The sequence below is a fragment of the Lygodium microphyllum genome, chromosome 14, assembly GCF_053477565.2.
Source record: "Lygodium microphyllum isolate KBCC chromosome 14, Lygodium_microphyllum_v1.1.10, whole genome shotgun sequence".
In the NCBI taxonomy this organism is placed as follows: domain Eukaryota; kingdom Viridiplantae; phylum Streptophyta; class Polypodiopsida; order Schizaeales; family Lygodiaceae; genus Lygodium; species Lygodium microphyllum.
In genome coordinates this window covers 126389839-126461927 of record NC_141148.1, presented here as the reverse complement: position 1 = coordinate 126461927, position 72089 = coordinate 126389839, and the positions used below count along the sequence as shown (strand labels likewise).

At 43.2% G+C, this 72089-nt stretch overlaps 1 protein-coding gene across 3 annotated transcripts; it reads left to right on the top strand.

The window, feature by feature from the left end:
- The first annotated feature begins 56779 nt into the window (after positions 1 to 56779).
- On the top strand, positions 56780 to 61395 carry LOC148026085 (uncharacterized). 3 transcript variants are annotated; one of them, XR_015693180.1, is made up of 6 exons: positions 56780 to 57967; positions 58312 to 58782; positions 58866 to 59243; positions 59319 to 59386; positions 59471 to 60883; positions 61056 to 61393. XR_015693180.1 is itself a non-coding variant. In XM_087693321.1 (5 exons), exons 1-5 carry the CDS (start codon positions 57035 to 57037, stop codon positions 59676 to 59678), a joined length of 2058 nt encoding a protein of 685 aa, XP_087549447.1. In that variant the 5' UTR covers positions 56780 to 57034; the 3' UTR covers positions 59679 to 61395. The 3 variants fall into 3 exon arrangements, 1 of the variants encoding a protein (XP_087549447.1); XR_015693181.1 differs by having other exon boundaries at positions 59471 to 60773; positions 61056 to 61391; XM_087693321.1 differs by having other exon boundaries at positions 59471 to 61395.
- Positions 61396 to 72089: the final 10694 nt, after the last annotated feature.

Sequence of the window (72089 nt, the reverse complement as noted above, 5' to 3'; positions counted from 1 at the left end):
CTTGGGACCTTCCAGTGCTCGCTACGTATGCATACATCATCATATTTTCTTTAACTTCAATTTCATTCACCCATATTAAGTAGGATTTGCTACCTTTTTTTAATGCATGTTAGTGTGTATATGACTAAACAATGGAAAATTATCGAAAGTGTGCATACCATGCAATGTGATTTATTTTTCATTAAAAGGAATCTTCATTGAATGCGTGGAATAATCTATATCAGGATTATATTGATGATGCCAAGGCATTCCTAAGATAATACCACTAGATTGCAAAGGGACAACTAAGAAATTTATGCGCTCAACATAATCACCAATTTTAATTTCTAAATCATGCACTTCTTGTGTTCCATTGTATCTAGTACCTAAGAATGCAGTCTTGATGCGATAATGAGTCGAAATAATATATAAATTCAATTCTTTGACCAATTTTGCAGAAATAAAATCGTGTGTGCTCCCGTCATCACGTAAAAAAATATTTTCTCTACCATGCACAAGACATTTCATTGTTAATAAAGAATGGGAATTCAGCATACGTGGTAAAGTATCTGAAGTAGTACTGATATCATCATCGTCTTCTGTGAAATCTACCATTTCTTCATGGTCTTCATCTTCAGTCGCTCCCAAGTACTTGATGTGAACAATTGGCTTTTTGGATTGACAATTCACCTCTAGATTTCCAGGTTGATGGCACTTATAGCAGACTATGAATTTGGCTTTAGAAACATTATTGGTAATAGCGGAAAGTTTAGGAATATTGGGATTTGGCTAGAAAGATGGCTTAGGATTTGGATTTGTGTTTGATGGTAAAGCAAGGGGTCGTGTCCAAGATTTACAAAATGAAGATGGAACAAAGCAGTTTTGATTGAATCTTCAAAAGTTAGAATTAAATTTCTTTGTTCCGAAGTTACCATTATTTGAGAATTTTTGTGGTTGCTTTTCTCGTCCTCGAATTTTGTCTTCAGTATCATGAGCTAAGGAAATCACATCCTTAAAAGTCGTTAGCTTGAACATGTTCACTTCCGCATAGAAGTGACCAAGCAAATCAAACATAAACTTGCGCTTATGGGTCGCCTTAGGTACATCTTCGAGCATTCGAAGTTGCAATAAGGCATTCTAGAAACGCTCGGTATATTGTGAAATAGGCTCGATCTCTTTATTGCAAAAGATCCCACTGTTTGATTGCTTTTTCGTGGAATTGAGGTGGAAGAAAATTCTGCAAAAATTTCTTTTGAAAAGTCTCCCAAGTAGTAGGACAATCAATGCTTTTGCGGACAACAGTCCACCATAGTGATGCACTATCCACTAAATGATTAGTGACACACTTGAGTTTGTCTTTTTTGGCATATTGTTCTTCATGGAAATAATCATCAAACTGACTGATAAAAGCGAGAACAGTCTTTCCATCGCGTAAGCCATTAAAAGTATGTAATTTGAAATTTCTTTTACTTATCTTGGCTTCTTTCCGGATAGATTGTGCTTCAAGTGTCCATCGATCGTGTGTCGTATAACATCTTCAGATTGCGGTCCATCTTGATCGACAGTAGATATTTGAAGAGTGGCCAATTGAGCTTGCAAAGTTTGACGTGCTCTTCGTTCCTCTTGAAGCTGCATCATAATTAGGTCCAATTTTTGCTCCATCGTTGGTTCCAGTAAATCACATTCGGCCATAAAATCTTCCATATTTTGATCGATCATCCTGCAAAATTTCAAACAACCTCATACACTCGAAATCTTGTTAGCGGGATGAGCGTAGCTCAAAGTTGGCTCTCTTTTTTAGGAAAAAAAAAAGCTTTTAGTGATATTTCTTCTTTGCAGATATGAAAGTTGCTGAAATCCTTCTTCGACAAATACTTTGCTCGTAAAGACTGCATATAGCAATCTACTCGTTGGAAATTATCTCTGTCACAGCACGGGTGTAAACAAAGGCTCGCAGAGAAGTGTAAAGTCAATTTGGGAGTATGGCAATAGAAACAGCCACCGCTGAGGAAGAGATTTAGTGAGGTAAGGTTTTTAAGCTTTATTAAAGCTTAACCTTTGACTTAAGCTTTTTAAACTAAAAAGCTTCAACTAATCATTTTATTGCGTGCAGGTCGAGAGGATGTACTCACCGTTTTTTATGCTGTGAAGGATGTGCTGCCGCCATAATTTCTTGAATTGATTAGGATTAAGATTTTTAATAAGCTTACTAATCTTTGTAACCTCCAACTAATGAAAATTGACTTATCTTCTTCTCTGAGAAAAATTGACTTGATGAAGGAGCTTGGGAAGTGGTCCTCCGCCGTCAGAGACTAGTCCTTCGCGATCTAACATCATAGCAGGGGGTTCTTCACTGCCAGGAACATGTTGGTATTGACGAATTGTCACGAGACTGACTGTAGATCCCGTTCATTCCAGGAGCTTCGCCTTTGCACGAGATGGTAAGCGATTGAAAGCTGTTGATCTCAACTTCACTTTGATACCATCGGTGCGCAAATTGGATGCTGTATGCGTACGTAGTAGCTGCGTACATAGCGAGTGCCGGAAGGTTCCCAAGAGCAAAGAAATCTACTTTAAGCTCAAAATTCAAGAGAATAGACTTGCACGACATGAATTGGTTACAATCTCCCCCCATGCCTTGTGTGAGTGCTCCACAAAGCATGTATTTAATATTTTATTCATCTCCAAGCTAAAAAATAGTCCAATTTTACAATTAGCATGCTTTAGCTTTTGTGTTTGCTTTTGTTCAAATAAAGAATAAAGTGGTTGGGCGGCTCAAAAGTCGGGTAGTGCCCAAATATAATGTCCAATAATGAATATTTAAACCATGCGTCCATGCGCATATAAAATAATAAATATGTGTCAAGCACTTCAATAAATAGGCGAGCCAAAATAAATAGTAGTGCCACGCCTAAGATGCACACCCATCAAAAATGATAATTTCTTCTAATTAACTTGAATACATGCTATCACCTAGTGCTTCCCAGTGCCACCGTCGCCTGCTCTACACATCAACTGAAGCATTCACAATTGTTAGAAAGTAATAAAATTAAACCGACAAAATATAATACCTAGCAGTCTTTAGCTACAAAATAAATAAATAGGTTGGAACTCTATCCTAACCTTAATTAAATACGAGTGTGCACTCTAAACTCATAAACATCCATTAATTTAAATATGTATTTTGTGGAATCACCCGCTATGAAATCACCCACTTGCACATTAAATTAATGTGACACCCAAAAAGGATAGGCGTCCACATCAACTTTTCGCACAAGGAATCCACCTTATGTACGAGCCCCGGTAAATAAATATAATTTTACAGAATCCATCACAAAACCTCACGGAATCCACCGTGGAATAAGCCTCCTGGCATCAATTTCTATAGTAGCATTTCTCTTTGTTACCTCATGTTGTACTCCTCCCTAGACTTTCATTTCTCTCTTGACTTGTGAACCTCCTCTAATTTACATCTCTATGTATTTTTTAATTCCATGTAGAATTTCATATAGATTTCTTAGAGCATATTTGGCACTTTATGTAGACTACATCTCTCTCTACAAATAGTGGAGTTTCTTCCTCGAGCATCTCTGTAATGTTTCCATAGACATTTCTTTAGCATTTCTAGAGACTTCATGATTGTGTAGAAAAGCAAGTGCATATTGCTTTGAAGGAAACCACACCCCACCTCCATCCCCCCCCACCCCACACACACACACACACACACACACACACACACACACACATATCACATATCCTTACTCTACAAACACAATATTTTTTTTCAAATATGTCAATAATTGCACTCTTCCAATGCTTTATTATTCATGCCAAATCAATAGTTACTATTACAATCTCACATGAGTTAAATGTAGATTATAGAGAGAGAGGTCCATTTAGACTAGATAACACAAAGGCTAAGTCTACGCCTCTTAATAAAATAATAATGTCTCGATCATTATGAATACCAAAGTTTTTTTTCTTAACTCTTAGCAAAGAATCTTCCAAAATAGTATAGTAATAGATATTCACTAAGATATAGACCTTGTCAACACCATCTCTAAGATCATGAGTAATAAATACAATAAAATGTACAATGGTGAGACCCAACATAGTACATACCACAATGACAATTAGACAAGACCATGGATACACAAGTAGTGGTTGATTGAACCACCACCAAGGTGCCCTGCAAATACATTGCTATCAATTTCAATTGTACCAATCCTTGGCCATAGAGAGTAGAAACAACTAAATCTCAATGGTTGTCACAAACTAGCTCAATGCTAAGCACTATCGTGACTGTGGATTCCTTGCCTTTAGCTAGACAGCCAACATGTTCCATCATGTGAGAATAGACTAAAAGAAAATATTGCTCTATGTCACACATTCCATTATGTACTTGAAAGCCAAACCAACCCTAGGATTTGGATTTGGCAAACTTCATTAATGCACGTAGAAAACCATAGTCGAGGTCCACCAAATATGGACGAGGCTCAAATACCCCACCAACACCACTATTCACAATTCCTCTTTTGCATTGGAAAGTCACGAGGAACAATGAACAATAATACTATTAGGGCTTGAAGAACATGTGCAACGTTACTGTAGACTTTGTCACATGGTTAGAATGTGATGATGATGAATATTTGAAGGAGTATTTTCCCTTGTTCCTTTTTTCCTGCTTCTCTTTTCACATTGTACCACTACCACTACCACTACCACCACCACCACCACCACCACCACCAATAAGGCATTTCCAAAACAACATCAAACTTTGGAGGTAGTTTGTAGAGGATAGTTCCCACCATGTGGGCTTCAAGGAGAGCAAATTACATTTTGTGAAGTTGATCCTAAATATCTCACTCATACCACTACCACTACCACTACCACTACCACTACCACTACCACTACCACTACCACTACCACCACCACCACCACCACCACCACCACCACCACTAATAAGGCATTTCCAAAACAACATCAAACTTTGGAGGTAGTTTGTAGAGGATAGTTCCCACCATGTGGGCTTCAAGGAGAGAAAATTACATTTTGCGAAGTTGATCCTAGATATGTCTCACTCATATATTGAATGATCAAATAATATCAATCACCTCAAATACCAAGTATTTTATAGTTGACCATAGAGGCTAACACCTCTCATGGTTGATAGAGCCATTTTACATAAATGAGAGTTTCTTCCACACCTTTGCAAATGCCTTATAAGAGATGACTATTGAAAGGACTTCCTACAAGATGAATCATAGAAGCATTGAATATGCTTTAGCATCATTGTTGTCCAGATCTAGAACTACTTTCTCATTTTCTGCAAAGAAGGTTGTTAGAGATGCAAGGTAGATCTTGAAACAATATAATAGAATTGTTTTTGCACAAACAAGCTTTCATCACACACTCCAAACACTTGGGGCCCTTGAGCTTGTCATCAATGTTGTAATAAGGAGAAGCTATTCAAATAACATGCAAGAAGGTAAGTAGGGTTTTACAGAGAGTAGTTGGGGCACTTTTGGCTAATAGGCCCAGAATTCAGAGTTCAATAGTCCAAGAAATAGAGAACAATTCAAATGAGAGACAAGAGATATGAACAAGTTAAGTGAGCTTGGTGAACAAAGGCATGACAATTGACACATGCAAACCTTCACCTTTAGTGTGAAAATCAAGCTGAAAGTGTAGAAAGGAGGAAAAGGCAAGTAAGCACTTGCAACAAAAGGTGAAATTGATTGAAAAATAGATGAAAATGTTAGCACTTGAGCAAAATGATGGTGGACAGAGTAAAACACAGGTGGAGATAGTAAAAAATTCAAGAACAACAACGAGAAACAACAAATAAATGAGCTACCCAATAGATAATACTTGCCATCTAACTATCAAATCCATCAAGTAAATGAGTTGGATCATGACATCATCAAAATAGAAAGTCTCATGTAATCAGAAAGAGTAATCAGACCTCAAACAATTGAAAAAAATAGCAACCATGCCACTAGAACCAAGATTTTTGGGCTCTCATACCATGGCCAAATGGCTTGGATCAATGGAAAAAAAAGATAGAGTTGCTATGAATACAAAAAATTTAATAGAAGAACAAGGACATATGAACTCAAGACATAGAATTCATATACCAAGGCACAAGAGTATGCACAAAGATATATCTTGTGGACAACTAATAAAGCACTTCCTCTCTCCCAATAGGATACAACGTGCTCATATTAGATAATAAAGGGAGGAGAGGGCTACATATGTGATGTTATTGCATGTTAATGAGGGCTCTCCTGGGGGGGGGGAGTTTTAAGGAATCAAAACTTTGAAATTTGTTTAAAGGAAAGAAATGAAGGAAAAAATACACCAAACACTACCACCACCCTCAAATCCATCACTGCCTTGAATCGAACACTACCTCAAACTCATCAAATCCATCCAAGGGTGTGATAATCAGCAGCCTCAAGGGCATCATCAAGTGAGACAGGTGTCTGTAGATGGTGGCCATAATTAGAGAGAGAAGAGAGGTAATAGCTTCTTTTAAGGCTATATAAGACTTAGCCTAAGGTTAAGGAGGTTGGCTCAAATTATTATGATAGTGTTATGGCAGTATTATGATACATGTGCACTCTTGAGAATAGTGTTATGATTGGATTGCTTGATAAAAGGGTTGTTTAGCTATGTCTCAAATTATTATTAGAAATGCACAAAAGGGTCTAGTGATAAATACTTAGACTTAAAATTTGTTAAAAGCGTATCTTAAGGTGTAAGATGAGTCGGACCTAGTGATCCCTAGGGTGAATTAATCATAAAGGTAGATGCCTTGTAAAATCATAGGGAAAAGACTTTCATGGTTACGGATTCATATTGCTAAATGGAAAAATTTATGTGGTATGATTAGCTCCTAAGTCATAGCACTTTTTAGATAATTATATTGGCAAGTATTAACCCTTATGAGATACCCAAGGGCATTGTCTGAATTGCATTTTTGTGTTGAAGAGATGTTATTCTTGTTAAGGGGAATGTAGAGGTGTCAACCGCCAAGACCCACGGACCACTTATTGTTCAAGCGTTTCAAGTGAGCACTAATGGCTACCTCTCACATAGCCGACATGCTATACCTCTCTATGAGTGTAGTGAGCTTACCTTGATGCCTGATTGAGTTGCTTTCTCCCTCAAGCACTCCGATAGATCCAGGATTCGTGATGCAAGCTCAAGCATCCTCAAGCCTCTTCCTCCAAGTTCCATCCTCCATAGCCACACGTGAGACGAGAGAAGAGAAGATAATAGGAAGAGAGGAGATGGTAAAGAGCTTCACCACCACGGTCCCTCACTCTCACACACTCACTCCCTCACTCATTCACACTCCCTCCCTCAAGCACTCTCAAGTAAGCAAGAGAAGAGAAGAAGAGAAGAAGAAAAAGAGTCCACTTTGCCACACACCAAAGAATGAGCTCTCATTCACTTTTTGAACTTTATATAAAAAACCCTATTTCCCTTGGGTGGTCATCCCCTTTCTACATGGCCGGACATAGCCTAGGCCCTTTTTTTCCATTGTTCTTCTATCTTCCTAGCTTCTTTCCTACCGCCCATCTACCTTTACAATTTGCACAGGTGAGAGCCCGCTGCTCTTTTACAAAGATTTTGGCTGTGCCTTCATATTTAAAGGTGGTTTTGGCTACGTCTTCATATTTAAAGGTACACTTTCTTTCTTTGTGGCTTCCATGGTTTCGTCTTGTACTCCTGATGTTTGTTCCCATGCTTTTAGATTTCTTCCGGGCCCACTCTCTTGTAGGGCACCTTTTCCTTTTTTCCACCTTGCGCTTTTCCTGTTGATGCCTTGTTTTTCGCTTCCTTCGCTTTGCAGTAAACATTACCCCCTCCTAGTTGAATGCCAGTCCCATGGCACTATTGGGTGGTGAGTTGGACGATATTGCTGGGGTAGCCAGGTGGCATTTTGAGTTTGGATACAAGCCTTGTTGGAAGGTGTGTTGGAGGGATTTATGCCTTTGAACTTGAAGATAAAGTTGGACGAATCCTTGTGTGGAGAGAGGCGGATGTGCATATCCATATTTAAAATTGAAGACATAATTGGACAGATCCGTTGTGTGGCCCTCTGTGGTGACTGCCATCTCGTGTGCTATTCCAAACAAGCTTCTTCATTCACTTTTTGATTGGGGCTGTTGTGTCTGCCCCTTGCTTTATTGTGCCTACATGGTGACATGTCTTCAAATATATTCATTGTTTTTTTCCTCTTTTATTTGGTAGGCTTCCTTATTTGCCTCACTACTAGTAGGGATTCCTAGAAATAGCTACCTAGCAGGATCATAGGATAGGGTCACTAGGATTACCCCAAAAAACAACTCTTAGAGTGTTCGACAATATCTTTATAGAAGGCATATAACTAAAATCTCCCCAGACACACCAAACCTAACCTTAGAACTTCATGCCTTAAATTCTAGTCCCCAATAAAAGAAAAATGCCCCATATACATATACATATAAAGAATAAAGGGAAAGAATTGTAAAGAAAGGACATCACTTGGACTTGGCCACAAGAAGCTTCTGTGCAGCAAGAGGCTCCCTCTAGGTGCTCCTTCGAATCTACTTAGTATAGCACTAAAACGAAACCCATTAATTGCACTTGCACCAAACAAACAAATGGTCTTCTTGGCATAATGAAATAAACCATTTCATTGCAAAATAAATGTCCCTCTTGACCTAATGAAATAAAACCATAAAGCATAAAGCACACCATTCAGTAACCTACTGTTAAAAGCAAACCTTTGGTCCCCACATAAACCATACTGAAGCGTAAAACTAGACCAAGGGCATGGCCATTTCAGCCCTACACCAAATGCACCAAACTATTAGCTAACCCCTGTATAAATGGTAAGGGATATTTGAGGAATATGCCATTAAATGATCCGATGTGTCCATGATAGAATAGGAAGATGGTCAATCACTACCTAGCTCATAATCCACACTAACCATCGATGGCAAAAATAGAACATGTCAGCAAGCAATCCCCATAGTAGCCTTGGACTAACATCAAGAGGAAATTCTAAGAACCCCTCAAGACTAAAGTTAAGAAAGACATCTTCAATAAAGGCATAATTAGCTAGGGAGTCTACAAATCGATTCCACTGTCAGGGAATCAGTTGGCAAGTCACTGCCTCAAAGATCTCAAGGGTGTCCAAGTTTGCACGATGGTACATCCTTAGAATGTGATCCCTCATACTATAGGTCCCATTAAATTGGTTCATCATTAATTGTGAGTCGCCTTTCACTAATAATTGGCAAATACCACTACATCTAGCTAGATGTAACCCCATAAGAAAGGCCTTGTATTCCGCCATATTATTTGTAACATCAATGCTTAAATACACTCTCATTTTTAAAACCACTCAATGACGAGGGTATTTTATGACAACCCCTATACTCGTATGCTTAGCAGGTCCTCGAGAATATCCATCAAAATATAATGTATAGAATAAGCCTTCATTGATATAACCTGCTGTAATGATCAACCTACTTGTAGTTATGATAATCAAAGGCTAATTGAGAGAGGGGACGTAAGATATATACGTACACATAAGAGGAAACTAACTCAAGAGCACAAGAAGAGAGATGGAGACCAAAACATTTTCTTGTACTAGTTTCTTCTTCTTCTTTCACCCACAATACAATTACACAAAGTCTAGATAAGATATAACATAAAGAAAAGTGGCCTACTAAGTCAAACAGTGCATAACTGACTATACTAATCGACTAGTGCTATAACTATGTTAGTTGTAGTAGGTAGGTGCAACAAACTAAATATAATAAGTGATAGTCAATGGCCATGTGAGGATCATAATGACCACCGACATGCTAAGTGTAGATGTGTGGACCCATCTAGCTAGGTGGTCCATCATCAACGTCCGCATGTGTTAAGCTTGCCATCTCAACACTCCCCCTTAAGCACCACTGTATCTCTACAACTCCAAGTAAGCTTCAAAACTTTTGAAGCTTCTCTACACCCAATGCCTTTGTGAAAATGTCAGCAATCTGATCATGTATGCTAACATATACCAAGTCAATCTCTCTTGCAAGTACCTTCTCTCTTACAAAGTGGTAGTGCACCTCAATGTGTTTTGTCGTAGCATGGAACATTGGGTTCCTAGCTAGTTTAATGCTACTCATATTGTCACAGTAGTGGATGACAACTGCACCATCTCCATGCACATCCAAATTACCTAATAAATTTTGCAGCCATACCACCTCACATGTTGCTATAGCAGTACCTTTATACTCAGCCTTTGTGCTCAATAAAGCAAATGTAGGTTGCTTTTTACTGTTCCATGTCAATTGCAGCACCAAGGGAAAACATGAATCTTCTGGTAGATCTTCTATTTGGCATGCTACCAACCCAATCTATATCTATGTGTATCCAAACACCTATACATCCTTACTTGCCTCATAACAAAGTTTATAATATGAAGTGGACTTCACATACCTCAATATGCATCTAACTACATCAAAATGAGGCCTTCTAGGAATCTACATAAAGTGATCGACAAGGCCAACAACATAACTCAAGTTTGGCCTTGTGATAGTTATGTAAATCAAACTCCCTACTATCCTCTTAAACATAGTAGGGTCTTCTATCTCATCCCTAACATCAACACTTAACTTCACATTTTGCTCCAATGGCACTGAAAGAGGCTTACATGCTATCATGCAATACTTGGATAATATATCCAAGCCATATTGCCTTTGGGATAGCCATATACCATCATTACATCTAATCACCTTAATACCAAGAAAATACCTCAACTTACCCAAATCCTTCATTTCAAACATTTTCTTCAAAAAGTCCTAATTTCATCAATCCCATTGTCATTGTACCTGCAATAATCAAGTCATCCACATAGATGACTATGATGAAGCATGTATCTCCCTTTCTCACATAAAGTGAGTGGTCAATTAGAAACATAAAAGCTAATATTGACAGTATACTCTCCGATCTTGTCAAACCATGCTCTATGTGCTTGCTTCAACCCATAGAGTGCTTTCTTTATCCTATATACATATGTGGGATGCTCTAAATCCTCATAACCTGATGGTTGCTCCATATACATCTCTTCTTGTAATTCATCATGCAAGAAGGTATTCTTGACATCTATTTGTTGTAAATTCCAACATTTGGTCACTGCTAAATCAATCACATGGATTTTAGCCATTGCACATTCATATGTCCAATATGTTTGTGCCATATTTCAATATCTGTAAAACAACTACTTCTTTGTCTTTAACATACATGGTAGCATTCATTGTAAAAATTCCAACATCTAAAGTGAACATGTGGCCAACTCTACTTCCTTTTGCAATCAACCTACACTTATCATTAAAGTCTTCTACAAAATAATCTTTTGCATTAAATCAAACTTGTAACCCTTGCTCTACCATTTGGGTAAAAGAGCGCCAGGCTCCCTCCTGTGCTAATTGTAAAATATTAGATGGGTGTAGGCTAGAGGCACAAGGTTAGAAGAGGGAAAGGGAAAAATGACCTTGTCACAATGGCCGGTCATGTAAAAAAGGGATGGGTGTCCATGGGATTTTAGGGTTTGTATATATAAAGTTCAGAAAGTGAATGAGAGATCATTCTTTGGTGTGTGGCAACAAGAGTCTTCTTCTTCTTCTCTCCTTCTCATCTTCTTGCTTGTGTGTGCTCTTGAGAGAGGGAGTGTGAGAGTGTGAGGGAGTGAGTGTGTGGAAGTGAGGGATCAAGAGGGTGAAGCTCTTCACCATCTCCTCTCCTCTTCTTCTCTTCTCTTCTCTCTTCTTGCGCGTGCAGCTATGGAGGATGGAGCTTGGAGGTGGAAGAGGCTTGAGGATGCTTGAGCTTGCATCTAGGATCGTGGAGCTACCGATGTGTGTGAGAGAGGAGGCAACTCATATCGGCATTAAGGTAAGCTCACTACACTCGTAGGATCGACGGCGTGTCGACTAGGTGAGAGATATTCATTAGAGCTCGCTTGAAACGCTTGAAACAATAAGCGGTCCGTGGGTCTTGGCGGTTGAGTGAAAGCTCCCACATTTTGGTTCCATTTTGCCAGGACCAACGGATTCAAGCTTGAGCACTTGTGCACCTCATATCGAGCATCGAAGTAAGGGATTCATCCCTGAAACGGAGCTTGAGATAGGTAGGAAGTTTGGGTGTTTTTTATCTTCAAAACAAGTAAGTATTTTGGGTTATTTTGGTTGTTTGATGATTGGGAAACATGGAGAAATAATTTCAGTGTTTTGCTTTCGATTCTTGTTGCATTTAGAGTAGGTTAGGATTAGAAAATCGTACCGGAGAAGGGCAGGGTTTACTGTTGCAAAATAGGGCAAAACATGGCAAAAATCGTGAAAAAATGGCAAAAAGCTTCCTTGTGATGCCCAAGATTAGCAAGTGAGTGATTGGGGGCATCAACACCATACTCGAGAAGGGGTATAAGAGCCAAGAGGCCAAGGGAGGACTCATTTGCAACCATTTCAATGAGAGAGAGAGAGAGAGAGAGTGAGAGAGTGAGAGAGTGAGAGAGAGAGAGAGAGAGCTATTGCTCGATTCGATTCGATCACACCAACGACAAGCCCACCACTCTATCCAGGTATATGAATTCCTTCCCTTACCCCCTTAGGTAGGATCTGGAGGTTTGTGCCTGATACGATTGAGTAAATCACAAGGAATGATCGAAATCAAACTCGCGCTATTGACGTGCGCTGCGTGTCCGAGCGGTCACTTCTGGGCCGAGTCCCAGAATCGGCCCTTAGCTCCTTACCATTCGGCCCACTCAGCCCAAACCTTAATCAGCCCACTCGGCCCACTACTCGGCTCATCCGAGTCTACTATTTGGACCGTGGACCAATTCGGCCCTCTGCCACATGTCAAATTCGACCCTCGACCCACTTCCCTTGGACAGATTGCCTCGACCCGTCCGAGCGACCTCGTCTGAATTGACCACTCGGCCCGTCCGAGTCCACCCTATCCAAATCCCAAATTCGGCCCTCGGCCCATGCGCCTCGGCTCGTCCGAGTGACCCACTCGGATCTTGTAATTCGGACCAGTTGGGCCGAGTGTAGATTTTTACCAAATTTTCAGAAATTTGACTTGACTCGACTAGAACTCAGCAGCGCAAACTGTCGAAAGCACTTAGGACGCTAGAACTTGATTCTGGCACACGGAATAGGCAAAATCGTAGAGTGCAGCCGCTTAACAGCTAGAAGTAGGCAGTTGCTAGACCTAGAGACCTAGATGAAAACCGCTGAGTTGTAAAGCCTGATTGGACAAAAAACAAATGAGGCAACATATTAGGGAAACCCTAAACCCTGCCAAGACTGCCAGAAAATTGACCAACAAGCCTATTAGGCCCGAAACAACGTGAGAGTGTGTAAGACGCCTAGAAATTGGTTGCTGCACTCACCCTGAATTTCCGCACTTGAAGTACACTTAAGGAAACTGAAAGCCTGATTGAGCACAAGTGCATAGGAAAAGACACACACATTGAGTGGCCATAAATTGAGGATTGTATTCAATAACTGAAGGAACTCACCCAGATAAACCACTCAAGGAACCCACCAGTAGGAGAGGACCCAAGACATAGACAAACCATCAACGCGCAAAAGTAGGACCAAGCAAGGGGTGCCGACAAAGTGGATTTGACAAGTCTATTGAACCTGATCGATAGCTTGGTGGAGCACGAGAACTCGACAATGGCAGAAGAAAGTTCAGACCGCAGATCTAACAAGGAATTCGACTTAGGAGTCTTTCCAGATGCTATTCAGCAGAAGCTGGTCAACAGTTATGACTCTCATGTATGGTGTGAGCACCATGGTAGGACAACAGACGCTATCATCGCAGATCTAGAAGAGGAGAGAAAGCTGGCCCACAAAGCATTGCAAAGCATGGCTAAATACAATAGGGATCAGCAAGCTAGGAGCCAAAGGCAAAGCATAGAGTTGTGAGAGGTGCAGCGGGTGCTGACCCTGGCTGGCAGAAATCGAACGGACCATGAGAGAGCACTAGAAGGAGACTTAACGCTGAGTGAGCTTCTCATGATCCGGCTGCTCGATAACACGGCTGTAGAGCAAAGTGCCACAGCTTTAGCGACATTGCTACTCTCGCAAGATTAGGAGCAAACCAGGGCTCAAAGAGCCAGTCTAAAAATCCCTATTGTTGCCAAGCAACTCGATAAGTACCAACCCCATGACGATCCATATAGCTTCGTTGAGCAGTTTGAGCAAGTCTGCGAAGCCAACGGCCTCAACGACCTAACTCAACGCTCTCAAGCATTTAGGATTTGCTTGTCCGACAAGGGTAGGACGTGGTATACGAGCTTAGATGCTGCAGAGCGAGCCAACTTCGATGGCCTCAAGGATCTCTTAATTAAGAGATTTGCCGAGCTCGGATACTTTGATAATCTACTAGTACGCTTTATGAACGTCAAGCAAAAAGAGGAGGGCATTCGCGATTACGTGACCCATGTGGAGAGTCTCTTCAAGAGAATCCCTACCGGAGAACAGCCAATTAAAAGAGCAGTATCAACGGTATTCATCAGCAGATTCAGAACGAGGAACTATATAAGGCTTTGGTAGGCAACTTGACCTTGCAGCAAGACGCGCTAGCTAGGGTCTTTGAGGAAGCCATCCGAGTTGACGATCAGCTGAAAGAACGAAGCTCTAGGAGCTCGAACTCTGAGCAAACCAACTCACGAAATTCAGAGAGAGCGTCAGCCTCGAGTGAGCAATCAGCCCCATCATCCCAGGATAAGGGAAAAACCACCGAGACTTGACTGACGTTAAGATGGAATTAGCCAAGTTTCAAGACATGTTGAGATGACCAATGTGCCCACACGTCCAATGCATGTACTGTGGCGGAAACCACTTGCCAACCGAGTGTCAAGACCCTAGGTCAAGACCTTGCATTAACTGTGGTAAGTTCGGTCATAACGTCGCACATTGTAGATTGCCAAGGAGACTTCCATACTCACAGCCATACGACCAGCCTTACCTAGCAAACAGGCCGCAACCATTTTTCAGAAGTGGAGTCCCATTGGCCCTCCCTGCGCCTAACAACATTAAGCCGGCTGTTCCTAGGATGGAAATAAATCCTATAGGCATTTCTAGACCGCCTGGTCCTTACGTAACCCATCCATCGAGTGACACTCTTGGCCACTATGTGGAAGAACCAAATGAGGAAGAAGCTTACGTATGCCCTTACGTCTTGCATGACGATGAGGGCAACGCTGTTCTCATGGATTATTGCCCCATACTGGTGATGGCGTTAGGAAGAGGACGAGGTAAAGGCCTAGGAGGAGAAATGCAAGATCCAATCACCTGTTGGATACCCAGGTCATGTCTCATCACGCTACCCTGAAAGGGAGCAACAAAACAGAGATAAAGCTAACCAAAGATGTGCAGAGTGCGGAATCACTCATCTCTTCATTGATTGCCCAAAGCGAAAGCCATCTTCGAGTTCAGCCAATGTGGCATCTGTCCCATTGGGGCTGTTTGGTATCGAGAACCTCGATGGGGAGGCCACGCCTATCCCATTGCGAGTCATGACCCGTGCCCAAATGAAGCAGGTTGGCATCTCTCTGCCAGGACCTAGCAATCTCGATGCAGCCTCGATAGGAAAGAAGAGCCGTAGATGGAGGAAGAGATCGGAAGCTAAAATCGCACTAAAAATGGAGAGTGCGACAACTCTGCCTGCTGGATAGAAGGTCTCTGACATAGAGGCAGAGATGTCAGCTCCTAAGACGGCCGAAAAGGGAAGTGCTAAGGTAGGGGAATACCCGCATCCGAGGCGACAGTTAGAGGCCATAAAAAAGCTGAAGAAATAGGTGAAGGAAACCCAAGAGCATCTAAAAGATGCTGAGCCCATCGTAGAGGACGAGATCGATGATCTCTCCAGTATAAGTACACCAACCTCACCTCCACAACCAAAGCTGGGAGAAGTAATTACACCATAAGCAGTGCCGCTGAGGCCAAGCCTCGGTGTTACAGGGCCGCGGTTCAGTCACGGCCACTGGTCAGGACGACCCAGGTTAGGAGAGAGACGAACACCCAACGATCTCCTGACCACATTGATGACTACCCCTGTAACACTTAGCCTAGGAGATCTGCTTAGGCAGCACCCCATCTTATGGCAAGATCTTAAGCAATGGGTTGAAGGGTCACAAGAGCATGTCACCGCAGACCCTCATGACCATGATGCAGAGACGTAAATACCAAGTTTAACGCTGCACACTATGCCTAAATCCTTACATGTCAATGCCTTTTGGGAAGGTTCCGAGATGCATGCGGTCTTGCCAGTTTTAGCCCTAGGCGATACAACGAGAAAGGGAATCGTGGACACGGGGGCTAGGGTTAGTGTGCTTAGCCATGCAGTGCTTCAGACTTGGGAAAACTCACCCGTTGAGACTGCTAGGTTTAATGTCACACTAGCAAACGGTATGAGAGTCAAGCCATTTGGGGTGCTTAAGAATTGGCCAGTGAAGATCGTACGTGTCCAGTTCTCCATTGACTTTATAGTCATGAAGGGAGTGGACTACGACATCCTATTAGGCCGACCCTGGATGCGCAATGCTAGAGTCATCGAAGATTGGGGTAACATCTTGATCTTCCTTGGCAATAGGACGAATGCCGTGAGAGTAGAGATGGACACCTGGAAGACCTCACCAATTGAATTAGATGCCATCTTTGCTATGCTCAACGGTAATGCTCAGGTCAAGAAGTCCTATGGGCCCTTGACCAAGTATATCCCATGCCCAGAGGACGAGCAGGATTGGATGCATGTCCCGTCAACTTCCAAGTCCCAACCAATAAAAGGGAACTCCAGGAGATATTGGAATACCTAATGGACAAGCTAGCTGGCAATCCAGCTGCAAATTTCAAACCACTCCAGGATCTCTTAGATGAATCCAAGTGGCAATCGACCAGAGTGCATGACTTAAACCTCATGTATAACTGGGCCCTGGTTCCTGATCAACGACCAGAGATATACCAAGCCCTAGGAGATGATGAGTAGTCTGATGAAGAGAATTCTAACGACGAATACGAAGACTGCCAATCCTTCAATGATGAAAGTGAGGGTGAGGTAGATACCGTGGAATACGACATCGAAGGACAAGAAATAGAGAAAATATGCGTAGACTCCAAGCCGCAGAAAAAGAGTATCTTCAGGATGGAGCGAGGAGTCATGCGCATGGAGTGTGATGCGCATGGTTGGAACACATAGGAGCCATAGACCTTGAGCAAGAAGGTCTAGCCCAGCCAGGAATGACATCAGTGCTTAGGACTGAATCACCATCTGAACTGTACCCACCAGGGGAGACCACCTCTTCTAGCGAAGACGGAGGGTTCGACTCTGAATCGGAGGTTAGTTCGAATAGTGATCCAGAAATCCCTAGGCCGCCCACAACCAGACGCACTAAGGGGGACCTACTCGTCCACCTGAGACGTAGACGATCAAGGCAGGAAAAGGCAAAACAACCCAGGGATACACGAACGATAGAACAACGAAAATCACACGACCTCCCTAAGTGATTTACGAAATTCAAAAAGGGGGATAGGGTGGTATTTCTGTTAGGTGCCAAATGTCAAGTGCAAATGAGCAAACCAATCGAGGGACCAGCTAAGGTCAAAGAGGTGGACCTAGCCCAGGAAGGGAAAACACCCCGACCAGTCTTCATTGCCGATGACTTGACTAATGAAGAAGAAACGAGTCTTGTCGCTCTCTTGCGAGAGTACATAGACGTGTTCGCCTGGTCCTTAGAAAAGCTTAAGGGGGTAGATCCGAGTGTTGTGACTCACAACATACCCATGACGCCAGACGCAATGTCAGTCAAGCAGCGACATCCGTACCCTATGAATCCAAAACACACTCATGATGTCAAAGAAGAGATCGATAAACTGATGAGAGCGGGATTCATCTACGAAATTGAGCACAGAGATTCATCTACAACTAGGTGCAAGTGCATCCTATGGACAGGCATAAGACGGCCTTCGCTACTGAGTGGAGCGTCTTTGCTTACATAGTCATGCCCTTCAGGTTGACTAATGCCCCTGCCACTTTCCAATGCCTCATGTGCACCATCTTTAAGGACATGCTTTGCAAGGAGTTAGAAGTCTTTGTCGATGACCTCTGTGTCCACTCGACCTGGATCGAACACCTAGACAAACTCCAAGCAGTCTTCGAGCGGTGTTGCTTATATTGTCTCTCCTTGAACCCCTTAAAGTGCCAGTTTTGGGTGAAGCATAGATGCATCCTAGGGCATGTGGTGTCGAAGAACGGCATTGCCACTGACTTCTCGAAGGTCATGGTTATTGTTGACCTTCCTCCCCCAGAAAACTATAAGGGAGTTCAATGCTTCCTAGGCCATACTAGATACTATCGGCGGTTTGTACTGAATTATGCATTGATCGTCGCCAGACCTTTGTACAAACTGCTTATTGTCTTTGAATGGACGGAAGCATGCCAACGAGCATACGAAGAATTGAAGAAGGCTCTAACCACAACACCAATCCTACAAGCCCCAAATTGGACCATTACTTTCCACGTGCATATTGATGCTTCTAAGTTTGCCGTGGGGGCAGTGTTGTGCCAACCTGGCGAACACAATTTAGACTATCCAATGAGCTTTGCTAGCAGACAACTCACTGAGATGGAAATGAGCTACTCGACGAGACAGAAAGAGAGGGATTGGCCATGGTATTCGCCGTGAAGAAATTTCGGCATTATCTTTTGGCCATGCCCTTTACCTTCTTCGTGGACCATCAAGCCTTGATCTATCTAGTAAACAAACCTTGCGCTACAGGATGCATAGCTCGATGGCTCCTTCTTCTTCTAGAGTTCGACTTCTTCGTGGTGGTATGGAAGGGAAAAGAACATTACATGGCTGATCACATGTCACGCATTCCCACCGGAGAAGCCGCTGGACAAGGTGTTGTTGATGAATTACCCGACACCCATCTGTTTAACCAGTCCAGCGAGAGAGATCTATTCAAGACTGATCTAATGCCATATTGGGCAGATGACATAGTCCAAGTACTTGAGTACGGACTGCCGGACCGACCGATAGAAAAAGCCTGACTTAGGCGATTAATCCTTAAGATCCAGCCCTATCAAGTAATTGCAGGCCAACTCTATAGGCTGGGGCAAGACGGATTGTTGCGCAAATGAGTATGCGAATATGAGATGCACGATGTGCTCTCAGAAGTGCATGGCGGCATTGCTAGAGGGCACTTTAGTGGAGACACGACAGCACGAAAAGTGTTGCAGTCTCAATTGTGGTGGCCCACGCTTTTCCGTGACGCATCACGATTTGTCAAGCACTATGATGAGTGCCAGCGGGGATGAAGGTTCCAATTCGCAAGGATCAAATGGAATTAACCCTAGTTATTGCTCGACAACCCTTCAAAAAATGGGGAATTGATTTCATTGGACCCATCAGTCTTACGGCATAGTATTCGTAGGCCAAGTACATCATTGTGGCCACGGATTACCTCACGAAATGGGTAGAAGCGAGAGCAACACGAAAAAACGATGCTAGAATGACTGCTAAGTTCTTACGGGAGCAAGTGATTTCACGATTCGGTTGCCCCATCGAACTGGTCACTGACCAAGGCACGCACTTCATCAATGAAGTGACCGCGCATCTTCTGTCCACCTTCCTCATCATCCATCACAAATCCTCACCCTACTACCCTCAGGCAAACGGCCAAGCCGAATCAACGAATAAGATTCTTGTCAATGTCCTAACCAAGGTTGTCTCTGCTCCATGCAGCAACTGAGACAACAAGCTGATGGCAGCTTTGTGGGCTTACCGCACAGCTTATAAAACGGCCGTCGGTCAAACCCCCTTTAGGCTGATATACGAAACAGAAGCGATTCTACCATTAGAATTCTTCGTTCCTAGCCTGAATAGCGCTTCAAGAATGATAGGAAGGGAAGGAGGCATGGACATGACGCCTAGTTGAACTCGAACGCCTCTCGGAGACTTGTCTTCTAGCCACCCATGCGCTGATCTGTGAGAAAGTCCGATGCAAGAACTGGTTTGACCAGCACATCAAGTAGCGCGAGTTCGAACAAGGTGACTTAGTGCTCCTCTACTCAGTTAAGAGGCATAAGAAAAAAATGAAATTTAGAGGTCTTGGACCCTTCAAAGTTTGTGCAATCAGCTGAACAGGCAATGTCGAACTTGAGACCCTAGACGGTGAAGGAATAGGCTTCTTCAATGGCAGTCGTGTCAAGAAGTACTACCCTCCTATGCATCCTTTGCATGAGCCATCGATGTTAGAACCGCCTGTCAAAGTACGAGTAGCCACAATCACTGATATCAACAATGAGGATGAGGAAGCCGTAGAGCCCGCATACCTCTATATCACGATCACTGCCAACCAAACATGCGCTTTTAATGCCCTAATCGACGAGGGAGCAGACTGCAATGTCTTAACTCACGATCATTGGACCAACTTGGCAAACCACAACTTCAACCTACCACTGCCAAATTAAGCCCATATGGGGCCCACTCATACACACTTCTGGGCAAGTGCAGAGCCACCGTCTCTATCGAGTCTGCGACTGTACCACTGATTTTTTACGTGTTGCCAGACACTAAAGACGCAAGCATGGAGTCGCTGTTGGGGCGACCTTTCAAAAAGCAGGCTCACAAAGCCATCAATAGAAACATCTATAGTCAAGTCTAAGGAGGGGGGTAGTGCACGGCAGCCACTCCTCGAATTTCATAGACCACAACCCATACCAACCAAAGCTAAGGCCCCACAGCCTTGCCTTCAATGGATGCCAAAACAACCGCAACAGCTGCCTCGGAGTCGATGCTCCTACCCTCATAAGACCGTAAACTCTAAACCTAGGAGGCCTAGACGCAGTTACAACAGTAGACGTGTAATCAGTCACACAGATGGGTTCCCAAAGCCCTCTTACACGCACAAGGATACTATGAGGTCAATGCTTGGATATGGATACCTAAGGCCCACATGGCCAAAGGCACCACTCGTATGCCAGCCTCAAACTTGATCATCCCAAAGATCGTAAAACCTCAAAACCACAAGCCGTAGAGCTTCCCTGACTAGCAATCATCAAGTTCATCAATGCATGAACCCAAGAGAGTCGCCCAAGCCTATCGACCCAAGCGACAGCCAATGTCCCAAAAGTCATCACCTGCCAAAGTCGATCCGACTTCCCAACTCCATCCTAAAAGCAGCAGGCCGTCACTCGAGGCTGCTGCTAACCCAGCCATAATCCCAGTGACCCAATCGCAAGCTCAAGGACACTTACAACCACAACTTTTCGTCGCCAAAGGCTCAAGTCCTACCAAACCCCAACCACCCACAAGCCTTAGACCCTCTTATGAGAGGAAATCCTTTCTCACACTAGCAACTGATTTAGCTGAAGAAACAGGGGATGACGTGGTGGATTGCATTAAGCGACCGGACGCCACTTTTGTGTCGCTAGCTCTGAGCTACGATTGACTAGACTTAGGCCTATTGGACGAATCCTTCACAACCAAAGTTCAAACGATGCCTTATTCTTGGAAAATGTTTGAATTTGCATTCGCAAAAGCCGCTACCTCCGCTAACTGCTGAATTGCTCAACAGTGAAATCTCCAAAGACAAGCAATCAAACAATGCCTCATCACGTCGTATGATCAGCGAACCACTTCTACCATCACTAACCAAGAAGTTGCAGTGCTGTCAAGACTTGCTGAGACGGAATCCCAATTCTTAAGGCATTGGTACACTCTTAGGTTGCAATGGGAAGTTGAAGGATGTCGAATAATGACCAACGCTGAGTAGCGCCACGCTATCAAAACAGCGGAGTATGACCCCACATATGTCGCGCCAACCTCATATCGAGTGTTAACCACTCTTCAATGCCGTCCTATAGAAGAACACATCAAAGGGCACCCCTCCCTCGATCGCTTGTTGACCGAGGAAGAGTTACACATTGCTAGCCAAGTCAACTCTGGTGACTTCCTAACAGATGTTCTCACATACATCACCCAAGTGGGGATTAAACCCTTTGACCTGGACCATGAAGCTCATTTGGAATACAATCCCAATTTCTATACTTGGCTCCTTCACAAGTAACCCCTACACCCCCATGCCGAAAGCCCTTAACCTTCTGACCCTAAATCCTAGGAAGGATTCTTCTCAAGCTGGAAGGGGAGGGAGGTAAGGTGAATCAAATCAGAATCAGTAAATCAAATCAAAGTTAGTGAAGCACATAGACATATATTATGGAAAACGGATGGGGTAGGAAAAGGGCATGAAAGTAAAGGGAAAAAAGTCAAAGTCTGAAAAGGAGAATCTACATTGGATCTTAATGAATTCATTCAAAAGCATAAAGTTTTTTGTTTTCAGCAAATTATTATGCCGCAAGCACTAATGAAAATTACAGTTTATGACAAGAACAAAAGATGTCGCAGTAAGACCGTGCCCACCGACTCCCATTCACAAACGAAGAAAGAGAGCAATATCGCATCTACCTAGAAAACTGCGCCTTCGGCCAGCTTAAGTTTCGAACCGTCCGCAACATAGAAGTTGTGGTGGCTAGGGAGGAAGTAGCTAGGAGGGTGGTCGAGCAATGTAACCTCAGCAAGTACCTTGAAAAATTCTCACAGAAGCTGAACCACCTAAAGTATGTAGAGTTCCTCAGATCATACGACCTAGACCAAGAATGCGACACAGTGACGGTGGGTAGAGGAGAAAGTGCCAAGCAGGTGCAGGTCCGTCTAGACCCAGCCTTAGTGGAGAAGGCATTGGGATTGGAGCCAAAAACGGAGAGAAAACAGAAGAGGGATGTCTATGCAATGCTGAAAATGAAAAAGGAGGAGGTGCTCACCAATGACGGCATCAGCATCCTAGACATCCCGAACGCAGAAGCTAGGCTGCAAGCAAAGCTAGTACATGTCCTCTTCTCCAGCTAGCGCTACAACTCACTGATGCATTGAATCAGTGTGCTAGTGTTGGAGAACATAGCAACTCACACTCTGGACAAAGTTGACTAGAACGGGTATGTACAAAAAACTATCGACCAAGCAGCCAAAGTATTGGCTTTAGGAAGTGTGCCAGCAAGTGGAGGGTCTCCAGCCTCCAAGGCTATAGAGAGGAAGAAAGCTTCATCCAAGGCCTCTTACATCAGGTATGGAGGTGTCTTAACGGCACTTATCCAAGAGGCTGTGAAGGAGGCGCAGGAGGCAAAAGAGGGGGAGGGGAAAACACCCAACAAATCACCTCCTCATCAACACCAGGAGAGGTCTAGTGATAGGACTCAGATCAAGGAAGAAGGGGAAGAACATAAAAGCAAAAAGAGGTCAAGGAGACCGAGAAGAAGGCCGCGCAAAAGAAAAAGAAAAAGGATGATCAGGGCCGCAGGAAAGAGAAAGAGGACTTAGAGAAGGCCAAGAGAGAGTTCCTTAGGGAGGCCAAGGAGAGGGAGAAGAAGAAAAAACAGGAAGAAGAAAAGGAAAAGGAGCAATTACATAAGGCTAAGAAGGCATCAAAGTAGGAGGCAGAGGAGAGAAAAAGAAAGGAAAAGGAAGAAAAAGAGAAAAAGAAGGAAGAGCAGAGAAAAGCAGAAGAGGAAAGGCGAAGAAAGGCTGATGAAGAAGAGGAAGAACTAAGAAAGAAGGAGGAAGAGGACGTGACTGAAGCTACATGCCGGTCCATCTAACAACAATGTAGAGCTGATGAACCGGGGAGTTTGAGCCCACAGAGAGAAGAAAGGCTTGGGTCAAGCACACAGGTGCCGGAGATTGTGCCACCCACCATCTAACTGAGGGCAAGGGCAAGGTCCCAATCCACCCAATTCCTACTCTATTGGTGCCGCCCACCAAGCCAACCACCATCACTCCCAGAATCCCCACCAGTATAGACGTATCAAATCTTGTGGCATGGATGCAGTACTTCATTAACAAGGAGATAGCCCAGGGGACGAGCACTGAAACTACGGCTACAAGGCAAAAGTGGTCGGCCACAGACGCAGAGTTTAGGCAAGATCCCGACAAAAGGTGGAGGCCTCAACAACACCCATCCAAACAACGATGACGCCGCCAGCTAATTACGACGAATATGTCACCAAGCTGCTCTTGCAGTTGGAGAGAGCTAAGGAGGAACCCAAGGTAGCAATGGCTGAGTCTGAGAAGCAATCAATAGCCACCTTCTAGCTTGACAAAATAAGGATGATAGCCATGCAACAAAGGGAGATCGCAGATCTCAAGCAGGAAATAAAGGCTAAGGATAACTGAGAAGAGCACTGGAGGCAGCAGCTCGAGAATGAAACACATGAGATGGTGAAGATGCAAAGAGAACATAATCTCTTGATAATACAATACCAGGAGCTCATTACAAAAACTGCTAAAGTTGAAGAGCTCATGGCTGAGCTCAACGCCAAGGATGAGAAGAGAAAGCAAGACATGGAGGAGCAACAAGAAGAGATTGAGCACCTAACCAATCAGTTGAACTCTGAAAGAGAAGAACAAGAGAGGCTGATCAGGGAATTGGAGGATCAAGAGCAAAGGCTCATGATACTGACCCTGAAGCAAGGGGAGAGCATGGAGGAAATGAACAAGAAAGCAGAGGAATGGGCGGTGCATAATGAAAAGAGAGTGAAGACACTAGCACAGCGTCTTGCTCTGGTAGAAAAGGAAAAAATCATTGCAGAGAGCAAGGCAAAAGCCGCCCAAGTGGCCTTCTGTGCCCAACAAAAAGCCTTCCTCGACACCATCATGGACACTACCCGCTTAGGGAAGGGAGAGCCGTTGGAGGTGGCACAAAGGAAGCTCAGCATTGCACACAGAGCTGTTAACCCCAACACGAAGAAAGCAAAAGGAAATTAAAAAGATGCAGGGCAAAGGCAGAAAAAAGGTAGCTCGACTGAAGAAAGAAGAGGAGAAAAGGCCAAAAGCGCAAGGGCAACCTTAAAAGTCCAAGGCAACTGCAAAAAAGGGAAATGTGCATTTTAAAATACAAAGGCGCACCCCGAAATCTTGTAAAAAAGTGTCAGGCAGTGGAAAATCCGGAAAGCTAAAACTGAAGACAAAGACAAAGACCAAAGCAAAGAGAAACAGAAGACAAAGGCGCACAAGGAAAATTGCAAGTCAAATCCCTTGTAAAAGAGTGCAAGTGCATCATGGTTTAATTCAAGGAGCGCCAGGCTCTCACCCATGCAATTTGTAAACATAGATGGGCGGTGGAAAGGAAGCAAGGAAGATAGGAGGACAATGAGAAAAAGGGCCTAGGCTACGGCTGGCCATGTAAAAAAGGGGATGACTGCCCAAAAGGGATTTAGGGTTTTGTATATAAAGTTGAAAAGTAAATGAGAAGCTCATTCTTGTGTGTGGCAAAAAGTGGCTCTCCTCTTCTTCTTCTTCTTCTTGTTCTTCTTGCTTGCTTGAGCTTGTGCTTGAGGGAGGGAGTGTGAGAGTGTGAGGGAGTGAGTGTGTGAGGGTGAGGGACCATGGGGTGGAGAAGCTCTCCATCTTCTCCTCTCTCCTTCTCTTCTCTCCTCTTCTCTTGTCTTGCTCGCGGCTATGGAGCTTGGAGCGTGGAGCTTGAGGATGGTGTTTACTTAAAGCTTGCACTTGGATCATGGAGCTACCAGAGTGTGCAGGAGAGGAGGTAACTCGAACGGCATGGAGGTAAGCTCACTACACCCGTAGATATGGATGTCGCGTCGGCTATGTGAGAGGTAGCCATTAGTGCTCGGCTTGGAACGCTTGAAACAATAAGCGGTCCGTGGGTCTTGGCGGTTGAGCGAAAGCTACCATATTTTGGTTCCATTGTCGGGACCAATGGATTCAAGCCTTGAGCACTTGCACACTTTGAATCGAGCATCAAAGTAAGGGTTTTCCCCCGAACCGGTGCTTGAGATAGGTAGGAAGTGAGGAGGTTGAAGATGGTTTTCAATCTCCTTGGGAAGTAGGTTTTTTGCTTTTTGAGATTTATGTTGTGAGATGGGGTAGTGTAGGTATTTACTTTGTGATTTGGATGCATTTGAGTAGGAGAAAACAAAGAAAATAAGCATTAGGGTTACTGTTGCAAAACAGGGCAAAAACAGGGCAAGAATCGTGCAAAAGTGGTAAAAAACTCACTTGTGATGCCTAAGGTCGGCAAGTGAGTTATTGGGGGTGCCAATACCATACCCGAAAAGGGGTATAAGGGCCAAAAGTGGCAAGAAAGGCCACATTGTGCATTGCAAGGTTTCAGGAGAGAAGGAGAGAAGAGGAAAGCTTGGTTAGGGAATCCGCTTCAATCTTGGCATCAGAGAGATCTTTGGCTAGCCCAAGTAATTCTACACATTTCCCTACAGTAGTAGGACCAATCTGGAGCTGCTCGACAAGGGGGAAGGCCTCCAACACTCGGCACGACGAATTTTGTGAGAGTTGGTGAAAAAACGCGCTGCTCCTGGCGCATCTGAGTCACGATGACTCTGGTCCAAGGCCCAGACTCGGCCCTCAGACCGCTCGACTCGACCCATTCGACCACTACCACTCGGATACCCACACTCGGGCCATCTGAATCGAGCACTTGGCCACTTGGCTCTGCCTCGGCCCACTCGACCACCTAACCTAGCCTTGGCCCACTTGGCCACTTGACTCTCGACCTACTCGGCCACTTGACTCCGCCTCGGCCTACTCGGCCCTCGGACACCCGGGTTCGGACCGTGGCCGAATTTTTCATTTGGATAGTCACACACGACCGTTACCACTCGGCCCTCGGACGTGCCGAATCGAGCACTCGAACCTTGCAACTTGGACCAGTTGGGCCGAGTATGTAGTTTGACCAAATTTTCAGAAAACTTTACCTGACCCAGCCAATACTCAGCAGCACGAACTGTCGGAAGCCCTTAGGACACTCAAAACTTGATTCTGGCACACGGAATAGACAAAATCGTAGGGTGCAGCCACTTAGAAGCTAGAGGCAGGCACTTGCGAGACTAGGGACTTAGACACAAACTGTCGAGTGGAAAAGCCTGATTAGACCCAAAAATGAACGAGGCAACGAATTAGAAAAAGAGCTCTGAACCCCAAATTGACCCCACAGGCTACATAGAGTGAAAGGCGCATCATAGATCCACCACTGGGCCGAAACTCCGAGCAAGTGGTTCAAGATTTGGCAGAATGATCCTCCAAGCTGTGCATGGTGCTTGCCGTAACGACCCTGCAGGTTGGGGAGGGAACCGCCTCTAGGACCCCCGCAAAGGGGGCCCTGCCCCCTCCGTATCCACCCCAAGTAGGTTGGAGAGAGAACGTGCATTGTGATAGGCCCTCCAACTTAGATCCTCGGGTAGTAATGGCCCAATGTGAGCATGGATGCTCACTTGGAAAGGAGCAACCAGAAGCCCGCACTCGAATAGAGGCAAATAGAGACCTAGAACCTTAACGAGCCAATCTAGCCATCAAGGGCAAAAAGGCCACACTACAAGGACACATGTACATTGTGTTCAATCTACGTCTGGTCAAAGCAAAATGCAACATCATCAAGCTACCAATGCAGAGATGACTAGACATGACAGTTCTGGCGATAGATGTACCCTGAGCAGCGCTGCACAGACAACCCAAGATCTCCGTGGACAATCCACGTCTGACTGTGCAACTAGGGACTCAAGGGCATGTATCAGAGGGCTTGACGCTATAAACCAAGACCCGGACGATGAAGACATAGTACCACCTGCTTATCTTAGGGTCAAACTCACCGCAAAAAGAGAGCATAGTGTTGATACTCTCATTGATGAAGGAGCACATTTCAATATCTTGACTTACGAAGCATGGACGCTACTGGGTCAACCAAAGCTCAAACCGATTGATGCAACTCTTAATCCTTATGGGGAACACCCGCAAGCACTTCTAGGGAAGTGCAGAATCCTTGTAATTATTGAAACAGAAAGCTTGCCAGTCCTGTTCTATGTTCCTCCGAATAGTGAGAATTATGGAAAGGAAATCCTCCTAGGAAGGCCCTTCAAAAAGGCAACGAAGTGTGAAGCCGACTATATAGCATAGAGGATACACCTAGCAGGCACCTGATAGATTTGGGTACCGAAACCTCCTACTAAACCACCTCGGTCAGGAGCCCAAATTAGGTAAAAAAGAACGATACATGGGAGGATCCCTAAACGAGAATCCGAGTCTCGGATCAAAAATGTTGGAGTGATTGCGCCCCTCACGATTGAAATCAGGAAACCGAACAAGACCCATCAAATACTAGATCCTCAGCCTAGCGTGCCTAGCAAGCAGATATCAGAGGGATCCGTGGAATGTGCATGAGGTCCACTAGTGGCCAAGGAGCCTTTGACTTCCCAAGGGGACAAGGAGCACCACAGGTACAATGTCACTCATGATAGGGTTGATTGCTCATCAAAGCTAACGACGGAATCCTCCAACAATCACAAGCAAATCATTCAGTAGGTGCCAGGTCTACTTAAGCGTCCTAGGTCCCCTACGTCCTCTCTTCTCAAACGGACCCCGGAGGCACAATGATAGCTGTCAATGGCAGGGGCTCACTCCCAACTTCTGTCTCCATTAAAGCTTCCAAATACCCAAGAGGGGAAACATGACACTGGCCGTGGCTCTCGGCCCAAGGATACTCCCGTGCAACCCAATGTGACTGGATCAACTCAGGATCGATCCACATAGGTGGGTGTTCAGAGGACAACAAAAGACACGACCACGTCCGATTGCCTCAGGGACTCCACACTGCGATCCACCAAGAGTGACCAACCCATTGGACTAAAGGCCACTGCTCCCGACCAGGGATCGCAGCAGTCGCAGCCCTCGACTATGACCACACCCCTTGGGGAACGTGTCCCTAACACTTCATCTGAGGAGGAGGTGCCGCAACCAGTAGCCTTGACAACTCCTATCCATCCCAAGCATCTGAAGCCTAGGCTCGAGGAGAAACCCCTAAAAGGTGTGGCCAAGGAAATGACGCACCAGCCCACTCAACCTAGCAAGGCTATTCAGTGGGCCGCGGCTATGTTCCATGAGGACACACTAGGGAAAGGAAATGCCAAGGCCCAACCAGGCACAACAACGGTTGACCTAGTCCAAGGTCCTGAACCATCAAGAGACATGCCTTCACTGACCAAGAGAAAGAGGAGAAAACAGCGCAAACAACAGCAGCTATAGGTAGTCGTGGACCCCAAGAGTGTTAAAACCAAGAGCGCTAGAGAGCTGGGGAATAAAGCATCCTGTCCATCCACCACTGAACCCATTGATGTCCCTCCTAATAGCGGTGAAACCTCAAACACATCCGCATGCTCTGAAAAGTTAAAGCAGTCGTTGCCATCAACAGTTACTTCCAATGCTCAATCCACCGACAATAGAACTCTCATCGACCAATCAAGAGTGGAGATAACGCTACCACAATAGGGTGACAAATTCATACGAGTCACCTCCAAAAAGAACCATGGCGCAATGATGAAGCCTCAAGAGAACCATGGAAATCCCAAGTGCATGAGCACTCCTAGCATTGATCGATCTTGCTCTTCAAGGCCTGAGCCCCCAGCTATGATAAAGCCCAGGCAAACTCCTAGAGCCTTGCGTGAGATGGCAACCGAGCAAGCCCTCGTCGAACATAGAGGTGTCTCAGAATGCCTAGCTAAGTTGGATGCCAAGCTCAAGGTGTTCGCATGTGTCTATGTCCTGGCAGACATGCGTGCATTCCCTAAAGAGCAGCTTGGAGACTACTTGCCCTTCCCTTTATCTTGGGAAGAGTAGGAACACCTTGATGAGCACTATAGCAGGCTCCTGCATGAACACTTGCTACTCATCTCGGGCGAGGAAGCCGACGAATTGCGCTTAACTGTCACATTCAATGAGGCACTCTATCGACCGAATCTCGTAGACTTAGAGCAACTAAAGCGATTGTCAGTAGGCCGAAGTCGATTTGAGCAGCGTTGGTGTGAAAGCCATGTTGCAATGGCCGAACTAGGGGCTCAGATCATGACCTGAGGAGCGATTGGCCAAATGGCGATCCCAAAGAGACCCAACCTATGTGGCACCAACTTCCCTTTGAGTGCTGACTGCCATTCGAGGCAAGGACTTGGCTGAACCAAGCCATGTAAGCCCTCTGCTTGATAAGGTTCTCACTGAGGAGAAGTTACATGTCGCCAGTAGACTCGGACAAGGTTCCATGCTACTCGAAGTGGCAAAATATTTATCAGTGTTGAGTAAGCTGCCACGTGTACTAGATGCATGTGCCATGCTTCAGTACAATCCCGAGTTCTACAATTGGTTTCTATCCTAGTGAAGTGACAAGGATTCAAAAAAAATGTACATATATATATATATAGACAATGATAATAAAAAGTCAAGCGCAGATAGAAGAATCGGGGCCAATAGGCACACTGGGCCGGCCCCCTTCAACAGATCATGTCTGCCTCTGGGCAACGCCTCTGGGCAAAGGGCATGCACCCCGCATTGCCACCATGGAAAGCCCTGACCAACATCCCTCATGATGTAAGCAGGGCGCAATCCCTCTCTACACACTTTTCCCTTCCCAGCCCATCCTTCCAAGGATGAGCCCTCCAAACATAGGACCAACAACCGATGTAACTCGGTGTGAGTCACGCTCTGCTCATAGTTAGAGGCTGGAGGGACACCATTACAACGAGTACAGCATGTTCCGCACCTTCTCTTCTAGTCACATGCGTTTGACAACCCACACCGAAATCCCTCCTATGCGAACAATCTTATTATGTATCAAGGCCTAACTCTTGGATTGCATCTTGCAGGCTTCCAGAAGGAAAACATGAAGAACCACGGATAGCTGGTATGCAGAGACGCTCTTCGCAGACGACGGAAGCACGTGGCACGCGCCCCTCCATCGGTGCGCTATGTACCCACTCTTAAGAGATATGCAAAGAAGCGCAGATCAAAACGGCACCGTCCCGGACGAAGGCCTAAAAATCCTCGGACCAGGAAAGCCAAAGCTCAGCTAAGCATGCAAGCCGTGGCAACACCAGTTGCACAAATCCCCCACGAGTGCTTAAACACCAGATGCCCAAGAGCAGGAAAGGCGGCCAGGGAGATGGAAGAGTCCGACGAATCAGTTAAAAGCATTTTGGAACTGGCGGCGGCCCAGGACTATACCATCCATGTCCCGACCGACATGTGCCCTACTCGACATCACGAAAATCCCGCACCAGCACCAGCCCAGTCGCCCAATTAATCGGACTCGCCCTACCTAGTAGAAATCGACCAAGCCCTAGGATGTATGAGCAGCTTAACAAGTTATCATGACCTAACTTTTTGTCTTTTGATGGGTGAAAGGGAAGCCCCCCACTCGTGCAACTTCTACTGCCTATAGCTAATATATGCCGCATCTTTGGCAAGCGATTGCATATGCAGTACGATTAACATCATAGCATTTCGAAAAGTCATGTTTTAACATAACTACATCTGTTGAATTACTTAACGAAATCAAGCATGTGCTCTCACGACGTGACAAGTGGATGTAGGATAACGCAGGTCTTCGTGCAAACATGTTCAATGCCTGGGTCACTACAAAACCACGATCGTGCACTAACCGCAACAAAGTCACGTGTAGTCATGGGCTTTCTTGGGTCACGCTCTGCGCTCATGATGGGGGGCACTGCAATCGTATCAATATTGCAACAATGGCTCCCCTAACAACGAGGCTAGGGCAATTTCATCGCGGTCACATCCATTCCCCGCGCCTCCGAGGCTTGACATGTCCCAACCCGTTGAAAGGCTCACAGCCCCCGCATATTACAATGGTTGTACTGTGGACAAAAAAAAAAAGAAATAAAGAAAAAAGAAAAGAAAAGAAAAGAGAAAATAAAAAACACACCCACGTGCACATCACCGCACCTAGGGGTCCTCAAAATTAGGTGCATCCAGTGACCTTAGTCATCTGGCTCTGTCTCTAGTCCCCTAGCCCCCTAACATCACCCACAATATTTTAGGGCACATCAAGAGTAGGACAACCCTAGGAAGCTTGTCTCGCCTGTGGTTAAACATGTCACCCTGCAACTTCCCACAATGCCCTCTCACACTCTGCCTTAAAACCATGGCACCCAATTGGGGCACGCACCGCACGAAGGGCCATGAACAGTACACCGTTCTCATCCACAGGCCAATATCGCCCACCTCCGGCTCGTACACTATTCCTGTGCCCTATCTTGCTACATCTATAATCACAATGCACACAAAGGCGCACCCACCTTCACATGTACTTCTTTCCACCATGGACCACTCTGCTTCATCCACACGACGTTACGAGCCACCAGGCCGCAGTCTTCTACCTACATAATATCTAAGTATGCACGGACACTCACATAATATCTGCACTACAGTCTATACACAGTTTGGGTCCTCAAGAGCAGGAAAATACTCCAGGCTTGATTAGAGTTCGACCTGTCTCCCAAACTAATCAAAATAAGTCTTGCGCACGATAAGAAGACTAGCACTACCCTTAGGGAGAGACCACATGGGAGGTTTTTCAATTGCAGGTATTGATGACTCCAACGAAGGTGCCGTTCACTCTTCATCAACACTCACCTCTGAATTCCTATCCTTATCACCCTGTAAGCCTGCCAAGAATCATCATACACTGAATCCCCAATAAACCGCCACTTGTACTCCATCCGGGCAACCCCCCAAATTACAACCCTACCACCACCTCCCATTGCCCTACTACCTACAACTTAACCCACCAACGTGCCCCCAACGACCTTCCTCCCCATCACTACCAACACTCTGCCATGGCAACCCCTGCCGTCCTTGCCACCCACGTCTTTGGTGCATGCTAATGCCTGCTACCTACGATAGTGAGTGCCATGGGACTGGCACTCGTCTAGGAGGGGGGTAATCTTAACCCCAACACGAAGAAAGCAAAAGGAAATAAAAAAGATGTAGGGAAAAGGCAGAAAAAAGGTAGCTTGACTGAAGAAATAAGAGGAGAAAAGGCCAAAAGCATAAGGGCAACCTTAAAAGTCCAAGGCAACTGCAAAAAAGGGAAAGATGTATTTTAAAATACAAAGGCGCACCCTGAAATCTTGTAAAAAAGTGCTAGGTGGTGGAAAATCCGGAAAGCTAAAATTGAAGACAAAGACAAAGGCCAAAGCAAAGAGAAACGGAAGACAAAGGCGCACAAGGAAAAGCACAAGTCAAAACCCTTGTAAAAGAGTGCAAGCGCATCATGGTTTAATTCAAGGAGCGCAGGCGGGCTCTCACCCGTGCAATTTGTAAACATAGACGGGAGGTGGAAAGGCAGCTAGGAAGATAGGAGGACAATGAGAAAAAGGGCCTAGAAGGCTACGTCCGGCCATGTAAAAAAGGGGAAAAGGGGATGACCGCCCAAAGGGGATTTAGGGTTTTGTATATAAAGTTGAAAAGTGAATGAGAAGCTCATTCTTGTGTGTGGCAAAAAGTGGCTCTCCTCTTCTTCTTCTTCTTCTTCTTCTTCTTCTTCTTCTTCTTGCTTGCTTGAGCTTGTGCTTGAGGGAGGGAGTGTGAGAGTGTGAGGGAGTGAGTGTGTGAAGGTGAGGGACCGTGAGGTGGAGAAGCTCTCCATCTTCTCCTCTCTTCTTCTCTTCTCTCCTCTTCTCTTGTCTTGCTCGCAGCTATGGAGCTTGGAGCGTGGAGCTTGAGGATGGAGCTTGCTTGAAGCTTGCACTCGGATCGTGGAGCTACCGGAGTGCGTGGGAGAGGAGGTAACTCGAACAGCATGGAGGTAAGCTCACTACACCCATAGATATGGATGGTGCATTGGCTATGTGAGAGATAGCCATTAGTGCTCAGCTTGTAACGCTTGAAACAATAAGCGGTCAGTGGGTCTTCGCAGTTGAGTGAAAGCTCCCACAAGAGCCCTACATGCAGGACTGCAAATGCCACCCCAATCTGCATAGGTTAGGCTGAGCCTAGACGAGCAACGAAAGTACCTACTGCTGGCCAGCCTAACCCCCCAGGAAGCAGATGCCCTAGGATTTGAAGAGAGAGCGCCACAGGGAAACCGGCAGGGGAAGGAAGCCGAACTCAAAGTCGACATGAATAGATTCACAGAAGATGTGATCCCACAACCCCCCTCATCGCACATTTAGGAACAACAACCACTTGACCCGCCCCTGGACAGACAAGCCACGCTCAAGGAGAGATGGAAAAAATTGGTGGAAGAAGCCACGAAAAGGCTGCAAGCCAAGCCAGTCGTACGGCCATCCGCATCCCTCCCACCATGCCCCGATGACCTCCCAACGCAATTCCACGTGGAGCTGGTGGTCTGGGAACGGTAGGATATCGAAAATGACCCTTTCTCTTTCAGCTTCCTTATGCCTAACAGCCTGAGAAGGGTCTTGCCCCTATCAAAGTAATGGAGGAGGTGATCATGGCTGCAGCCGACTGGGCCAAAAATGGCTGGATGACAGGGCAAAGACCCCCACTCTGTGGGGCACAGAGGAAGAAAAATTTTGGCAAGACAAAGTGTACAAAGTGCCACACACCGTAAGGGGCTACAACTGCCAACCCCTCTAGAGAAGACGAATATGCAATACTAACATGCTCGCCTGGATGGCATTTTGCAACACCCTACCCTACGAGAGGAACGACCTGTTAACCCCAACACGAAGAAAGCAAAAGGAAGTGGAAAAGATGCAGGGCAAAGGAGGAAAAAAGGTAGCCCAACTGAAGAAAGAAAAGGAGAAAAGGGCAACCTTAAAAGTCCAAGGCAAATACAAAAGGGGAAAGGCACATTTTTAAATAAAAAGGCGCACCTAAAATCTTGTAAAAGAGCGCCGGGCTCTCACCCGTGCAATTTGTAAATGTAGATGGGCGGTAAAAAGGAAGCTAGAAAGATAGAAGGACAATGGGAAAAAGGGCCTAGGCTATGGCCGGCCATGTAAAAAGGGGAAAAGGGAATGACCGCCCAAAAGGGGATTTAGGGTTTTGTATATAAAGTTGAAAAGTAAATGAGAAGCTCATTCTTTGGTTTGTGGCAAAGGAAGTCTTCTTCTTCCTCTCTTCTTCTCTCCTTCTTGCTTGTGTGTGCTCTTGAGAGAGGGAGTGTGAGAGTGTGAGGGAGTGAGTGTGTGTGAGAGAATGAGGGATCAAGAGGGTGAAGCTCTTCACCATCTCCTCTCCCCTTCTTCTCCTCCTTCCTCTTCTCTTCTCTTGCGCACGCGGCTATGGAGGATGGAGCTTGGAGATGGAGGAGGCTTGAGGATGCTTGAGCTAGCATCTAGGACCGTGGAGCTGCCAGAGTGCAAGAGAGAGGAGGGCACTCGATCGAGCATCAAGGTAAGCTCACTACACTCGTAGGATCGACGGCGCGTCGGCTAGGTGAGAGATAGCCATTGGAGCTCGCTTGAAACGCTTGAAAGAATAAGCGGTCCGAGGGTCTCGGCGGTTGAGTGAAAGCTCCCACATTTTGGTTCTGTTGTCGGGACCAACGGATTCAAGCTTGAGCACCTGCGCGCCTCATATCGAGCATCGAAGTAGGGTATTCATCCCCGAAACGGAGCTTGAGATAGGTAGGAGGTTGGGTGTTTTCGATCTTCAGAACATGTAAGTATTTTGGTATATTCTGGTTGTTGATGATTGGAAAACATGGAGAAACTAGTTCAGTGTTTTGCTTTCGATTTATGTTGTGTTTAGGGTAGATTAATAGTAGGAAACCACACACGAAGAGGCAAAAGGGTTGCTACTGTGAAATAGGGAGAAAATCGTAGAAAACAGGGGGAAAATAGAGTAAATGCGAAGGTGACTGCGTAGGAAATGCCAGGAAAGGGATTTGTAGTGTTCAGGGAAGAACCAGCAGGGTATAAATTCTGGGAGGGCAAGAGAACCCCCATTTCCAACCAACGGAGAGTGAGAGAGAGAGAGCAAGAGAGAGAGCGAATTTGGCAACCATCCAACCGACCAGGGCACGGAGGACATTGCATTCGACGATCCCCAGGTAACCGATCTCCCCCTCACCACTCCAACTCCATTGCTGGTGAATTTCGTGGTCAATAGTAATAGACATTTGGAGATATTTGGGCGAATCCGTGTGCGCAAGCCCATCGGACCGGCGGACTCGGACGTCCGACCCAGTGTCCGATTCCTAGAATCGGATGCACCAACCTATCCGACTCGGACACTCGGACACTCAAACACCCGATCGACCAACCTGTCCGACTACTAGAAATTGGACCAACCCGTCCGACTCGGACGCTTTGACTCGGACCCACTGTGTCCAATCGGACGAATTAATACACGTCACCAATCGGACCACCTGCCCGGTCCGATTCCCAGAATTGGACCTGCCCACAATCAGACCACTAGGATCGGACACTCGGACCAGTCTGCCCGATTCTAGAAATTAGACCACCCTATCCGATCGGACCCTTCTGACAAATCGGACCACCCGAAATTGGACCAGCCCAAAATCGGACCCCCTTGTCCGATTCATCGAACACTTGCTTGTCCGATTTTTGAGAATCGGACACTCGGACCTTAAGACTGCCACTCAGCCCTGATACACCTGGTCCCGATTTAAATCGGACCACTGGTAAATCGGACGACCGATTCCCAGAGTCAAACCAAAACAAAACCTGACCCATCCAGGGACACACTGGGGCACTCCCCAGCGATCCACCCCCGCGAGAACAACAGGAAGCAGCACAAGACCCTAGAACCCGTTAGAATGGCCAGGACTGGAGTAGCAAGCCTATCATGCCCGAAACGAGCGAGAGTGAGTGAGACATCGGGGAATCGATCGCAGCACTCATGTTGAATTTCCGCACTTGAAGTACACTTAGGAAAGCTGAAAGCCTGATTGAGCACAAGTGCACGAGGAACAACACGTACTCACGAGTGACCATAAGTTGAGCACTGCATTCAAAAATTAAAGGAACTCACTCAGATAAATCGCCCAAAAAAATCCACCACTAGGAGAAGACCCAAGGTATAGGCAAACGCGCGAAGCGCAGGGTAGGATCAAGCAAGGAGCGTCAACGACAAGGATCTAACTCACGACCGGGCGCAAGAATTCAACCATGACAAAGGGAGGCTCAGACCATCGGTTTACAGGGGAGCTCGATGTGAGCGCATTCCCAGACGCTATACAGCAGATGGTGAGCAGTTACGATACGCATGCCCGGTACGAGCACCGTGGCAGGATGGCAGATGCAATCATTGCGGGCCTAGAGGAGGAGAGAAGGCTAGCCCGCAAGGCATTGCAGGGCATAGCCGAGTATAATAGGGACCAACAAGCCAGGAGCCTAAGGCAAAGCATGGAGCTGCATGAGGTGCAACGAGTGCTGAACTTGGCTGGACAGACCAGGAAAGAGCACTAGAGGAAGACCTGATGCTGGGCGAGCTCCTCATGAAACGGCTGCTCGATAACATCGCGGTAGAACAGAGTGCCACTGCGTTAGCAACATCTCTACTTGCAGGGCTGGGGGCAAACCAGGGCTCAAAGAGCCAAGCCAAAATACCTATTGTCGCCAAGCAACTCGACAAGTACCAGCCACCTGACGACCCGTACAACTTCGTCGAGCAGTTTGAGCAAGTCTGCGAGGCCAATGGCCTCAACGACCAGGCTCAACGTTAGCAAGCATTCGGACTTTGCTTAAGCGATAAGGGTAGGACGTGGTATACAAGCCTAGATCCCATAGAACGAGCCAACTTCAATAACCTCAAGGACCTTTTTGTCAAGAGGTTTGCCGAACCCGGATACTCTAACAACCTGCTAGTACGCCTGATGAACGTCAAGCAGAAGGAGAAGGAGGGCATCCGCGACTATGTGACCCACGTGAGAAGCCTCCTTAAAAGAATCCCCTTAGGCGAGAGACCGACTGACAGGGCAGTATCGACCGTATTCATCAGCGGGATTCGAGATGAGGAATTGTACAAGGCACTGGCAGGCAACTCAAGCTTGCAACAAGACGTGGTGGCTAGGGTTTTTGAGGAAGCCATCAGGGTCGATGACCAGCTGAAAGAGTGGAGCTCCAGGAGCTCAAACCTAGAAGAAACCAACCCACGAAGTTTAGAGCGAATGTCAACCTCTAGCAAGCGATCAAACCCATCATCCCAAGATAAGGGAAAGACCACCGAGACGGACCACGGCTTGGCTGAGGTTAAGACAGAATTGGCCAAAATACAAGACATGTTGAGGCGACCGATGCGTCCGCACGTCTAGTGCGTGTACTGTGGAGGAAACCACCTACCAGCAGAGTGTCAAGACCCTAGGTCAAGACCTTGCGCTAACTGCGGTAGGTTTGGCCACGATGCCGCACACTGTAGACTACCACGAAGACTACCATACGCGCAACCCTACGGCCAGCCTTATCCGGCTAACAGGCCACAGCCATTCTTCGGACGGGGAGCCAGCTAGCCCTAAATGCTTCTAACGATATGAAACCAGCTGTCCCTAGGCTGGACATAAATCCCACTAGCATTCCGAGGCCGCCTGGTCCCTATGTGACCCACCCACCGAGCGACGCTCTCGTACACTACGTAGAGGAGCCCAGTGACGAAGAAACCTACCTATACCCTTACGTCTCGCATGACGACGAGGGCAATGCGGTCCTCATGGATTACCGACATGTGCCGGTGATGGCATTAGGGCGCGGACGGGGTAGAGGCCTAGGAGGGCAGCCACAAGATCCGGTCACCTGTTGGACTTGTGGACATCCCGGTCATGTCTCATTGCGGTGCCCCGAAAGAGAGTAGCAAAATAGGGACAAAGCTGACCAAAGGTGCGCAGAGTGCGGAATCACCCATCTTTTCATAGACTACCCAAAACGGAAGTCGCCCTCCAGTTCAGCTAATTTGCCATCCGTCCCATTAGGGATGTTCGGTGTTGAAAACCCCGATGGGGAGGCCACACCTATTCCCTTGCGAGTTATGACCCGAGCACAAACGAAGCAGGCCGGCATCTCTCTGCCAGGACCTACCAATCTTGACGCAACCTCAGTAGGAAAGAAAAGCCATAGGCGGAAGAAGAAGAGACCGGAGGCTAAGGTCGCACTAAAAACCGACAGTATTACGACCTTACCTTATGGGAAGAAAGTCTCAGACGCGGAGGCAGAGACTTCAGCCCCTAAAACAGCCCAAAGGGGAAGCGCTAAGGTAGGGGAATACCCACACCCCAAGCGGCAATTAGAGACCATAGAGAAGGTGAAGGAATGGGTGAGGGAGGCTCAATAGCACCTCAAGGATATTGAACCCATCACGGAGGACGAGATCGATGATCTCTCCATCATAAGCACGCCAATATCACCACCTAATACGACCGAGGCTACTATGCCACAAGCAGTGCCATTGAGGCCAAGCCTAGACGCAACAGAGCCGCAGATTACCCGCGGCCATTGGCTCGGATAATCTAGACTAAAGGAAGGACGAGTGTTTAGCAATCTCCTGACCACGCTAGTGACCACCCCGGTGACGTTTGGCCTAGGAGATCTGCTTAAGCATCACCCTACCCTATGGCAAGACCTCAAGCAGTGGGTCAAGGGACCTCAAGAGCTGGCCCCGGTAGATCCTCAAGACCAGGATGCGGAAACACAATTGCCGAGTCTGATGCTACACTCCGGGCCTAAATCCTTGCACGTCAACGCCTTCTAGGAGGGCTTGGAGATGCACACTGTCCTGCCGGTCCTAGCCCTGGGAGACGCAACGAGGAAGGGAATTGTAGACACAGGAGCTGGGGTTAGTGTGCTTAGCCACGTAGTGCTGCAAACATGGGGAGACCCGCCTGTCAAAGCTGCGCGGTTTAATGTCACGCTAGCAAACGGTATGCGAGTGAAGCCATTCGGGGCCTTGAAAAATTGGCCAATAAAGATTGCAGGAGTCCAGTTCTCTGTCGACTTTTCCTAAGTTTCATTATTTTTCCTTATTTATTATCAATAAAAATGGAAGAAAATTAGTATTATTTTAGAGCTATGGCTCTTGAGTCCTTAAACTACAACCATGTAGATTTTATTGGTGTTTTATTTCATGCTTTTCCGATTTTAAGCCCAAAAATCCCATTTTTACTCTAAAAACCATGCTTTTGGATTTTTTCCATTTATTTTCCACACTTTAAGTGTATATTTTCTAATTTTTTAAATTATGAAAGACTAAAACCAACAACAAACAACATGTCCATCAATTTTCAGTCCATATGAACATTGCTAACTTCATCAAATGAGAAAAAAGAGCCATTTTCTTTTTAAAAATGTCATTACTGTCTATTTTTCATTATTTCGAGTTTCAAAACTTGTTGCGGGTTTGCAAACCAGGCCCGTTTGATGCTCATAGCCCGCCTCCACACTGCAATCTTTAGCACACCTTTGATTGGGAAGCAATCCGGTACCATGCTGGACGAGCATTCATCGACCGAGCTTCATTCTTCTTCACACGGTTGGAAGTTTGGGTATATTGAGATTTGGCTGGAGGGAAGACTTAGGATTTGAATTTGTATTTGATGGTAAAGTAGGAGGTCGAGTCCAAGGTTTACGAAAAGAAAAAGGAGCAAAGTGATTTTGATTGAATCTTCAAAAGTTAGAATTGAATTACTTTGTACCAAAGTTACCATTATCCAAAAATTATTGCAGTCGCTTTTCTCGTCCACAAATTTTATCATTTGCATCATGCGCTAAAGAAATTGCATCCTCCAAAGTCCTTGCCTTGAACATATTCACTTCTGCATAGAAGTGACCAAGCAAACCAGACATGTACTTGTGCTTGTGGGTTGCCTCACGAACATCTTCAAGCATTCAAAATTGAAGTAAGACACTCCAAAAATGCTCAATGTATTGCGGAATGGATTCACAATCCCTTTGTTGCAAGAGATCCCATTGTTTGATGGCTTTCTCATGGAATTGAGGTGGAAGGAAATTCTGCAAAAAATTCTTTTGAAAGGCTTCCCAAGTAGAGGGACAATCAACACTCTTGCAAATAATAGTCCACCATAATGATGCTTTGTCTGCTAGATGGTTAGTGATGCATTTAAGTTTATCTTTTTCAGCATATTGCTCTTCATGAAAATAGTAATCAAACTGATTAATGAAAGCAAGAATAATTTTGCCGTCACATTGCCCATTCAAAGTACGGAATTTAAATTTTCTTTTACTTATCTTAGCCTCTTTCTCAAAAGCCCGTGCATCGAGTGTCGCATGAATAGTATGTCGAATGACATCTTCATATTACACTCCGTCTTGATCGACAGTGGATTCTTGAAGTGTAGCTAGTTGTGCTTGCAAGTTTTGACGTTCACTTCGCTCTTCTTGAAGCTGCATCATGATTAGATTCAATTTCTATTCCATAGTCGACTCTAGCAAATCGGCTTCATCCATAAAATCATCCATATTATGATCCGGCATCCTAGATTTGATTGAAGATCTGTCACTCATCTTCTATTCGCATATGAATAAGATCTCCACGAACTTGCTTTGTTTATTAGTATACCTTTGCTTTTACAATCTTGCTTTTCTCGGGTACAGCAATTGAAAACGATCTTATTCCAAGCAAAATAGTCTTCCGCATAGACTGCGCGTGACAACCTACTTGCCGTAAATCTATTTAGCCAGGTTGCAGGTGGGAACAGGGGCTTATTGAAGCTTCAAAACCGGTTTGGGAGTACCACGGTATGAACACCTGCTATGGAAGAGATTGATAGCTAAGCTTTAAGCTTAGATTAAGCTTAATAACTTAAAGCTTTTAAAAAGCTTAAGTAAATTCATTGATTTAGCGCAGGATGGCGGCATGTTTTTTACGGAATCATCATCAACAAGTTCGTGCTAAATTACTAATTTGAAAAGTTTAGAGCTTAAGCTCTCTAAGCTTTACAATTCCCATAACATCAATTACTTTCTCTCTGAGAAAAAACGACTTGACAAAGGGGCTTCTCGACTCTGCCTACTGTGAGAGGTCCTTCATGATCAGAGGGTACAACAGGGGGTTCTTCACACTGTGTTGTCAGTTCGGTCGTGAGATAGCCTATAGAGCCCATTCATTCTAGGAGCTTTGCCTTCGCATGAGTTGGCAAGCGATTGGAAGCTCTTGATCTCAGCTTCACTCTGATATCACTGGTGCGCAAATCGGATGTTGTATGTGTGCGTAGTGAATATTGAAAAGTCCCCAAGAATAAAGAACTCTACAATTCTTCATAATTTCAAGTAAAAAGCAAAAGGAAATTTGCAAGACATGAGACAAAAATACAAATTGGGTGTGATCTCCCCCCATGCCTTGTGTGAACACTTCACAAGGCATGTTTTTATATATTTATTTATCTTCAAGCCCAAAAATAGCTCACTTTACAAATAGCATGCTTTTGCTTTTGCTTTTGTGTATGCCTTTTTCCAATTATAGAGTAAGGCATTTGGGCATCCACGGGCTATGCCCAAATACAAATATCAAATAATGAAATATTTAATTGAGCACCTGTGTGCATACAAGATAATAAATTTTTTGTCAAGTGCTTTAATAAATAAGCGTGCTTAAATAAATATTGGTGCCATGCCTTTAGTGATAAGGTACACACCCATCAAAAATAGTAATTCTTCTAGGCATTTGGATTCATGCCATCACCTGATGCTACCCAACACCATCGCCGCCTGCTCTACACATCAACTGAAGCATTCACATTTGTTAGAAAATAATTAAATAAAATCCAACAAAAGTGAATACCTAGCAATCTTTAGCTACAAAATAATTAAATTGGTTGAAACTCTGTCCCGACCTTAATTTAATTCAAGTGTGCACTCTAAACTCGTAAACGTCCATTAATTTAATCTGTATTTTATGGAATCACCTGCTATGGAATCACCCATGTGCACATTAAATTAATCTGACACCCAAAAAGGACAGGCATCCCCATCAACTTCTCGCACAAGGAATCCACCTTGTGTACGAACCCTGGTAAATAAATATAATCACAGAATCCACCGTGGAATATTCCTCCTGGCATCACATTGAGATAGGGTCTTCTAGCTCGGTGGCTCCAATTGAGATGGCTTGCTTCCTACTCCTAGATATCCAGATCAATCATGTCCCTTTGGCTCCACCCATTAAAGACACCTCTACTCTTTGGCTTTGGATAGATACCTTCATGAAGACTGATAATTATGACTATCATTCTTTTCAGACCCTTCTACCCCAACCTTCTGGTCTAGCCCTTGCCCATCATTGGTCTCCCACACCTACTCTTTTGAATCAACCAATGCTTCCAACACCAAATTTGGCAATTTTTACTCCAGTTCTAGCTTCAAGTCCTCCACTTCATTCTCCTTTGACTCTACCTCTTCCTACTATGGTTGCTCTCTCAAGATAAGCTGGCATTGAATGATTTTGGCGATCTCGATGATGTTTGAAGATTATGAGTGTGCTCCATGTGTTGGATGTTGGGTAGACTAGGTGGACTAGTCATTGGAAAGTCACATATTATTGGATGTATTAGCTCAAATTCGATGGCATCCTTGTTGAGACTGACCATTGTAACTATAATGAATGTAATTAGATTCCATTATGAAAACAATTATCAATATTCTGTCTTTGAGAAATTATTGTTCTTTTGCTCCTTCTTTTAAATTTCCTATTTTGGTTTTGTACACATAACGATTAAAACATAGTATGTCAAATCACAACTATATTGGGTATGAATGTTGAATTTTGTGGCACTTTGGTGAAATGTTTGCACCTATTTACAAACACCTCAAACTCCCTACGAGGAAGAACTTCCTACTCTATAATTTGACATCAATGTAGGGATTGATCATCCAACAACCGTGAGGTTCCATTTTCATGTTGCACTTCTTTCAACCTTTTGTATGGAACTCATTTGATGATATGAATGGGAGCAAGTTCAATCCATGTAGAAGCTTCTTCTTATCCACCACACCTCTTACACTAGTTGGAGTTGGGTCAAAGCCTACAAATTTGAGTGAAGCTTCCATAGCCCCAAACCTTGTATTGAATGAGCATCAAGCTTCTTACTCTACAACATGCACTATAATGAGGAGGAAAATAGGTAAGAGTGAACCTATATCATGTTCTCTTGTTTCCTTTGTTTGCTTTCTTACTTTCAAGAGATTGCGAGTGAAAGGCATGCATGAGTGGCAAGAGATGGAAGTAGAGAGAGTTGTGTGAGAGGTGAAATGTGAACCACGTATGTTTGGAGCTTTTGAATCAATAACAATACACTGCCAATGTCTCATAATTGAGGCTTGTTGCCCACAACGAGTTCTTTTGCACAACACAAGCAATTTATATATAAACATGCTCATGGAGGAGAAAATGTGATGGCTATAATGGTGATAACTCCCTTGCAATATATGAGCCAATGGACAGAGAAATCCCCTTCGTTGTACTAAAAAAGTGTTTAATCTTAGAATAATTGGCTAAACTTCATAGGTTTTCACTTAGTTTACCTATCACTAACTAAGAGTAGTTACACAATAAAAGAGACTTCGCTTGCCAAAATACATTGATTTGGACTTGATGATAAAAGTATCAAAATTTGTGGATCAAAGCACTAAAAAAAAGTGTGCATATGCTAATGGGGTCATAGCCTATTGGTTTGAGTGTGGACTGAGTATTATGGGTGCATGAAACTTTGGGGTTTGCTTCTCGATGGCACAAATTGTTATGTATTTTTAAAAAAATATGCATCCATTTGAAAAAGTTATTTGTCTTACATGCCAAAGGGTACAAAGGTTGAAAGTAACTCCCCCTTGGAATGAGTTTCAAGAAGAGTAGTTTCGTGTGTATGTAAATCTTTACTTGCCTAGGTTGACCTTGACGCCATGATGAAGGTGTGGATGATGTTGGGGGTAAAGGCGCATGTACCTAGCCGCCTATGTATTACTACATTGACAGTACCCACACCTACACACTGCAAGTGACGGGCACCCATCACTGTCACTTCATTCTTTATTCTTTTAGTGATATTTGAATAAAGGGAAGGCTAGCCACACATTGTGTATGTTGGAGTTCCCACATCTTGAGTGTTGGAAAAGAGGGAGAGAGACAGAGTGGAGCTGAAGATGAGCCTCGGCTCATTGCTGTTCTTCTTGCATTATTCTTCCATCATACTAATTAAAAGAGACTTACACACATAGGTATGACTAACCAAGACTAAATGTAGTTAAGTCACTGACTACATCGACTTATTGAATGTCACACATGTGTACACCTGTATCTAGCTAATGTTAGTCACACACATAAAGATAGACTGACTGAAGAGTAACAGGAGCTTGATATTCTAACACTCCCCCTCAAGCTCAAACCATCTTATAAACTCCAAGTAGCTGTCTGAAGTATATGAACTTTTATTTACCAAGAGACTTGATAAATATATATGCTACCTGGTCTTCAGTCTTCACATGAATCAAGTCAATCTGACCTGTAAGAACCATTTCTTTGATGAAATGGTAGTGAACCTCAATATGTTTGGACCTAGCATGGTAGACAGGATTGCTAGCCAACATAACACTGCTGAGGTTATCACAATGCAATCTCACTCTACTTTCCAACTATATTCCCAAGTCTTTCAGTAGTTTCATCAACCAAACTGCTTCGCAAGCTACTAAGGCAACTCCTCTGTACTCAGCTTCTGTACTAGACAATGCAACAGTAGGCTGTTTCTTACTTTGCCACAACTGATCATAGTGCTGCCCAATCCAAATGCATATCCACTGGTTGACCTCCTGTCATAAGCACAACTAGCCCAATCAGCATCAATAAACCATGTGAAGTCAAGGGATTTTCCATATGCATAAAACAGCCCCTAATCTGTAGTACCCTTTACATATCTCATAATCCTCCTAATTGCATCTAAATGTGGTTTGCAAGGCTTCTGCATAAACTGACTAATTAGCCCCATTGCATAACATAAGTTAGGATGATGAGTAATAGTCAAGTATATCAAGCTGCCCACCATCTGTCGATACATGGTCACATTCTCTATGTCATTCCCAACATCAATCTGCAACTTGACATTATGATCAAGAGGTGTCTCCATAGGCTTGCATTCAGCCATACCATTCTTCTGTAACATGTCATGAGAATACTGCTTCTGTAGCAGTATACCTTGAGGCATAGAGACTACCTCAATCCCAAGAAAATACTTAAGCTCACCAAGGTATTTGACTCTGAATTCAACGTGTAAACATGATTTAATTTCAGCAATGCCCTCTTCATCATCTCTAGTGATGATAAGATCATCTACATAAACCACTAGAAACACATATCCATGATCTATCTTCTTCATGAACAGACTGTGATCTACATTACCCAATCTAAATCCATGTTGCTATAAATAATTGCTGATCCGAGCATTCCATGCTCTAGGTGCCTATTTCAGCCCATATAAAGCCTTTTTCAACTTACATACATGTGTAGGAAAGTCCGAGTGAACATAGCCTTCAAGTTGCTCCATATATGCTTCCTCAACCAAATCACCATTCAAGAAAGCATTATTGACATCCATTTGCCATAATTTCTAGCCTTTGCATGCTGCCAAAGAAATGACAACTTTGACTATTGCCATTTTAGTCACCAAACTGAAAGTCTCCTCATAGTTAAGGCCATACTGCTACGCATATCCTTTTGCAACTAGCCTGGCCTTATAACGTTCTAACAAACCATCTGACTTGCACATAATCTTGTACACCCATTTGCAACCAATGGGGACTTTGCCTTCAGGTAGCTCAACCAATTCCCATGTCACATTTTCAGCCAGGACTGCATACTTCTCATCCATGGCAGCACACCAATTATCATCTGTAACTGCATCATCAAACTTTGTAGGTTCTTTGTAACCTCTCACACTAGCCATATATGCATAATGGCGGGCTGAATAACCAATGTAGGTAAACCTATCAACTAGTTTTCTGACTCTCTTAAATCTCCATAACTGTGGCTCACTCTGAGCTTGCCTCTCATGAGGCGGTACATAATGACTCTGCCTTGCTTCAGGCGTCATAACAGATGGAATGCCCAACTCACTATCCAAACTGTTGTTGTCAGATGACTCATAACCTATTGTAAGTGGACCTGTCACATCCTCAAGCATCTTTTCTTTTCCCTTATCCAATCTCCCCCTCACTGACATATATGTGTTAGTGGATGTAGGAGTACGATTTCGCAAGTGTCCTGACCAAGGACTTACTATAGGTGACCCATCACTTGTAGGACCACTCATAGATGTACTCATTGTAGGTGTATTTTCAGCATTACTAGTGCTGGTTGATCCATTAGTAGCCACTGCAACAGGATTACCATACCACGATGCCAGCTCATCAAAAACAACATGTGTGCTAATCAATGTCTCATGTGTAGACAATACATAACACTTGTAAGCTTTCCGGTCTTATGCATAACTAAGGAACACACTCTTGATAGCTTTAGGATCCAATTTCTTCCTCTTTTCATCAAGAACATGCACATATGCAATGTTGCCAAATACCTTCAAGTGTGAAATGTCAGGCTTATGACCATACAACCTCTCATATGGAGTTACATCATGAATCCCTACTATAGGGGTTCTATTCAGCACATAGACAGCAGTCACTATTGCTTCAGCCCGATAACCATTTGGCAAACTCTTCTCATTCAGCATAGCTCTTGCCGATTCCATCAATACCCTATTTTTCCTTTCTGCTACACCATTTTTCTACGGTGTATAGCTGCAAGTTAACTGTCTTCTGATCCCATATTTAGCAAGGTACCTGTCAAAGTAATTAGAGACATATTCTCCACCTCCATCTGATCTAAGACATGAAATTTTATAGCTCAACTCGTTTTCATTATGCTTCTTGAAATCATTGAATGCTTCAAACACATCATCCGTATGTTTCCGTATGTAAAGCTAGGTGTACTTGCTAAAATCATCAACGAAGGATACATAGTAACGAGCACCACCAAACAAAGCATTATAAGACAGACCCCATACATCTAAATGTACCAATTGCAAGGGTCATGAGCTATTCCGTACATGTCTCATAAACGGAAACCGTGACTGCTTTCCAAACTGAAATGCATCACATACATGTCCAAAGTCACGATACTTGAACTTACGCAGTCCAAGTACAATCTCCTTCTGCTGCATAGATTTCAACTTTTGTACATTCACATGGCCAATCTGCTTCTTATGCCATATCTCAACATCCCGTATAGCACCACCATCATGTGCAAACATGGCTGCTTTCAATTCTTGAATTGATGCATCAAGAGTAAACATTCTGCCATCTCTTCGGCCTCTAGCAATCAATTTGCAGTCATTACCATATTCTTCAACAAAGCATCCATCTCTATTAAATCTCACCTGCAGATTTTGTTATGTCATCTATCCAACTGACAAAAGATTCTTGGTTATTGTAGGTACATGTAGTACATCATGCAGGCTCTTTTTCTTGCCATCGGGCATCAACAAAGGTGCAACTCCTTTATGCTGAATAGTATGTTGGGTGCCATCCCCAGTATAAGCATGTCCATGCGAACCTGCAACCATCTCATCAAACCATTCTCCATGGGTTGTCATATGATTTGAAGCCCCTGAATCAATGTACCATCTCTCATCTCTGCTTTGCCTAGATGCATTCTTAGATACATGCTGCATGGCAAACAACCTGTCACCTTGATCATCAGGAACTCTGCTAGCCCTTGGCTTTCATGTCAGCCTGCTTCTTATGGCATTCTTTGGCTATATGCCCATATCTACCGTAATAATGACAGTCATTGTCCCTGTTGGACTGATCATTTGACTGCCAGGATCCTTCTCTGCCTCCTCAAGGGAATCTCCCCCTACCTCGAAAACTGTAGGATCCACGTTGGCCCTGTGTATTCGTGTCATGCTAGGCATTCTGCTGTTGTTGTCCATAAGTGTTTCAAGTGTCTCCACGACCTCAAAAAGAGCCACAGCCTCTGCCGCCTCTACCATGCTGGCTAGAGTAAACAACAATGTCTCTGCTTTGAGACGTACTAGAACCTGTATTTAGCCCAAGCTTAACTTCCTCATGCAAGAGCAGAGCAATAAGCTCATCCCAATCAGGGGATTCAACTCTCACAGAAATAGACGTATCAAATGCTTTATACTCTTTGCCAAGTCCATTCAATGTCATTGCAATCATAGCATCCTCAAATGGTGGTAAGCTAATCCGCTATGTTATTGATCTCTGTAGTGTAGGCTTGAATACTTCTGCCATTCCTAGACATGTTATTGAATTGTTGCTTCAGTTGAATCTTTCTTGCATGTGTTACATTTCCATAATTCTTCATGAGTATGTCCCTTGCATCCTTTGGGGAACTGCATCCAGTAATCTGTATAACCATAGCATCTGATATACATAAGGAAAACCAATGTAACACCTTGCATGCTCTCTCAGTCCATAGCTTATGAGCCCTTTTTTGATCATTTGTTGAATTCCTTTCAGGCATTTCAGGTTCAACCTCATCACATGTACATAAGTCCCCATAACCTCTACCAACCAAAAAATTCTTCATACGAAACTTCCATAAAGCAAAATTTTTGTTGTCGAGATTTTCTCCCACAATTTGAGTGATATTGTTAGTGCCTTGAGCATTTTCCATAGTTGCATCTTAGGTATTCAGTGATGTATATAACCTATAAGTATCTGACTCCCTTTCCTACAATTCAGGACCGGTTTCCTGCTATTCAGGACAATTTCCTGTAATTCAGGACAATTTCCTGCAATTCAGGACAGTTTCCTATAGATCAAGACAGTTTCTTGCAATTCAGGACAATTTCTTGCAAATCATGATAGTTTCTTGTAATTCAGGACAGTTTCCTGCAGATCAAGACAGTTTCCTGCAATAATCTTTTGCAACAAAAAGAAACATGATATTTTAGCCCTTTACAGCCTTAGAAATATCCACAAGCATGAGGGATAGCCCGTAGGTATTTTAGTCAATACATAGACTCTGCAAGTACTGTAAATGACCATCCAAGTAGATGTCAAGGCATTTGTTTCATCTCCAGATTTCAATCCTCAGTTGCATCCAATGCTCTCTTTAGTCTTCCAAGCATTCAACATACATATGCCAAGTCATACAAATGACAGGAGCTCCAAAATGACATGTAATGCTTCAGAGATGCTTGTTCCCTACATTCAGTGACAGTTTCCAGCCATTAAAAATTTCCAAATCTGAATATTTTTCAGTATAAAACCCCAGCTCCAATACATGACATTAAGTCCATACGACTTTACAACATATACCTATGCTTCAATGGTACTCCTGAACAAGTTTGAGAGCTCCAAGCTCATGTCAGAGGTGCATACACACTGTAGGTTGTCTGTATACAATAGACCATTATTATTTCAGATCTATAATTAGTTCTTCAAGCTTCTAAATGAGCTCTCAGTCAAGCTCTTAGTCAAGCAATGATGCTATCACCTGCTGTTTATTGCGGTAAACAGCCAGTCTGCATAGGTTTGTGCTAAATATCTCAAAATCTGTGAGGAAATTGAAATAAGTTTCTTCTGCAAAGTCGTAGACCATGTTGAAACGGTCAAGGCAAGTGAGCTGTTTCTCCAAAACCTATTTCTGTAGCAAGAAATAGCTTCTACAAAAAAAACAAGCTGCAGCAGACACAATCTCCTTTGATGACGTTTTCTTCAGATCTAATGTCTTGATGTCAAATGCCTACTGCCAAGCCTTCAGACTTTAGGCGTTCATGCTCTGATACCATGTTGGAAGAGAGGGAGAGAGACAAAGTGGAGTTGAAGATGATCCTCAGCTCATTGTTATTCTTCTTTCATTATTCTTCCATCATAGTAACTGAAAGAGACTTACACACATAGGTATGACTAACCAAGACTAACTATAGTTAAGTCACTGACTACACCGACTTATTGAATGTCACACACGTGTACAATTGTATCCAACTAATGTTGGTCACACACATAAAGATAGATTGACTGAAGAGTAATGGGAGCTTGATATTCTAACATTGAGTCTCTCTCTCTTGCTCTCTTGCTCCATCTGCCATAGCTCACACCTCTCTTGCTTCTGCTTGCTCGTGCTTCCACTTAGGCTTCTCCCTTCAACTAGTATCAAAGCCTTCTTCTGCATGAGCTTGAGCTCAATCTGGCATTGCTTTAGCTCTCATTCGAGTTATTAAAAGCAGGGTTTCCACCTCTTGAGGTTCATATTAAGCTCTCATTGCTCTAGGACTTCTCAGGATGACCTATTGGGGCTATCTTAGGGCATTCTTGAGCATACATTAAGCTTATTTTAGGGAGTATTCAACTCAGTATTTAGGGCTGGAAATATAAAAACGTTTTTTCACTTGTGGCCACTTTTAAGCACTTGTGCTTGCTCAACCACTCCTCGGCATTGGACAAAGGCTTTGGCATTGTTTACCACTCCTCCCGGAATTGACCATTAACATTCAGCATTGGTTTTGAGTCATTAATCTTCAGCTATTAACTGTGCAAATAGGGCAGCATATTATCATAAAATAGGGATAGCCATATCTTCAATGTTTGGAGCTCGTATATGCTTCCCAGGATGCTCGTATACCTATGTTTTGTTGCTAGATACTTGGGGGATCATATGACATTGGTTTGAGATGCTATTAGACTAATTTGAGCACTCTTTTAGCTCATTTTTCTCATAGATATCACTGTTTTCATAATAGGGCTGAATGCTATTCGTCTAGGAAATGTCATGCTCTTGGCTTATGTGATACTTCCAGGATGCTCATTTGATGTTGGACACTTGGGGAATGCTTAGCTAATGTATTGGAATGCTTTTGGACTGATTTGAGCCTATACTTGGCTCAATTTTACTATCATTTTTATTATTGTAATAAGTAGGGCTGAAGGCTATTTTATAAGTGAAAGCATATGCCTATTGCTTGTTGATGCTTCCTGGCTACTTGGGATGATACATTGATGTCCATGGTTGATGCCACATGCTTGATCATGCTCCTAGAATGCTTTTGGGATTCAATTGAGCTCACTTTTGCTCAGACTTGACTGCCATTTTACTACTATACATACAGTGGACAACAAGCTTTTAACAAGGATAGTCTATGCCTAATTCTCTTTCATGCTAATTGGTGCATGACATTGAAGCTCTATGCTTGGTTATGCTATTGAATGCATTTGAGCTTTGATTTGAGCTTAGGACATTTGACATTGGTTGTTAGTTACTCCATTGGACGCTTCAGAGGTCTATGACCTTATGGGCTTGAAGCCTTTAATGGGTCTTCTGCTCCTGGCTATGTATTTGATGTATCTTGGATACTTGGATGCCACTCACATGAGGATTTGAGCTTTGTTTGCTTGTTTGGCATCTAACTTTTGTTCCAATAGGAGCCGCTTACTTGACAATTGGATGTTACATTGAGCTTTGGATTTTATTTTGCAGTTGAGCTTAAGCTACTTCAACTTCTACTCATGTGTTGCAGGTTGTTTTGTATCGGTGATTGCCCCTATTTGGCATTGATTTCTTATTGATGTATCTCTTTTTTAGCATGATGTATTTGCAGACTGCTGTACTATTTATGAGAGAAATCCCCTCCATTTGATGCTATTTTGGTCATAGTTTGTGGATAGCTCATTATTTGGTACGTACCTCTTGTTTTCAACTTATTTTAGTAGTGGTTTTGGGACTATTTGCAAGTATTACAACAGCCTATTTGGTTTGTATCGTGCCTTTTTTTCCTGCAGTATGGTTGGTCATTCAAATGACAATGCCATCTTCAACATTGAAAAGTTGGATGGTAGCAATTATACCCAAATTTGGTAGGTTTTGGTGCAAAAATCTCAGATTAGGCCGATCAAATGCAAGCGCATTAAGCCTAAAGGTCAAGCTTAGGATCTAGGGGACGACTTAGATGACCTTTGGTCTACAATTATATTGTCCCTCGACAATCAGGTTTATTATATCGTTGTCATAGATGGATAGTCGGCATGGGATCTTTAAGAGAAAATTCATAATCTCTATGATAAGTAGAAAAATGCCTGCTTCTCAGATGTATTGGCTAAAGCAGCTTATGGACCGTTGTATGAAGGAAGGTACCAATGTTTCTCACCATTTGAGTGAGTTTCATGCTATCATTAGTCACCTATCATCGTAGGGTATAGACTTTAAGGACAATCTTCCACATTTGTTCTTGTTGATCACACTGCCTGAGTCTTGGGACACATTCCATAATGCTATGTGTGCAAATATACTCGAGAACAGGCTGAAATTGTTTGATGTAGAGGGTGCACTCGTGATAGAGGAGGTAAATAGGAAGAATGTCGATGCTTCTGGTACTTCTCATGCTTTGAGTGTTCATGGCCACCATGATGGCAAGAGCGGGAATAACCAACATGGTAGAGACTCACAGAAGTCTCATTCTAAGTCCTGTGGATAGTCTCGCTGTAAGTCCCGTGGATGTAAGTCTGATTGGACATGCCATCATTGTGGAAAAGCAGGACATATCAAGCCGCATTGCTATAAAATGCGCGATGACAAGCACAAGGAAAAGGGCAAAGGGAAAGTGTAGGATAAGTCTAATGATCACAACATTATCCCTACTAACTCCAATGTTAAGATTAAGGAGATCAATGTAGTGCAACAACATGCTGACTTTGATGATGATTACATACTTGCAGCTTCTTCTTTGGATGAGTCATATAGCTAATTGATGTCTCGCTTGGTTTCAGTCATTAAGAGGTGCGAAGTACTTTGTCAAATTCATCGATGATTACTCATATAAGGTTTGGGCATATCCCATAAAGCCGAATTTTGATTTTTTGGTTATCATTCAGTATTGAATTTCATTGGTTGGGAACCAATCTGGGTATGGGTTGAAATGCCTACGGTTAGATAATGGGGGTGAGTATATATCTAAAGCCTTTGAGTAGTTTTGTGATAAGAGGGGTATTGAGCACCAGTTGACCACCTCGTACACCCCACCCTAGAATGGTATGGCTAAGTGCATGAATATGACAATATAGGAAAGGGTCCGTAGTATGCTTAGCCAGGCAGGCTTACCACAACAGTTTTGGGTTGAGGTAGTGACTACTGCCATATTCTTGATCAATCAATCTCCTTGCAGCATTGTTAACTTTCAGATTATAGAGGAGGTGTGTTCTGGAAAACCTCCCTTGTATGCTCATTACAAGTCTTTGGTTATGAGGCTTTTTGCCATGTGCCCAAGGACAATCGCACAAAATTGGATCCTAAGTCTGTGAAATACATATTTCTTGGTTATGGGGATGCAAGTGAAATAGGCTATCGCCTATGGGATCCATAAGCTTGGAAAGTCATTTGCAGCCATGATGTGGTTTTCCATGAGGAAAAGATGCACAAATAGCGTCAGCGAATAGTTGAGATATGTAGGGTTATATCTCAAGACGAGCCTCCTGCTTCGGTATAGCCAGGTAGTAGCAGTAGTAGATACTCTAGTAGCCCATGGGCATTATGTTAGATGGAATGTGTAGGCTCCTCAACCTGCCTTGAAATGCTCTGCTAGAGCCAACAAACGTCCTCTTGAGTGGTTTGAGCCCTCCATTGATTATGTGATGGTGAGAGATGTAGATGAGTCTCTCACTTATTGTGAGGCCATGTGCCGTGGTGATAGTCACTCTTGGGAGAGGGCCATGCAGTCAGAGTTTGACTCTTTACAGAAAAATCATATGTGGGAGTTGGTTCCTTTCCTGGTGGAAAGTGTGCATTGCCATATAAGCGGGTGTACAAGTTGCACCCCTAGATGCCCCAAGCCTGCCCATAAGGTCAGATTGCTTGTTAAGGGTTTTAAACATGAGCATGGTGTTGACTTCGAGGAAGTCTTTTCTCCTGTAGTCGAGATGACTAGCCTATGCTTGGTACTAGCATTGGTTGCTTAGTTAGATCTAGACCTTTATTAGATGGATGTTAAGACGACTTTCTTACATGAAGGCTTGCATGAGGAGATTTATATGCAACAGCCTAAGGGCTTTGAGGAAAAAGGTAGGGAGCTCCTAATGTGCAATTTGAGAAAGAGCCTTGATGGCATTAAGCAGACACCTAGGGAATGATACTATAAGTTTGATGCTCTTATGCATTCACATGGCTATATATGCAGTGATATGGATCTGTGTTTATACAAGAAGAAGGCTCGTGATGGTAGCCTTTTGATTTTGGCACTCTATGCGGATAATATGTTGATTGTTGGGAGAGCTCCTAATGAGCTAGATGCTTTGAAAAGTTAGCTCAAGAAGAGCTTTGAGATGAAAAAGTGGGACATGCCTCACATATTCTTGGGATGCGCATTATGTGTGATCACTCTCAAGGGCTCCTTTACTTGTCACAAAAGGAGTATATCCAGAAGGTCATTGAGTGGTTTTATATACAGGATGTTAAGCATATTGGCTGTCCTTTGCCTTCTCATGTGAAGGTGAGCCAAGCCGATTGTTTGCAGTCAGTTGTCAGCAGTTAGATGAGCAGAAGGCCGAGATGGCCAAGATCCCTTACACATCTATAGTGGGCCGTTTGATGTATCTCATGATAGCCACTCGTCTTGACATAGCTTTTGTAGTGGGAGTTGTGGCACATTGTATGGCTACACCTAGCAGGCAGCATTAGGATGCCGTCAAGGGTATCATGAGGTACTTGAAGGGCACAACATACATGTACATATGTTATGGTGGCTAGGATACAAGAGTTGTGGGGTACACGGACTTTGATTATGCAAGACATGTAGACAATAGGAAATCCACCTCTGGCTATGTGTTTACCTTTGATGGGGATACTGTTTCTTGGATGTTCAAGGTGCAGAAATGCACGACCCTCTCTACTATAGAGGTCGAGTATGTTGTAGCCACTAAGGCTTGCAAGGAGACTCTCTGGCTACTAGGTCATCAGGTGACAGACCTTGGTATGACTGACGTGGTCGCTACATTGCATTCGGATTCTACGAGTGCTATCCAGTTAGCCAAGAATCTGAATCCAGCTTTTCATGCATTGGTTGCATGGTGTAGGTTGATTGACTTATGTGGGGAAGAATCTAAGGATACATGGACTCATAAGCTCGCTTTGATGTAAGAACCTACTCTATTGTTAGACCAATGAGTTTATGAAGGCCCATTACATCTTGCTTATTCATGGCCGATCTTTTGTACATGGGAGGTTGCCCGAGCACCATTGAATTTGAGATGTGGTCATGGCTTAAGTTGATTCTTATGACGTAGCCTTTACAAGGAAGGTGATAGCCTTGCCACACCCAATTGGAGTGCACGTAAGGAGACCCCACTTCCCCCACTACCACAAGTTTGCAGTACGTGACAATAGGAGTGGGGTTTCTTTAACCCTCCATTCTCCTTGCTAGACTCTGTGTGAATGGGGGAAGTGGGGTTTCCTTAACCCTCCATTCCCCTTTCTAGAATTTGTTAACATCCAAGTATTCAGGCTATGTTAGGAGGTGTAACATTTTTGATTCGTCGACATCAAGTTTGGAGTGTGAGCTACCCGATCAACTCATCGTATTTGACACAATGAATGTGCTTGCTTTTGTAATTTCTTATACATATGATCTACTGCATGAGTGGTGTGACCATGAGGATAACACAAAGTGTGTGCAACAGCATAAGTTGCGTTGCCCTTGGGTGCGATGGGGGCTTTGAGTGGGGATATGGATTGGGGTTTCCAGCCTCGAAGGGCAGAGTTTGGTGCGGCAGGGGGTTTTGGAGGTATCGATTGGGGTTTCGAGACGAAGTGTTTGGAAGTTGGTGATGATTGAGTGGGCGCCGAGGGTTTTTGGAGAGGCCTACAAAATTACTAATTACAAGTGGAAAAAAAGTCACATAAATTGCATGCACATGCCCGACAGCACCACACCAACATAAAGGGCACGGTGAAAAAACTCAAAAACCCCAAAAATAGCACCTTCCACAGCGACGCCATAGCCAGGAGGGCTCATGTACAGTGGCCGTATTCCCCCCTCGTCCTCCTCAATATCCCCCTTTAACCCATCCGCTGTCTGCAGTTGCCTGGAGACTGCGCCGTCGCCATGGTTTCTTCTTTGGCCCCTCCCTCTTGCTATCATGTAGACTGCATTCATATGCCTTAACCCTCTCTGTCTCTCTCTGTCGCGTAATGCCCGGCTTATCTGCAGCTTGTGCCTACCGTCGGGCACCTTCTCTCCCGGGTCTCGCTCCCGTTGCCTCTCGCCCCTCCAGCTTTTATTTGTTTGCTCTTCAATACGTTCCTATCTCCTCCTCCTCCTCCCCTATCGGGCCTGCCGTTCCCCTCCCCTCTAGCATGCAGCACGCCGTGCCTGCCGGTCGCCTGACCGAGCCCCTCCCGTGTGCGCAGAGGCTCGACTGTAGTCCAGGATTCTCGACGCCTAGAGCACAGACGTGGTGCCCTCCCAGTTTCTACTGCAAGCCTCAAAGCTTTTCAAGGGGGGAGCGGCTGTTTCACAGGTCCTTTTACGCCTCTGCAAAGGAATCATTGTCCTCCGGCCGTGAAAGCTCGGCGGGCCGCGGGGCCCTTACGAGGGAGGTTGAAGCCACGAAAGGCATTCTAGCAGAAGCGTCACTAGTTCACCGGACGTCTTTGCAAGAGCAAGCCATCAAAACCTCATTATTAGAGGCAGATAACATTGCTAAACTCCTGGAAACTTCTTCAATCGATGAAAGTTCGACCTCACCAGGAGAGGCGGCTACATCTTGTGTCTTTCGGGAGGAGGCAGAGCCCGTGGCTTTCACAGATGAGATAAATGAAGGAAGCAGTATATCGGTGTTGGAGTCGAAGGAAGTAAACAATACGGTGGCAGCAGCAGGGGCCGCCGAGACAGCTGAGTCCACTGAGTCCAATGAGCCCACCAAGACTACACTTGAGAGCAGTCATGCCAAGCTAAGAAACAGGCCTGACAGAAAAAAGAAAGGAGGTATTTTTACTCGAAGCTTGCAGGGTGATGTTCCTGACCTTCTCACTGTTCCAGGCATTGGGCCTAAAAACTTAGAAAAGCTCGTAGCCAAGGGCATAGGGAAAGTCGCAGAGTTGAAGCAGCTCTACCGTGACAAGGTAGTTCACCGTATATATTTTGTGCATGTTTATGTGTTCTTCTTGTTTGGTTTGTTTTGGTTGTTTTTAGCGCATGTTGAACTGAGGGGTCTGTTAAGCTCATTAGACCTGCGTAGTTCAAGTTTGCGAAAGCACATTGTTAATGCAGTAGAGTTGAAAAAGGAACTGTTAATTACTCTGTTTTACATATACAGCCAAGAGGCCACATAGTGAGGAAGTAGCATTAACGTCTTGTGCATGCATGCCACTACAAATTTGCCTCATAATCATCTCTGTGCTATACCAGTATTCGAGGTAGGGAGAAGGAGAGAAAGTGTATGACTTGCAGTCTATGTTTCTTTCAGTTCCTTAATGAGACCAGTGGAAAAATGGTGGAGTACCTGCAAAATTCTGTAGGCATAGTTCATAAGAATCATGCGGAGAGAATCACGTCATATGTCAAGCACTGTGTGGATGAAGAGCTGAAAAACCAGTCAGATTCCGACAAAGAAAGCTGCAGCAGACAAAAGAAAAAAGTTACAATATGTGTTGAAGGGAACATCAGTGTTGGGAAGACAACTTTCCTCCAACGAATAGCAAATGAAACCATCGAGTTGAGGGATCTCGTGGAGATAGTGCCAGAACCTGTTGATAAGTGGAAAGATGTCGGTCCAGATCACTTCAATCTTTTAGATGCTTTCTATAATGAGCCAGAAAGGTACGCTTACACTTTCCAGAATTATGTCTTTGCCACGAGGCTTATGAAAGAGCAGGAAACTGCAAGGGGCGTGAAACCTTTGAGGCTGATGGAAAGGAGTATTTTCAGTGATCGGCTGGTAAGTGGGTATGAGTGCTTAATTGTGGCAGTCTTATCTTGATGTTTTTCGGATTGATACTGAAACCGTTTTTGGATGAGCAGGTGTTTGTAAGAGCAGTGCATGAAGCTAAGTGGATGAGTGAATTGGAGTTGCGTATCTATGAGTCTTGGTTTGATCCCTTCATATCTGCCCTACCAGGGCTTGTACCTGATGGGTTCATATATTTGAGGGCAAGTCCAGATACATGCCTTCAGAGACTACATATGAGAAACAGGCCAGAGGAGCGAGGAGTAACTCTTGAATACCTTAGGGGTTTGCATGAGAAGCATGAACAATGTTTTTTCCCCTCTGAAGCTAGTGGTGGTGTCTTGTCTGTCAGCCGGTGGCCACTTGGGCCCCACAAGCTCCCACCACCGCCAATGATTAGAGATCGCGTCGTTTATCTTGAAGGGGAACACTTACACTCCTCGATCAGGAAGGTAATTATAACTCCAGCTTTTGTGTTGGTTTTGGAGTATTGTTTCAGCCTTTTTTTTGAAGGATTTCATGCACAGGTACCTGCTCTTATCTTGGATTGTGAAGCAACCATTGACTTCAACAGAGACTTAGATGCACGGGCAGAGTAAGGCTTTCAAAATTGTTGGCTGTATTTCAGGTTTTTGATTAGTTCTATCAGTGGATTTAGACTATTGCTCCCCTTTTCCAGGTATGCCAAGCAAGTTGCTGAATTTTGTGAATACATTCAGAGCAACAAAGATTTTGATGTTAACATGGCTGGCCAAAATGGAACTGTCAATCCCTTTGTCCTACCACATTCAGGAGGGTTTTTGAGGCCTGACAGTTGTCCAATCTTACCTGGCCATTCACTAAATGCTTTTGATTTCACAAAACATTCATCTGCCTTCATGAGTTAAGGCAGATGATACTACGGCTTGCTGTCTTTTTGACTTGTGATCTCTGAAGAGGAGCTGCACGCATGGAATGATCGACTTCCCGATTTTGAAAGTGGGATGGAATGTTCATTCTGTACATTTTGTAAATGTCACCCAACTTGGTTTCTGAGCCTGGCAGTAATGCAGACAAATGTTTTTTTCGGGTTGGCTTTTATTCTGCCATGGCGGTATGTACATTTTTGGGTTGGCTTTTATTCTGCCATGGCGGTATGCATTTCTACGATAGTCTTCTTGAGCAGAATGAAGTGGATGGCTTGAACACAGCACTGCAGTAGCCCTTTGTTGTGTGAAAGCAAGCTAGGAGGATGGTGCAGTTGAATCTTATGTGTTGAAAACGTGGAAAGGAACGGGCTTTCATGCTTAACTAATTACTAGAGGTTCTTGGCTCGAACTTGTGCACTAAAAAGCTAAAATGAAACTGGCTTACCTGGTGGAAGTAATGATGATATAGATGTACTGAATGATGAGGAGAGATTGTAAGAACTGAAACTGTACAGCACTCCTATAATAGAAGCTGCACCAGACTGAACTATCCTTGTTTGTTTTGTATGTTGAACTGTTTCTTTTATTACCATGCAGGAAGATGAGGCAACGAAGACATCCTCTGTTTGTGACTATGCCAAGAAATAGTGTCGATTCGGTTCTTGATTCTGGCATTACCGCTAGCAAAAGCTTTTGTTTTAAATTTGGTTTTCTTGCACCTTGAAATCTCATTCATTTTCCTGACTTAAACCAATGGAAGAATGTGTGCTGACATGAGCTTGTAATGGTTCTTTGAATGTCGCATCTCAAATGGAGGTTGGAGACCATGTTCAATGTGTAATGGTCAAAAGAAGTCTCTCAATGATTGACTTTTTGCAGAGAGATGAGAATGTAATTGTATCTTTCATTTCATCTCTTGTTTTGGAATAGGATCAATTCATTATGTGTTGGATTTGATCTGCTCCATGTTTTGGGTGACAGTTGCCATTTTGGTTGGTGTACTTGGTGTCACCCAATATTGGTTATTGGGAGCTGTTCCACTCCCTTTTACATGACACATGAGGATAGCCAATTGTATGTTGTCACATCAGAGGCTTGATTATTTAAGTACATTAGTCAATGTTCCACTCTGCCTTCAATCTGAGCTTTAGATGGTTGTACTGTGTACATAAGATTGAAGTTAGGTACGTTAGTTCATCCTTTATATCCTCACTCCCTGCCTAATTTGAGTCGCACACAATCAGACTTCTTTTATTAGAGCAAATGCACGCCACCAGTGTTGTGATTTATGGAGTCTATTTGATGGTCTTTATGAACTTGGTAATTTCGCTTGAGATATTACCTTGTGGTTTTCAGGTGTTTTGTACATAATAGATGTACATATTGTTGAGACTTGCGACACAAAGTTTTTATAATTCCTTCCATGATGGAATGGTGTTGAAGTTACTCAGAGGACTATGGGTCTTATAGTGTGCTGCAACGATGGTCATAAGCTGGTTTTGCCATCATCCATGATGGAATGGTGTTGAAGTTGCTCAGAGGACTATGGGTCTTATTGTGTGCTGCAACGATGGTCACAAGCTGGTTTTGCCTCATCCATATAGTTTTATGGGCCAAACGACAAAGGCTAGGAGTGAACCTCTCTTGCTTATCTTACACTAGAAATGTGGTATCTAGTGAGATTTTTTTGTAGTTGAATGTTGATACTTTATGAATGAAGTCAATTGATTTCGGTATGAGTACTATTTGTGTGGGGTGGTAATGCGTGATGGAGTGGTTGTGGTTTCATAATAATTCTCTCAATCTACATCCCAATATTGAGATAGTGTGAAAACTCATGGTAACTAGAAGTGTCTAGGCACAAGCCATGTATGGAATATTTCCTGGTTCAATGCATCAACCATGTAAATATTTTATGTAGAGATTTAAACTACATTTAAAACTATAAATTTTTAGGCATCTCAACTTGCATTCTAGTTCAACCCCTAAAGAAATGCAAAGCCTCTAACTCAATCGAGAGCCGTGGTGGTGGAGCCATCACAAATGCGTGCATAATATTGGTGATTTAAAGAAACAATGTATGTTACCAACCATTTGCATCTCTACTTCTAGTGTTTGAAATTCTGTAGTGTGTGCAGCACTAGTTTCTAGACTCCTGGAGTTGGATCAATGTAAGGTCTCTTGATTCATAATTATGTGCCTTAAGATATCCACCCACATTTCACACATACGTGCATACAATGCTTGTTTGTCATATTAGGCCTTTAACAATATTATATTCTTGTATTTGACTATCTTGGTCTATAATATATAAGAGAATAAGATGCCTTTACAAAACAACGAAATGGTATTAAATTTGATTGGTTGGTCAAGCTTTCATGGGGATTGATAAGCAAGATGTGGAGCAAAGGTCTTTTAAAAGTTGAGATTCATGAGCTTAAAAGTTGTATTAACAAATAAAACCCATAGATGCTAAAACAAAATGTGGGCAAAGGACTTTCAAAAGATGAAATTAGTGAGCGCTAAAGTCTTATCAACAAACATGTTTCCTTTACAAAACAACAAAATGGTATCAAATTTGATTGGTTGGTCAAGCTTTCATGGGGATTGACAAGCAAGATGTGGAGCAAAGGTCTTTTAAAAGTTGAGATTCATGAGCTTAAAAGTTGTATTAACAAATGTATAAAACCCATAGATCCTTAAACAAAATGTGGGCAAAGGACTTTTAAAAGATAAAATTAGTGAGCTTTAAAGTCTTATCAACAAACGTGTTTCCATATTGTGTGACTTTTAGGTCAAGGACAACCAAATAGGACGTGGGCAATGTTGTTCAAAAGAGAGAAGCTCTAAAGTGTTATCAACAAATAGACTAAGCCATGAAATTTAGCCAATGCGTTTTATCTTCAAGCCATGAAGTAGGCTACATATATCCATATAGTGTGAGTATTAGGCTTTCAATCTCTTTGATGCATTCTTATTTACACTTGCATTATCTATTGTGATATGATACCCAAACATGGTTAGGTCCAACTTTAAATGTCTTATGAATACATGAAAGGTGAGAAGGATCGAAGCTTGCACTCCAGAGCTATGGCGGGAGAGTAAGAGCAAGAAAGAGAGACAAGAAATGGGAACTTCAACAGTCACAATGTGTGATCGGGCTTTTCTTTATTTAAACTGTCATTAAAAGAATAAAGAATAAAGTGACGGTGACAGGCGTCCATCACCTGTAGTGTGCAGTGGCGATGATTGTCAGTGTAGTAATACATGGGCTGTTAGGCGGAGGCGCCTTTACCCCCAACAACCTCCCACTTAAAGGCGAATCTGTCCTAGTGAGGAGTGAAAAGAGAAAAAAATGACAATACAATATGTACACATGTACAACAGGATGAGGAAAGACGTCATCTCATCCCACGCCCATCAATCTCTTTAGGAAGGCAAAGCGCTCTATAGAGAGGCTTTTCGTGAGTAGATCTGTAGGATTCTAGTCAGTCGAGATCTTGACAAGGCCAACAGACTTGTCCTCAACGACCCCACGTATGAAGTGATACCTCACCTCAATGTGTTTCGTCTTCGAATGGAAGACCGGATTCTTGGCTAACTGAATAACACTCGTAGAATCCGAATGCAGTGTAGGGATAGCATCAATACCAAGGTCAGCAACCAAACGACCCAACCAAATGGCCTCCTTGCAAGCCTTAGTGGTTGCAATATACTCGGCCTCTGTAGTAGAAAGGGCCGTGCATTTTTGCACCCTAGATATCCAAGAAACACCTCCTTTAGTATAGGTGAATACATAGCCGGAAGTGGACTTCCTATTATCTGCATGTCCTGCATAATCAGAGTCAGTGTATCCCACAACTCCTGTATCTTGGCTGCCATAGCATATGCACATATCTGCAATGCTCTTCAGGTATCTCATGATATCCTTCACGGCATCCCAATGCTTCTTGCTAGGTGTAGCCATATAGCGTGCCACAACACCAACTGCAAAGGCAATATCTGAACGAGTGGCGATCATGGCATACATAAGACTACACACTGTGGATGCATAGGGAATCTTGGCCATATCGACCCTCTGCTCATGTGTCTGCGGACAATCAGTTTGTGATACCTTCACATAAGAAGGCAATGGACAACTAATAGGCTTTACGTCTTGCATGCGGAAGTGCTCAAGGACTTTATGAATGTACTTCCTCCGTGACAAGCAGAGGCGTCCCTGATGCCTGTCGCGTCTAATGCGCATACTAAGTATGTGAGAGGCCTGTCCTAGATCTTTCATCTCAAAGCTCTTTTTGAGCTGAGCCTTAAGAGCATCTAGCTCATCATGAGCTTTCCCTGCTATCAGTATATCATCCACATAGAGTATCAAAATCAATAAAGAACTATCACGGGCTTTCTTTGGGTAAAGACACGGATCCATAGCACTCCTGTTGTAGCCCTGTGATTGCATAAAGGCATCAAACTTATGATACCACTCCCTAGGTGTCTATTTCAAGCCATAAAGACTTTTCTTCAATTTGCACACTAGGTGCTTCCTACCAGGTTTTACAAAGCCCTTAGGCTGCTCCATATAAATCTCATCATGCAAGTCCCCATATAAAAAAGCCGTCTTGACATACATCTGGTATAAATCCAAGTCAAGCTGAGCAACCAAAGCCAAGACTAAGTGTAGGGTGGTCATCTTAACCACAAAAGAAAAGACCTCATCAAAGTCCACACCATGCTCCTGCTTAAAACCCTTTGCTACCAATCTAGCCTTGTATGTCGGCTTGGGATGTCCAGGGGTACTTTTCAGCTTGTATATCCACTTGCATGGCAAAGCCTTCTTGCTCGTAGGCAAGGAAACCAAATCTCAAGCGTCATTCTTATGCAAGGAGTCTATCTCAGACTGCATAGCCCTCTTCCAGGAGTGACTGTCACCCCTGCGCATAGCCTCATCATAAGTGAAAGGCTCTCTTGCATCTGTAACCAAGACATAATGTATCGAGGGCTGAAATCTATCAGATGGACGTCTGTCTCTAGTAGACCGTCTCACGGCAGGCTTTGCTGCCTGCCCAGCTACCTGTCCAACACCCTGACCATGAGTATCTGCCGCAGCTGCAGGCTGTCCAACTGGCTGTGCAGGAGCTCTTGGCTCCTCTTGAAATGTGACCCTGCGGATCTCAACAACTCTCTTAAGCTGCCGATGCATCTTGTCTTCATGGAAGTCTACATCATGACTGCGAATGACTTTCCGTGCCTGCGGATCCCAGAGACGGTAACCCATCTCGCTTGTATCCCCATAACCAAGGAAAATGCATTTGATACTCTTAGGATCCAACTTACTTCTTTTATTCCTAGGTACATGGCAAAATGCCTTACGTCTAAAGACACGGAGATGCGTATAAGAGGGAGGTTTTCCAGTCCATACCTCCTCTGTAACCTGAAAATCCAAACCACTAGAGGGTGATCTGTTTATGACATGCACAACTGTACTAACTGTCTTAGCCCAAAAGCTCCGTGGTAGGCCTGCATAGCTAAGCATACTGCGTACATACTCCTGGATGGTTCTATTTATCCACTCAACTAAAGCATTCTTGGTTGGGGGAGGGGGGGGGTGTAGGTGATGCTAGGAGGCATATTTCACGGTGGATTTCGTGAGGTTTTGCAGTAGATTTCGTAAAATTTTATTACTGGGGCTCATATATAAAGTGGATTATTTGTGTGAGAAGTTGATGGGGACGCCTATCCTTTTCGGGCGTTTTGTTAATTTAATGTGTAAGTGGGTGATTCCATAGCGGGTGATTCCGTAAAATACATATTTAAATTAATAAACGTTTATGAGTTTTGAGTACACACTCGTAATAAATTAAGGTTAGGATTGATTTCTAACCAATTTATTTTTGTAGCTGAAGACTGCTAGGTATTCACTTTTGTCGGTTTAATTGTATTATTTTTCTAACAATTGTGAATGCTTCAGTTGATGCGTAAAGCAAGTAACGGTGGCAGTGGGAAGCATTGGAAGATAGCGTGTATTCAAATTATCATTAAATTTTGATGGGCGCGTATCTTAGGCATAGTGCCCATATTTTATCGCACTTATTTACTAAAGCGCTTGATATTTATTTATTATTTTTGTATGCATATGGACGCACGATTTAAATATTTGTATTGGATATTGTATTTGGGTATTGCCTGACTTCTTGGGCGTCCAATAGCTTTAATTCTTTAGTGGTGCAAAAGCAAATACAAAAGCTAAAGCGTGCTATTTTGTAAATTGGGCTATTTCTTGAGCTTGAAGATGAATAATATATAAAATACATGCTTTGTGGAGCACTCACACAAGGCATGGGGGGAGATTGCACCCAATTGGTCTCTTGTTTATGTTGTGCAAGCTTTCTTCATTGGTTTTTGTGTAAAAAGTAGAGTTCTTTTGTTCTTGGGAACCTTCTGACGCTCATTACGCGCGCATATGGCGACCGATCTGTGCATCAGTGGTATCAGAGTGAAGCTGAGATCGAGAGCTTCCAATCGCTTACCATCTCGCGCGAAGGCAGAGCTCCTGGAACAATCGAGCTCTACAGTCAGTCTCATGGCAAAAGGTCGATACCAGCGTGTTCCTGGTAGTCAAGAACCCCCTGCTGTACACTTAGAACGCGAGGGACTAGCCTCTGTAGGTGGAGGACCACGCGGATAGTTCCTTCATCAAGTCGTTGATTACAGATAAGAAATTATCCTCCATAGCTTCAAATCTTTGAAAGCTTTAAGGATAAGTTATAAGCTTTAAAAAAAAAAGAAGCTTATTAAAAGCTTCCTTAATCGTTTTATTCCGCCTGTGGCGGCAGTATGAACTGGCCGCCGTCGACGCTGATGAAAAGCTCATGAGGTCCTTTAAATCCAAGTTAACTCATAAAGACTTAAAACTCCAAGTCCTCCAAGTTCCTCAAGTCACTAAGGTCATCAAAGTTATCTTCAACAACTATCATAAAGGCAGTTCATACTCAGCAGCATACGAATCAGTCTATTACCCTCTAGAAGCCCCTGTTCACACCTGTGAACTGACAGAAGCACATTACAGCAATTAATAATCAATATGCAGTCTATATGCAGTCTATATGCACAATTACTTTCTTAGAAGACGGATGTGACATCGAATTTCGCAATCAAGAAAGACTACAAAAGCCAAACTAAAAAATATATATATACAAGCCTTGTAAACCCGCCTTTGAGCTACGCTCATCCTGCTAACAAGGTTTCGAGTGTGTGAGGTCTTTTGGAATTTTGCAAGATACATGGATGATTTTATGGCTGAAGGTGATCTACCCGAACCAACAATGGAGCAAAAGTTGGATTTGATTATGATGCAGCTACAAGAAGAACGGAGAGCACGACAAGCTTTGCAAGCTCAATTGGCCAATTTGCAACAATCTATCACTGACCAAGATGGATCGCAACTTGAAGATCTTATACGACGTACCATCGATGCAACACTTGATGCCCAATCCATTCAGAAAGAAACAAAGATAAGTAAAAGAAACTTCAAATTTCGTACTTTCAATGGATCATGCGATGGAAAGACTGTTCTTGCTTTTATCAGTCAATTTGGTGATTATTTCCATGAAGAAACATATGTTGAGAAAGACAAAATTAAATGTGTCACTAACCATTTAGTTGATCGAGCATCTTTATGGTGGACTATGGTCCGCAAAAGCGTTGATTGTCCCACTATTTGGGAGACTTTCCAAAAGAAATTTTTGCAGAATTTCCTTCCTCCTCAATTTCATGAAAAAGCAATCAAGCAATGGAATCTTCTACAACAAAGGGATCGCGAACCTATTTCCCAATACACTGAACGTTTCTGGAATACCCTATTGCAACTACGTATGCTCGAAGATGTACCTGAAGCAACTCATAAATGCAAGTTTATGTCTGGTCTACTTGGACATTTCTATGCGGAAGTCAATATGTTCAAGCTAACAACCCTTGAAGATGTAATTTTCTTGGCCCATGACACTGAAGACAAAATTCGCGGACGAGACAAGCGACCACAATAATTTTCAACTAATGGTAATTATGGTTCCAAACAATTCAATTCAAAATTTCAAAGATTCAATCAAAGTCGTTTTCTTCCATCTTCATTCCGTAAATCTTGGACACGACCACCTGCCTTACCATCAAACACAAATCCAAACCCTAAGCCATCTCTTCAGTCAAATCCCAACATTCCTAAACTTCATGCCATTACCAATAATGTATCCAAAGCAAAACCCTTAGTTTGTTACAAATGTCATCAACCTGGACATCTAGCAGCCAATTGTCAATCTAAAAAGCCATCCGTCCATATCAATTATCCGGGAGCAATTAAAGATGAAGAACGTGAGGAAATGTCGGACTTTACGGAAAACGATGACGACATTGGTACTACTTCTAATACTTTGCCAGGTATGCCAACTCCCCATTCTTTATTAACAATGAAATGTTTTGTGCATGGTAAAGAAAAGACTATTTTACATGATGATGGGAGCACATATGACTTTATTTCTGTAAAATTAGTCAAAGAATTGAATTTATACACTGTTTCTTTACATTATTGTATCAAGGCTGCATTCTTAGGTACGAGATATAATGGAACACAAGAGGTGCATAATTTAGAAATTAAAATTGGTGAATATACTGAACGAATAAATTTCTTAGTTGTACCTTTGTAGTCTAGTGACATTATCTTAGGAATGCCTTGGTGTTATCAATATAATCCTGATATAGATTATTCTACGCATTCAATTAAAATTTATTTTTAAGAAAAACAAATCACACTGCATGGTATGCACACTTTTAATAACTTTCCATTACTTACTCATACTCAGGCTAAACGTGCATTACGTAAAAGTAGCAAATCCTATTTAATATGGGTGAATGAAATTCAAGCTAAAGAAAAATAGATGCATCCTAGGCATACACAATTTCTTGCCTAATTCCAAGATTGTTTTGCTACTGATTTACCACCGGGATTATCACCTTCATGACCTGAAGATCATAAGATAGATTTAATTCTTGGAACACAACCACCATATAAAGCACAATATAGACATAATCAAATTGAACATAAATAAATTTAAAACCAAATAGAAGAATTGCTTAACAGAGGATTAATTAGACCTAGTAGTTCTCCATTTGGTGCACCTGTCTTATTAGTGAAAAATAAAAATAATACTTATCGCATGTGCATTGATTATCGTGCCTTAAATAAAATTACTGTTAAGAATAGATACTCGATTTCTAGGGTAGATGATCTTATGGATAAGCTATAAGGATCTGCCATATTCAGTAAGATAGATCTTAAATCTAGATATCATCAAGTAAGATTGGACAAATCTGATATATTTAAAACTACATTTAGAACACAATTTGGACACTATGAATTTCTGGTTACGCCTTTCGGTTTAACTAATGCACCAACCACATTCAGTCGTATGATGAATCACGTATTTTTGAAACATCAGCATTGTGTCAATGTTTTCTTTGATGACATATTAGTTTTCAGCAAAAATGAGAATGAGCATTATGAACATTTGTCTTTAGTTTTTAAGTTATTAAAAGACAATCAATTATATGCTAATCCCGAAAAGAGTGAATTCTTCCAAACAGAAATTGAATATCTAGGACATATGATTTCATCAGAAGGTATTAAAGTCGACCCTAAAAAGACAGAGGCAATCTTAAATTGGCCCATATCCAAAAATGTGCATGAATTACGTTCTTTTCTAGGTCTTGCTAGCTTTTACAGAAAATTTGTGAGGAATTTCTCATTACTTGCATTACCTTTGACAAAACTCTTAAAGAAGGGTATTGTATATAATTGGTCTGACAATCAACAAAAGTCCTTTGAATTATTCAAACATGTTTTAACTCATGCTCATGTATTACAATTACCTGGCTTCAATAGACAATTTTTTTTAGTAGTTACTGAGGCAAGTGGATCTGGAATAGGAGCAGTCCTTATGCAAGATTCTCATCCCATAGTTTACTCTAGCTGCAAACTCAAATCATCTGAACTTCTACCTATGACAAGGAATTGTTAGCTGTAGTACAAGCCTTACGTCAATGGAAGTATTATTTAATGGGATCTGAATTCATGATCAAAACTGACCAACAAAACATTAGACATCTCCTTAGTCAACCACAAATATCTGACCGACACATTAAATGGGCCGCTTTTATTCAAAGTTTTCATCCCCTTATATAATATCAACCTGAAAAAGAAAATGTTGTTACTGATGCTTTGAGTAGAAGACCGACAATTCAAAATATTTCTATGATATCATTTTATTCCCTTATTCCTATGAAAGATACTTATCATCAGGATCCTACTTTTCAAGCTGATTGGAATAAACTAGTTGCAAATAGTTGGATTCCTATTGATTCACTGTCTTATACTAATGGATTATGTTTTATGAAAAAAGATTATGTATGACTGTTCCATTTCGATCATTTGTTTTGCATGAAATTCATTGTCCCCCATATCAAGGTCATAGAGGAATTATATCTACTTTGCGTACATTGATTGAAGATTTTTATTGGCCACATATGGACACTGATGTATCTAACTTTGTATCTGAATGCCTAATTTGTCAACGAGTTAAAAGACACCATGGTAAACAATATGGCTTACTAATGCCATTATCCATTCCATCACAACCATGGGAACAGATTTCAATGGATTTTATCACTGGTCTACCTAACACTAAAGCTAATCATGATATGATTTGGATTGTTGTAGACAGGTTTAGCAAACAAGCATATTTTATTCCATGTAAGAAAACTTTAACTGCATCTCAAGCTGCTCAATTATTTTTAAAAACTGTTTTCACTAACCATGGTTTACCAAAAGTCATTATTTCTGATCGCGATTCTAGATTCTGCAATAATTTTTGGATTACCTTGTTTGCTAACTTAGGAACAAAGATTGATTTTTCATATGCATTTCATCTTGAAACAAATGGTCAAACAGAAGCTACTAACAGTACTATTTTAGATCTTTTGTGTGCTTACACCATTTCAAAACCACACACATAGAATACATATCTATATTTACTTCAATTTGCATATAATAACACACCACATACAGCTACAAAGAAAGCACCATTTGAAATTATCGATGGATATCGATTGCCTACACCTGTTACATCATTATTAAACAAAATTCAAATTGTTGATGATATTACTAATATGCATGCTACTATTTTTGATGAAGTTAAAGATATGATTGCCAAAGCCCAGCAATCATATACAAAATAAGCATGGCAAGAAACGACAAGCTATGAGTTTTAAAGTTGATGATTATGTTTGGTTACGAATTGAAAAACACAGATTACAAAGTGTAGATAATCACCTCGTTGTCAAATTAGCACCTAGATTTTATGGACCATTCAAGATCATACACAAAATCAATGACAATGTATTTAAACTAGAACTACCACAACATTGAAAAATCCACAACACATTCCATATCAGTTTATTACAACATTTTAGAGGCCAATTACTTGTACACCCTGTCTATGAAAACCCTCATTTGCTAGATGATGAAATTGAAATCCTTGAGACTGAAAATATTATAGATATTGACTTTATGACCACTAGAATTGGCCGTAGATATTCTAGATATTTGGTCAAGTTTAAAAATCATCCTATTGAAGAAGCCCAATGGATGCACGCTAGAGACCTAAGTGCTTTGCCCACACTGCTAGCTCCACATTGAGCTAAAAGCAATTGAGGACAATTGCTATCCCACCCCGGGGGTATGATACCAGGAGATATATTCCACGGTGGATTCCATGAGGTTTTGCGGTGGATTCCGTAAAATTTTATTATTGGGGCTCATACACAAAGTGGATTCTTTGTGTGAGAAGTCGATGGGGACGCCTATCCTTTTCGGGTGTTTTGTTAATTTAATGTATAAGTGGGTGATTTCATAGGGGGTGATTCCGTAAAATATATATTTAAATTAATAAATGTTTATGAGTTTTGAGTGCGCACTCGTAATAAATTAAGGTTAGGATTGATTTCTAACCAATTTATTTTTGTAGTTGAAGACTGCTAGGTATTCACTTTTGTCGGTTTAATTGTATTATTTTTCTAACAATTGTGAAAGCTTCAGTTGATGTGTAGAGCAAGCAGCGGTGGCAGTGGGAAGTATTGGAGGATAGTGTGTATTCAAATTATCATCAAATTTTGATGGGTGCATATCTTAGGCATGGCACCCATATTTTGTCGCACTTATTTACTAAAGCGCTTGATATTTATTTATTATTTTCATATGCCCATGGGTACACGATTTAAATATTTGTATTGGACATTGTATTTGGGTACCGCCTGACTTCTTGGGCGCCCAATATCTTTAATTATTTAGTG

Bases quoted from the DNA above. Each gene is read 5' to 3' on its own strand.
- LOC148026085 (XM_087693321.1), top strand. From the start codon at position 57,035: ATGCCCGGCTTATCTGCAGCTTGTGCCTACCGTCGGGCACCTTCTCTC. The intron at 57,968-58,311 runs GTAGTTCACCGT...TGTTTCTTTCAG, and splicing joins AGCAGCTCTACCGTGACAAG to TTCCTTAATGAGACCAGTGG. The intron at 59,244-59,318 runs GTAATTATAACT...TTTCATGCACAG, and splicing joins TACACTCCTCGATCAGGAAG to GTACCTGCTCTTATCTTGGA.